General features: G+C 33.0%; 3 protein-coding genes and 1 long non-coding RNA gene across 7 annotated transcripts in view; 3 read left to right on the top strand and 1 right to left on the bottom strand.

The window, feature by feature from the left end:
- Window positions 1–718, bottom strand: part of LOC106624111 (E3 ubiquitin-protein ligase PPP1R11) — a 2,151-nt gene extending 1,433 nt beyond the window's left edge. The window contains exons 1-2 of the mRNA XM_014243795.3: window positions 499–718; window positions 336–444 (exon numbers count right to left, since the gene is read on the bottom strand). Coding sequence (XP_014099270.1) covers window positions 336–444; window positions 499–579 — 190 coding nt within the window. The 5' untranslated portion in view covers window positions 580–718. The remainder of the gene's footprint in view (window positions 1–335; window positions 445–498) is intronic.
- Window positions 719–894: 176 nt separating this feature from the next.
- Window positions 895–2,816, top strand: ND-51 (NADH dehydrogenase (ubiquinone) 51 kDa subunit). 2 transcript variants are annotated; one of them, XM_014243793.3, is made up of 4 exons: window positions 895–1,053; window positions 1,256–1,612; window positions 1,674–2,508; window positions 2,571–2,816. In XM_014243793.3, the coding sequence occupies exons 1-4, from the start codon at window positions 936–938 to the stop codon at window positions 2,755–2,757; spliced, it is 1,497 nt and encodes a 498-aa protein (XP_014099268.3). In that variant the 5' UTR covers window positions 895–935; the 3' UTR covers window positions 2,758–2,816. The 2 variants fall into 2 exon arrangements, with proteins under 2 accessions (XP_014099268.3, XP_036231920.2); XM_036376027.2 differs by having other exon boundaries at window positions 911–1,053; window positions 1,259–1,612.
- Window positions 2,817–10,223: 7,407 nt separating this feature from the next.
- LOC106624282 (cholecystokinin receptor type A) lies at window positions 10,224–49,964 on the top strand. Of its 2 annotated transcripts, XM_036376029.2 has the most exons (6): window positions 10,224–10,624; window positions 33,029–33,556; window positions 33,626–34,314; window positions 40,532–40,791; window positions 46,406–46,664; window positions 46,751–49,964. In XM_036376029.2, exons 2-5 carry the CDS (start codon window positions 33,068–33,070, stop codon window positions 46,657–46,659), a joined length of 1,692 nt encoding a protein of 563 aa, XP_036231922.1. In that variant the 5' UTR covers window positions 10,224–10,624; window positions 33,029–33,067; the 3' UTR covers window positions 46,660–46,664; window positions 46,751–49,964. The 2 variants fall into 2 exon arrangements, with proteins under 2 accessions (XP_036231922.1, XP_036231921.1); XM_036376028.2 differs by having other exon boundaries at window positions 46,406–49,964.
- A 14,723-nt stretch (window positions 49,965–64,687) lies between these two features.
- Window positions 64,688–69,755, top strand: LOC118683443 (uncharacterized). 2 transcript variants are annotated; one of them, XR_011395405.1, is made up of 6 exons: window positions 64,688–65,170; window positions 65,382–65,470; window positions 65,538–66,216; window positions 66,396–66,467; window positions 69,449–69,536; window positions 69,608–69,755. It is a non-coding gene; the product is annotated as an uncharacterized lncRNA (long non-coding RNA). The 2 variants fall into 2 exon arrangements; XR_011395406.1 differs by lacking the exons at window positions 69,449–69,536; window positions 69,608–69,755 and adding an exon at window positions 68,845–69,123 and having other exon boundaries at window positions 64,689–65,170.
- Window positions 69,756–72,089: the final 2,334 nt, after the last annotated feature.

Consider the following 72,089-nt stretch of genomic DNA (forward strand, 5'->3'; position numbering starts at 1 on the left):
CATTTGTAAAATATGGGTATGGTAACAATTATTATTTGTTTGCCTGAAAGCGTTTTCTTATTGTGTAAATAAGTAAAATTTAAATTTCAATTTAAAACTTTAATTACGATTTAGAACTAATTAAACTTATAAATGTGTTAAAACTATTTAAAGTTGTGTTAGTGGAAAGAGCGTAAAATTCATAAAACTTAGAAAAATTACATACTTTAATTTGTGAGTTTTCCGAATTTAAGAATAAATATCTTAATCTGGAGAACATGCACCATCCACCCATACCCATTTTATCCTCCAATTCGGGGGATGCTATACTAAAGCTCAGCCAATTTTGTGCTCACATTTGGATTTTTTTTTTCCCATGTCTTCATTATCAATGGTACCCTCACGCCAGGCAACTTGTCTGTCCGGTTTGGGCTTTTTTAAACGAAGACGGAGTACTGGAGCTGACTGATTAAAACACATCAATTATTATAACAACAGTATTTGGTTTTGCTCACTTACATTAACTGTATCATCCAAACCCGCTGTATTGTCTACCACTACAACTTCAGTGGCCGAGTCTCGCAATGGAACAGTATCCATTCTATTTTTCCTATAATTATACGCTATACGTATTTTTGGAAATTGATTAACTATTCATTACAATAAATTCCAAACAATCTGCGCCATTAATCAATGAATAAATTTAATTAATTTATGCTACCTGATTTGACATTCCAAAAGTTTATAAGTGGTTGCCACATGTCCATTAATTAAAAATGTTTTTAACATATGTCTTCGACGTACTAATTATTAGTTGCAAGTTGGGAGTAAATAAAATATCCAGTTCATGTTTGTCAACTGCGAAATTTTAGAAAACAAACTTAATGATATATTTTAGTACTTTTTTTTTTTGAATTCGAGCTCTTCTATATTAGCTTTTACACCATTCTCGATAGATGTCGCTATTTATAAATTCAGCTGTCATAAGTGGTAAAAGTAATTATATAGAACATATAATAATGAAAATGGTAGGAGCCCTGGTGAGGAAAAATTTTTTTCAAAGACAACCATTCGGTGAGTATTCGCAAATTATATTTTTATTAAAAACGTTAATAGTAGATCCAGATGACAGTGGTAAATTCAAATTAGCTATTTATTGTTAAGCTGTGAGTATCGATTATTCACAAAGTAATTATGTAATTCAAACGAAAAAAAAAAACAAATCTGAAAAACAAATAAAAAGATTGCAATTTGTAAAACATAGTTTTATATTCAGTAGGTGCCAGTTTGCCTCTGGTGGCACAACGACGGTTGCAAGGCACTGCAGTACCGCCTCCAGGAACACCACCTCCTCAAACGAAAACCAAATTTGGACCTCTAGCCGATCAAGACCGTGTTTTTACGAATTTGTATGGTCGACATGACTGGCGTTTAAAAGGTGCATTAAAACGTGGGGATTGGTACAAAACCAAGGAAATTCTTTTGAAGGGTTCTGACTGGATCATCAATGAACTTAAAACTTCTGGCCTTCGTGGCCGCGGCGGTGCAGGTTTTCCTTCTGGTATGAAATGGTCATTTATGAACAAACCATCTGATGGACGTCCAAAATATTTAGTTGTAAATGCTGATGAAGGTATAAACATATATACATGGTATATGAGCGAAAAGGTCTATTTTTACTTACTATATTTCAGGTGAACCAGGAACTTGTAAAGATCGTGAAATTATGAGACATGACCCTCATAAGTTAGTAGAAGGATGCTTAGTGGCTGGTAAAGCAATGGGTGCGAGAGCTGCTTATATATATATTCGGGGTGAATTTTACAACGAGGCTTCTAATATGCAACTAGCTATCGCCGAAGCATATCAAGCGGGTTTAATTGGAAAAAATGCATGTGGCTCAGGATATGATTTCGATGTATTTATGCATCGTGGCGCTGGTGCTTACATATGTGGAGAGGAAACTGCTTTAATTGAATCACTTGAAGGCAAACAAGGAAAACCTCGACTGAAGCCTCCATTCCCAGCAGATGTTGGTGTTTTTGGATGTCCTACCACAGTAAACAACGTAGAAACAATAGCAGTTGCTCCCACTGTCATGCGGCGTGGTGGTTCCTGGTTTGCAAGTTTTGGACGTACACGTAATTCTGGAACAAAACTGTTTAACATTTCCGGTCACGTAAATAAACCCTGCACAATAGAAGAAGAAATGTCAATCCCTCTTAAAGAATTAATTGAACGTCATGCCGGTGGCATTCGCGGTGGATGGGATAATTTACTTGGAGTGATTCCTGGTGGTTCATCTACTCCAGTCATCCCAAAAAAAGTGTGCGACGATGTATTAATGGATTTTGATGGTTTAATTGCTGCTCAAACTTCACTTGGAACTGCTGCTCTTATTGTTATGGATCAGTCCACTGACATAATCAAGGCTATTGAACGTTTGACCGCATTTTACCGCCACGAAAGCTGTGGTCAGTGTACACCTTGTCGTGAAGGTATTATGTGGATGCACAAGATCATGAAGCGGTAAGTAATAATCAAGCTTAAAGGCGTTATTATTTGAAATATGTTTGATTTATGCTTTTTAGCTTTGTTGCTGGTAATGGTCAGCCTGGCGAGATAGATATGTTGTGGGAGATATCTAAACAGATTGAAGGGCACACAATTTGTGCTCTAGCCGATGGTGCAGCTTGGCCTGTGCAAGGTTTAATTCGGCATTTCCGGCCTGAAATAGAAGAGCGGATGAAGAAATATGCTGTTAGAGCAACTAATTAATCAACTCTTTAAACCTGAAAAGAAAATTAATAAATGCTTATAAATGTTGTAGATTAAAACCAGTTTCTATGTATTACTGGCGAAAAATAATGTTCGTTTTGTTTAACCTGCTACAGTACCCAGAACGCAATAGCGAAAGGGTAACTCTAGATTTACCAGGCAACTCGAGTTCTACGTCTGTGATGGGTGGTGGTTTCACTCCTAGTAAGCCATTTACTGAGAAGGAGTCGGTGAAGGTGTTGATAGTTACACTGTGAATGTCGGTCAGTGCTTGTTTAAAGTTCGCTGCGTCCGAAGTCTGCGTGCTGTCTAACGTCGTCGGCATAATCAAGGAAGGACCTCTTGATGTTCCTAGGAGGCAGTTCCGCTTCAAGCAGAATGTCGGAATTTTTTTTGAAATGTTCAGATCCAGTCTGTACTCCTTCGTCCAATTTGTGAAGATAGTCGCTGTAGATTTAGTGGGAGAGAGTGTTAGGTTCCTTGCAGAAAAGAAGCGAGAAAGATCGGAGAGGTAGCTGTTTACTTTTGAACACATGCCATTTCCCGACGTCAATATCGTACAGTCATCAGCGTACGAGGTCACTGAAATTCCCGCTGGTGGCTGGGGGAGTTTCGAAATATAAAAATTAAACAGTAGTGGGGAGAGGACACCACCCTGCGGAACCTCCTGTTTAACTTTCCTAAGTTTGGAGTTTTGACCTCGAAAAAGTACGGATGAATGCCGACCGCTCAGATAGTTCATGGTTCACCGCTTCAGTCCTGGAGGGAGCGTTGATTGTTCTAGGTCCTCAAGTAGCGTTGTTTGATTGACTGTGTAAAAAGCTTTTGACAGGTCCAACGCTACGAGGATCGTCCTCTCGCAGGGTGGCTTCTGGCTTAGGCCATGAATTATCGGTACGTTTACGCTTAGCCACGCTTAGTGCTGTGGTGGTGCTGTGCACTTTTTGGAAGCCATGCTGATGGTCTGCTAGACTCAGGTGGTGAGTGAATGTCGGGAGTAGCAAGGTCTTAAGTGTCTTCACTACTGGGGAAAGGAGAGTTACCGGGCGATAGGACTCCCCTTTGTTGACGGGTTTGACAGGTTTTAGTAATGGGACCACTCTTCCGACTTTTTACACATCGGGTATTTGAAGAGTGGACATCGACAAGTTGAGGACCTTGGTGAGGTAGCTTACTCCCGTCGAACCTAGATGTTTAGCATCAGCATGCTTATTCCGTCAGGGCCAATGGACTTAAACGATTTGGCCTTTTTGATGTCACTCTGAACCTCCTCATCGGAGAAAGTAAGTGGTGCGCAGTCTTTTGGCGTTTTGCCCAGCCGTCGGGTAACTCATCGTTTGGCCTTGTCGGTCGAAGGGCTAAAATAGCTCGCGCACTTCTTTGAGTCCGAGGAGGCATGGCCATCGAATTGAATTTCAACCCGGTCGTCATGTCTCTTCGGATTAGACAAGGCCTTGACAGTAGTCCAAAGCTTACTTACATCGGTGGAGAGATTGCAGGACTTCAGGAGCGCTATCCATTTTGTCCTCTTTTGTTGATTTACCATTTGCCGAATCTCCAAATTGAGATCCCTTATTCAGGGATCACAGGGATCGGCATGGCGTAAGGTGTCGCGCTCGTTTGCTAATACTGCTGCTTCGGCCGGTATGAAGCGAGCAGTAGCAGCAGCGATCACCTTGCGGAATTGACGCTCGCCAGCGTCCGTAGGAATGGGTTGTGCATTGAAGGTGCTCTCAGTAAATTCTGTGAAGACGACCCAGTCAGCTTTGTTAAAGTTTATGAAGGTGCGGTTGTCCACAGAAATAAAGTCGGGAGGTTTCTCGATCGAGGTAATCATGGGCAGATAGTCTGATGCGAGAGTTAGCATAGCTCGCCAGGTAATGCTATTTATCAGACCACCGCTAGCGAAGGTAATATCAGACGAGCTATTACAGGTGCCCATAACTCTGGTGGGGGCTTCGTCATTCATTCTGCAGAATGTCGAATCGTCAATCTGTTCCGCCAACTTCATCCCCCTATGATCGTTTGACAGGCAGGAGTGCCAAAGATCGTGGTGTGCGTTAAAGTCACCTAGCACCAAACGGTTTTCACTACGAAGCAGCACACCTATGTTGGGGTGATATTCTGTTGGGCAACATGTAACTGGGGGGATGTATATATTAAATATCTCGAACTCGATATCGCCTGACTGGCAGCATGAGGTCACGTAACTTGTGGTCCACTCCTAATGGGTCTTAAGGCCTGAGCAGGTCTTAAGATGGCTCCATCCATTGTATGTATTGCACCTAATTGAGGTGGAGTTTGGATGGAGCCTTTTAGCTCATATGCAGCAAAAAAAATTCCTCGGGGCCCGGGTTGGACTCGATGCCAGCACGGGTCAAGAGGATACGGAGCAACCCTGCTGCTAGGTGTTGCTCTAAGGACAAGAAACTTAAACTAAAACTTACCGATCCAAACAGGGTTAGATCGTCGAACTAACAGCCCTTGGCCGGATAAAATCCGAGTCAGTTCCGGTAACGTAGAATCAGCTGTTGTGGGAATTGGCGAAAAATAATATTTAATACTGCTATATAAAGTTATTTCGCTAATTGTTAAGAAATAAAATTGGATATGCCAAGAAACCTTTCAAAGGTTGCAAGATTTACTTACCACATATATATGTTACAAGTTTACAACGCATACAAAATTAAGCAAAAAAAAATGCCGTTACTTTTTGTTATAATTTGTATGCGGGTATAATCATATAATAATAATAAGTGTTTGTTTCGCTTATTAACAATGGATAAAGCGCAAGTAAAATTTATGATATTCTCAATAAATTTTATATTTCAAAATGTTTGTTTAACACACATTTGATCGTTTTCCCCAAACGTCCACAGTTGATGACAGAAAGAAAAGTGGTCTTTCTCGCGTGGTTCGAGACAATTTAGCCATAAAAACTGTTCCCGAACGCATTCGCAGTAATCCGATTAGAAAACAAAAAATTATACCAAGGGAAATAAATATATCATCAAGATCAGCGCCAAGACTTGTTCGAGATGATCTCCACATGAAAGCATACCGTCGGTCAACTGAAGCTTGAAGGAAATTTGGCTCAACAGATGCAAGTAACTTTACTTAACTAACTTTACAGAAGAAAAATCTTTCTCTGTTGAAGAAGTTTTTAATATGCAAAACAACAAATCTACGCAAAAACTTCCAAAGACACAAAACATGTTATTTCAAGGGTTCAACGTGTTCACCATCCAGCTGCTGTAATGGTTTAGTGTGGACCACCACCTCTACACTTCTGTTAAAAATGGGTTAAAACTAGGTCGAAAGTGTACCACAGGATGTAAGAAGGAGTGGTAAATCAGTTAAGCAATACTCTCTTCTATGGAGAGCAATGGATTTTCCAGCAAGATTCGGCACCTGCACACAAGATAAGAACCATACAGCAGAGGATTAAAAACAATATTCGCTGTTTTATAGCTGCAAATTATTGGCTGTCTAGAAGTCCAGATTTGAATGCATTGGAATGAAGTCCAGGAATGAAAGATTTCAAATTATTCCAAAAATAAAATACATCAAAATAATAATGAAAAATGAGTGCGTAAAGTATATACAAGGCGCGTTTTAAAGTAAACAGGACTTTAAAAAAAAAAGACAGAACAAATGGTTTTATCGGCAAAATCAATTAATTTTATTCAAAATAGTCTCCTTCTGCTTTAATACAGCTTTTTGCACGGTCCAAAAGCATGTCGAACGAGTGTTTTAGCTCGTTGCCCGGTTTGGCCGCCAGTATGCCGGTGCAAGCCTTTTGAATGCCCTCCACGTCTGCATAACGCTTTCCTTTCATCGGCAAATGCACTCTGGCGTTTCGTTTCGGGATCATATTGAAAACACCACGTTTCGCCACCAGTCACAATCTTGTAAAGAAAGTTCGGGTCTTTTTTTGCCTCTTTAATGATGTCATCCGAATGTTGACTTCTGATCAATTTTTGGTCGTCAGTCAATTTGTGCGGAACAAACCGTGCACACACCTTTTGTAAGCCCAAATGTTCGGTCAAAATGCGATTAATCGATGTTTTGGAGATGTTCAATTATATTTCCATTAATTTCAATGATGATTTCGGCTGATTTTTTATGAATTCACGCACAGTTTCGATGGAATTTTCGGTGATCACGGATTTTGGTTGGCCCACATGTTCATCGTCATTTATGTCCTCACGACCAGTTTGAAAACGCTGAAACCACTCGTGCACTCTGCTACGGGATAGGCAATCATTGCCATAAACTTGTTTCATCAATTGAAACGTTTCGGTAAAAGTTTTACCAATTTAAAACAAAATTTAATGTTGGCTCTTTGTTCGAAGCTTATTTTGGAGCTTTGGGATGTCCAACTCTTTCCAGTGTGAGAGCGCCTCAAAATTAGCGTTTTTTTATAACATTTTCCATTGTAGCCAGATCGGAATTTAAATTAAAATACCCATCATTTATTAAGATTAAATATTATTATACATGTATCCGTTAAACATATGCAGAAACTTTTTATACTCTCTTTTTGTGATTTTGTGATATATTAAACAATTGATTTTTGAACTTTCAATACGTAATCAAAAGAATAAATGTATTAGGTTTCAATTAATAAATGTTTTTAAAAATTTTCAATTGAAAATCAATACCACTTAGCATGACATCACAAAAGATATCATCACATACATTTCAATTTCGCGTTGTCTTGCATTTTCATTGGTTTCTAATTTTTGTTAGTGATCTTCAACAGCAGCACAAATCTCCCTGTTTACATATTTTTCTGTAGGATTTTAATCTGGCCGTCCCTCTTTTTCCAATTGCTAAACGTCAGACCTACTGAACTTTGACAGTTGCTTGAGTTCAGTAGGTTTTGACGTTTATCAATTGCGCTCTCATTTCCAGTGAGAGACGAGTTGGGCATCTCCTAATCTCTGACAGAAACATACTGACACTTAAAACGCAATAACTTCACTTCCAATAGATGAAATGTCATGAAATTTTTACTGGAAGTCGATAAAGGATAGCAGATTCTAACGCACTAGTATATAGATGGCGCCACCAAAGTTTACTTTGTTACTTTTTTACTGTTTACTTTGGATCGCACCTTGTATACATATATATTTGCAACCATTGTTATGAAGGATGAGCTAAATGCAGAAGAAACTATTGATTGCGGTTAATGTGAATTTATTAAAAATTATATACAGAATATTTTGGTGGACCATGTAACGAGTTTTTTCCTTAGACAAGTAGTTTTTAATTTGGCAATACTTTTTTCGGAATTATTCTTTTTAACGGATGTTACTTGATTTATACTCAGTTTGGTTTGCCATTTTATAATGCACAGACTTACTCCGAAACAATGTTTGCAAGTTGTACACATTTAGTACCAAATAATGGTTCGGTTCGCCCAAAGCATAGCGCGCTCCGTCAAATATTCGGTCAGCATAATCGCCTAGTAGAATCGGTAATTCGAACAACCATGGATCAGTTTCGCACTACATTTACTCTATTGGAGAATCCGCATCGTCAGAGACGCCGTATAGTGCACACCGAAGACGCTATTGCTGTTGTGGGGCAGAGTATCGAATAAGACCCGAATGAGTTCTTCCGCCATCACGCACAAAAATTGGAGCTGTGCCCATCCACTTTACGGTAGATTTTGCGGAATGATGTTGGCTTGCGGGCTTACAAAATCCAACTCGTGTAAGAATTGAAGCTGAACGACCATCAGCCGAATTGCTGCAAAAAGTGGTCGAAAATTTAGCCTCTTGGTAGGAATTTTTTCGAGCCAGCAGCGGCGGTCACTTGCCCGAAATCATTTTTAAAACATAATGGCAAACGCTTATCTTTATAATAAAGCTAAATTCTTGGCCATAACATAAAATTATGTTAGCGTTTTATTCTAAAAAAAACATCATATACATATGGGTGGAGCGAAAACAAAAACTTTTTTGTTGCTTAGCCTGAGGGTAAAATCTGTAGATTATAAAATAAGAAAATTTTTGGACAAAAAAAAATTTTTTAACATCTAGAGGCACGCGCACTTAGTTTTAAAGTAAATTTTCGATTTAAAATTTTATTTCGAAAATTTTTTTTGATAAGTGTTCTAGAAGCTGTGGAGAGTCCTTTTTCTAGCCAATTAAAAGTTATCAACTTAAAAAAAAATTTTGTGGTCTTTAAAAAAAATTATTAAACGACAACATGGAAAGCATTTAAGCGTTAAAATAAATTTTAAGTCAAAAACCGTCACATTCGGCAATTTTTATATAAATGTAGAGTTTAAAACAAATATAATTTTTTCTTGTTCAAAAAAAATTTTAACTCGAAATTTACTTTAAAACAGATTTACTTTAAAATAGATGTTAATAAAACTTTTTTTTTGTCCAAAAATGTTTTTTTTTATAATCTACAGATTTTGCCCTCAGACTAAGCAAACAATTTTTTTTTCGCTCCACCCTAATACATATATACATAGAATAAATATAAACATATATATGAACATACGCTTATCCAAATAATAAAATAATAAAAAGTACAAAAAGAAAAAACTAGACTAAAGTTCTAAAATTAATATTTTTTGCATGCCAACCTTTTTATGATCTCTTATTTCATCACTTGTCTAAGCAGTGACACAAAGTTATCAAATAGGGGCTTCACCACACGCATAAATATACCATCTTAAATAAAGAAAGCATACATAATGTACACGAAAATCATAATAAAGAAGAAGCGCATTATACACTCAAGATCAAACTTTACTAGGACTGGCCATTTAAAGCCAAAGTCCAAGTCAAATCTGATCTTAAGCTTACACATATATGGTATTATATTAAAAGATGAAATTAATTCTCTTTTAACAATAATAATAATAATTTGTCATTGAAATAATATTGCGTAAATTTTACTCAACTAGAAATTCGAAGAAAAATCTGTATTCTTGACATTAAATCCGCAAATGATTGCTTTCACAATGTACACCTTAGGAAAATTTTCCTGAAACCATTTACCAACACAGGAATATTTTCCTTATATATTATATATGGTATACTTTTTAAGACACTCAAAGATAAGAATGCGATCATAAGGCTTTGAATGGTGAGCTAACATTTAAATTAAAAATTTTTCCTTTACGAAGTTAAGTCTATTTTCAGCTATTTAAATACTAAAATATATCATCAAGCATAAAATCAAAGAACCACCATATTGGACATGTGCATTTCCACCCCCAATTAAGAGAGGAAAGCAAAAGTCGAAAATTAATACTGAATTCATCGCAGGAGATCTATGTATATGTGTACGGGTATGTACATACATATGTATTATTTGGTAGCTTTTCCTTTCTGATGAGCTTTTCAAGTCTCACTAAGGGTAATACTTGGCACGAATTGGCATAAGAGTCCGAGCAAATAATGCAAGCTTTGGCTTAAACAGTCTTCCGCACAGTTCTTTTCAGTAACGTCCTGTATTAAAACAGATAATATGCTTGTATATTCTAGTTCTGTTTTGCAAGAACTTTAGCCTTCAGTGAAACAAAAAATATAGAAGGCCTCTACGTTTAAAAAAAAAAATATTATCTTTCCTGAAGTGAATTTCCGATCTATTAAAAAAGAAGCCTATAACCATATATGTAGAAAAGAAATTCTGTGCCTTTATATCTTTTTACTAAAACTACCTTTTCTGGATTTTTTTTAATTGTACTGTATATATGTATACAAGTATGTAATTTTTTAAATGCATCAGCGATAAAGGCATTCGATTTTGCGGAAAGTCATGAAGGCAAACGATTGAACTGTGTAATAAACCGCAGAAGTCAATTGAGTCTGGGAAACAGTGATTAACGAAAAACTTGGTAAGTTAGACAATTCACTTCGTTTCTTTTGGTAACACACACACTATGCGTTTTTATGTATGTATATAATGAACGTTAATTATATGAGTAATACAAACTTCAAGTATTAATTGCTTAATTCTTTAACCAGCAGCTGAAATTCGTTTTTAAATATATTAACGCAAATACCTTTTGTTATTACATGCATATATATATGTATATGCAATTCCAACAAAAGCCGGTTCTACACTACCGGAATTGGCTCGAATTTTACCGGGCAAAGGGATGTTATTTCGACGATCTAACCCTGTTTAAATCGGTAAGCCAGCAGCGTAGAGAACGGAGGATTTTTCTACCTGCTGCAAGGTGCTGCACCAATATCAAGTATCCAATACAAATCCATAAACAGAGAAGCATCCAAAACACGTACCTTTTGGGGGTGTTCAACACTCCCTTGAATAAAAGTTTGTCCTTGTTTGTTTCTTAGCCAAACACGTCTTAAGGGATTGAACAATGCAAAAGTTGACTCATATGTTAATATTACATTGTTCCAATTACGGTTGATGTTTTCCTGTGCCCAATGCTATCTTTTTTCAATCTGTGTTTTTGAAAAAAGGGTTTCTTCTAAAAACGAAGAACATAAGCTTTGTCCTCACCTTTAGATGTGAAGTTATTCCTCCCTCTTCCTGACTTGTCATCCACGTTTCCAGTTTCCGGTCAGACCACCTCTTCACAATTGTACAACTCGTATTTAAATAATTTGGGGCCTTTAGGATGCTTCATTAGAAAGCCTGCTTTATAACGTTTCTTATACTGGGCACTCCTTTTTCTTATTTCACGGAACGACGTGACACATTACGAAGTTCGAAAATTACAGTGATAGCAATTAAACATATGTTAGTTTGAAAAAAAAACAGTTTTTCGCGAATTGATAGCGCAAAGGAAAAACGTTAATTTTGAACGCACTGAATATAGGTACATATGAACCTATCATGTATTTGATATAGCCATGTCGAATAACGAAAAAGCCGATATAACGTAGAAAATACCAAACCTTGTTTTATTTACATTTTTATTTCTATATTTAAATCTCTATATATCGTCACAGACACTGTTTGTAACGAAACAATCCGGATAACGTTAAATGCGCTTTGAAGCGTGTTCCAGTAAAGATTCGAAAATATTTGCAAACATAAATAGAGTACCGAAAAAATCTCAGGTAAAATATTGGCAAAATAAAAACTAAGCTAAGATAACTGTATACACCTTTTTTAAATAAATGATCAAAGCGATAGAATTAAATTATTTTTTCCTCGAATATTAGTCGTTATATGTCCGTATAACGGAATTTCTTTATAACGTAAAAAAGTATACTATTGCACAAATTCAAAATACTAATTAAAGTAAAATTTTTCTCCAATTGCCTTTTCCAAAAAGGATAGGGTCTCCACTTTTTTGTTCCTACCACATTTAATATTTTAATATATCAATTTTTATAAAGCGAAGGTCCATAAATATTTAACTCAATCCCTACTCGAAAACTGCTTTTTTGGTTGTCTTCAAAAGATATTCCCTACAGTATACACTACTCAGCGGTTCATTAAATATACTTTTCTTTGGGAGCTTTGCTTAAACAGTTTTGTTTTACTAGGCAAGCCACCTAGGCCTTTGATCAACCGGCAAATATACATATCTGTTTCTGGAGTACTGTAGACACATAAAGAATATGTATCACGTATTTACACGGTCACAACAGCAGAAATACAAGTAGCTGTTTGTGTATTTATATAGATAGTTTTTAAAGCAGAAACTGTGTGAAATGAATATACGTCTATCAAAACTTTTGGATTTGTCGAAGATTCTTTTGAGTTCCATGATTATTATATTTGCGTAGGTTCTCTACTTCCTTCATTAATTCAACATTGCATAATATTATTATATGTAGATAAGCTGTTTTCGTCAAGCGTTGGAGAGTAGTGAACCGAACACTTGTGTTGCAACACTGCACTAATTTATCCATTGACGCCTGCGCAATTATGTTGTCTTTACATATTTGATGACGATATTCTTCTTTCCTCAAAAAATATAATATTAATCTAAGCTCTTCCTCTTCAACTCTCGAGCCTTGAGTTTTCTATAAATAACTATAATTCAATTTAAGTCTAAAGTTTTGAAAATCAATAAAACAAATGCTTATAATATATTATAATTTTTAAAATAAGTTATCATATGAGCCATACAGATTGGTAAAACTGGTCTAAAATGTGTAAACTATTATTCCATACTTGGTAGCATTGAAGATAGCGTGGAAGTGGCAAATTGAAAATAGCTATACTACTACATAATTACTTATTTTTACTTCCTTTAATATGATATAATTATAAATATCAATATATAGCTAAGTCGTCTGACGACAACATTTTCCAATACAAGCAATTCGTATATTTTACCTATTGATGCCTTAAAGGAGGTCAATCACAAATATTATTAATTTCTTATTATTTCAAATAAACACAAAAACTCTAGTTAAAATATGGCCCAAAACCCGATTCTATTACTTTTGGTGACTTAATTGTATTAAACCGTTGAAGTTAAATAATAAAACGTGCCATTAAATATATACACCGGCCTTTCTCCGAAGAAGTTTATTTTAGTTCGAACGTTTTTTTCCCTATTTTATTCCAAAGTAAGAAAGTTCATTAATTTTATTGGGATATATCCCTCACTAACCTAAGTACATATATGTATGTAAAGTTTAAAATCATCCAAAAGGGTGAAATTTATTACATCTATTAGTAATTATTATATATTGAGGTTGGGATTTATATCAAGAGGATATTTATCACCCTGCTTTGAGCGAAACTATCGGCAATTTCGTTCTTAATTTTTTTATTCTAGCTCTTATACTCGATTTATGTTTTCAAATGTTATTAAGGAGGAATCGAGAACCTTTTTAAGAAAGAGTGGAGTTTTTTTTAAGACAAATTAATCTATAAAATTCTCTAGTAATTCGTTTGCCTCTCAATGTGAATTCCAATTACATTAATAAATACACCAATTATTTCAGAATTTTTTTTTTAAATATGTACTTAAAAAAACACAACACCCACATGCTTCCTTGGAAGTTGTGGCAAAAATGTCCAAATGTATCTAATTCTCTTAAAAAAACTGTAACAATTTACTCATCTTGTTGTCTATAAGTCCTTTGCATAAAAGTGGGCTTATGTAATCTACTAAAATTATATAAATTTTATCTTCCCGACAAGATTTATTATCTTATCGGTTGTTTATGTATATATCTATATAGGTGTTTGACAAGGTAGTAATCTTGGTCCGATTAGGTTCTTGTTATTTTAAAGTAATACACTGTCGATCCACTAACTGGGTTCACTATCTGGGCTTGGATTTTACTGTTTTTCTTAGTACCTATTAATTACATTTATTAAGAATGATAGAATTAGATACAACTTAATACCGTTACTTGTTTTGGTTTCGACTTTTACAGATGTGACATCAAAATAACATTAAAAATCCAGAAGAAAAAAAAATAAAACTAAGAAAAACAGTTGAAGTATACGGTTGTGTTTATTTAAAACTATAATTTATTAATATATTGTTTTTGGAAAATGTAGTATGAATTGTCGATTTGTAATAAAGATAGTGCAAATAAATCGTTAATGGAAAGTTTTTTCGTTGCAAAATTTCGTAAAAATAAATAAATTTCTGTAGAACGATATTTTTAGATTTTGTTACTTCAGTTTCAGAAAAATATATTAAACAATTATTAATACAAGTGCATATACATAAATTAGCTTAGAACAAAGAAAAACTAGCTTGAAATATCGTAATTAAGATAATATCGTAATAAAGATAAAAGTGCTTATTTAAAAATAGTTACAAACTGTATTACTACAATATGCGAAAGGAATACGCATGAACAATCAACCCACTTGTGAAGAATGTGCGCTAGTTTGAGGATCAGTATCAATTTATGCTACCAGAAACTTACAGTTTCTCACATCGAAAATGAACGTAATGACCTACAATACTGTTATTCAAAAGGCGTTTCCGAACTATTTTAATATTTTCCACACTACCTCTCCCTATTCAAACTGTATAGATGTTAAAGATAGGATTTGGGCTCAAAAAGGACATCTGTTCATATGGTCTCATATGCATACAACCTCAACATTATATACAATGTATGGCTGTTTCCGTGCAAAAAATACGAAGCAGGCAGACAAATTGATATTAATAATTATTTTTTTTTAGTTAACTCGACAATGTCTTTCTGAATCGTCGAAAATGTATACAATTTGCTATCTAAATTACATATACCAAATAAAGAACGATGTGCTAAAATACTTACATTAATTTACTTTTGAAGTTATTGCTAGTTTTATTATGTTAAACCTACATATTTTGTTGATACAACTATATTCCTAGTTGTAATATTCCAAGGAATCTTAAAAACATTAGTTGATGTGTTTTTCCTTAATATATGTCTGAATATCTTCTAATATTTGGTCCTGTATATAACATTGTTGATTCTAAGCTAAACTTAAATTCTAGTGAATAGTCGATGGTAAAAATAATTTTGAGGTCTACTGTCTTTACGACATTGGTGACACATAAGAATATTTAAATATGGTTCGTTGGTCAAAGTTTAAAGCTTCCTCGTAAGCTTTGTATAATATACTTAGTACAAATTTACTTCAATTCGTTTGTAAGAATAGGAACTGAACGAACCAAACCGTCGTTTATGTCATTATTTTAATTCCAACGCCACATTTTTCAGAATCACTTTTTATATTTTTTAACAAGCGCTGCAAGGTAATCGAGATAGATATAGCGTTATATATATCAAAAAAACAAAAAGTGTGGTGGCGAGAAGGGTGGATTTCCGGATAGACATAGACAGACGTCTGTCTGTCAGTCCGTCCGGCTACCTGTGCTTGGAACAGGTTGAGAAAAAATGTAGATGTTCCTTGTTAAATACTATCAAAAAGTTGGAATAGTTGATGGACGTAATAGGACCATTGTCACCCCTACAAAGTGGCGCTAATCGAAAACCTTTAAAGTACCATAACTATCCCACATTTTTAGAAACTAAGATGTAATTTACATATCTCACAAATCACTGAAAATATGAATCAAATCCTTCTAGCAACGGAAATAAACACGCCCCACATATAACGGTTATGTTGAAAACTGCTAAAAGTGCGATAGCTCACTAAATTAGAAGTATTCCATGTGAATGACTAGGATCTCGAGATCGACAACCTTCTATCCGAAGCTAATTGGCACGACACCACAACAACAGCCTCGAAATAATAATCGATCCTAACTATACAGACATATAAATATCGCAGCACTGCAAAAGATATCCAAAGTAGTAAAGTAACTACTATACTAGATGTACCGGAATGAAATGAGCGTGCGGTATATGCTCCCACAGCCGGTAGCGATGACGATGGAAAAAACGCATTCTGTGATATCTTATAAGCTTTCTATTGCCCAATTATCAAATATGATAAGAAAATTATAACATACTAGCCGACTATATTACCCATATCGGTGCATAAAACTTTTTACATGGGGAAAAGTTCTCTACACAACACCTCGAATACAACGACTTAAAGACATCTAGTTTTGCAGCGGGACATAACATGTGAGTATGCAGTTTATCCTTCTCATCATAAAGTAATTCATAAGGAAATATGGGCCAGACCATTACATTGTTATAGCTCAACTGCTGCACCGCATTTCCATGATAAGCCAACACAAATTAATACAAGAAAGCGTAGTGTTTCCAGCAAATAAATTGACAAAGAACAAAATGGCAATGATGTGAACACACAACGGAACATTATACAAAATGATTGCTACGATAAAGAATGCAAAGCAGTGGTTCAGATGAAAAACGAATCACGAAAAATCTGTCTTGCACGACCTACCTTAACCAGTCAACACGAGAACTTTTTGAAAAGAATTTCTAGAATGGGAATATAAGAGCAATGCGTCAAAAACTCAAACCCTGTGCGCAAACTTATCAGTCGAGAACAAATGTGTATAAAGGAAAAGATGGCGTTACCATCAAAAGAAAAGACAGATAACTACAACGATAGAAGAAACACTTCGATGAGTTGCTGAATAAACACTTCGGCATATATTTAGAGAATTCTGCATTATGCTGTAGAGGATAACATTGAAGCACCAATAATAACACATCGTTTAAGAGGCCTTGACAAAGTTTAAAAAATAAATTAAATAAAAGCAGCGGCGAAAAACAATAACCACAGAGCTCTTTAAATATGGGTGGATCCGATGTAACAAATTCCCAATTGGTCAAAGTTTTCACTATCTGTCAAGTATTTGTTAAATTTCGGGAATACAACATAGATTTATGTTGCCCATTTATAGATTTTAAACAAACGTTTTATAGCTTAAACCGAGCTAAAATTAAGTACACACTTATAATAAGTGGCATGCCAGCAAAATTTTCAAGCTTTGTGAATATACACTGCACAATACAAATGTTTGACCCATGTGAAGTAACCTTGGTCAGTATTTCGATTAATGGAAAGACAACAGTATTTCAAGAAGTAATAACACATTTTACAACTTACATCTTATTGTAACGGATTTACTCCATAAATCATCTACGTTAAAACCTTACTTTGGGTTCGATCGCAGGATTGTCAAATAAAATAACTGTATGTGGCTATACACTTGTCTTTATTTCTAATTTGAAAAACATGATGCTTTATTACTCGTTATTTTTACAACTACTTTCTTTAATCGTAACCAACACATCGCCACTGGAACTTTCTGGCAATTACGGTGTCTGAGTGATTTTGGAAAGTTATCATTGACTCGGTTTTGTTCTGACATTCGTGTTCGCCAAATTATGTTAACGGTCAAGAATGATAGAATAGAGCGTACGCCAAGTACAGGGTGGTACACGAATCATGCTACAAAAAGAAACCGCAAGAACTTTTTTGCAATGTGAGTAATCGACTTACTTTTTTTTATTTGGCGAGTTATTATTTAAGTGTTTTGAAAATTAATGCTTGGGATACCGAAAAGAGGTTTTGAATAGTGCAGCGGTACCATCGGTAAACATGTTTGTCGAATCTGGAGGTATCGCAAGAAGTCCGTACCATCGAGATTCACATGTTCATATTCAAGAAACAATTGCGGCTGTTGCATCGTCAATTCAGACGATTTACCTATTCGCCTGGATTTTCGTCAAAATATTGTTGAAATGGTCGAAGAAGACAATAACTTGATAAATTGACTGTTTATGTCTGATGAGGCCCATTTTGATATAAACGGAAATGTTATTCTTTGAAGAAAACGGTGTAACTAACTGTCAAAGAGAACCGTTATTTAAAGACCCAGATGCGCCGAAGACGTATCCCTTTCAATAGGGTTTGGTTCCAGTAAGATGGAGCAGCTGCACACATAACCAGATTATTTCGATATAGGAAGATGGCTATCTCCAGAACTAGGATCTTTAACAAATCTTGAAAATTAAATTTTTTAATGCTTTTAAACATTAAAACCCAAAATGTCATGATTTTTAGCGAATACTTTTTTATGAAAAAGTAACGGCTCAGTATTTTTCAAAAACCCTAGTTCGGGCTACGGCCACATGTGTGATGAGTCTACTATTAACATATTAAAGCAATCGATGGAACCGTTTTTGAGAAATTGTAGGCGATAGTTTAAAAGATGTAATTTCGAAAAAAAATGCGTTTGGAAATTCAGATGTGTCGGCCAAGCGCTATAAATACCTTACTTCCTCACTCCTGTAACTTACCAACTACAATCAATTTCGGAAAATTTCTTTACCAGCACATACTATGAATGGTCTAGATTGAATTTATGCCAAAAAAATCGGTTATTTGAAACCGTCACACGGGATGACCTCCTTAAACAAAAACTTTGTGCTAAAACAACCAATTCTCTACATAAATTTATGTGACATTCTATATCATTCTTAATTTCTCGCTGAAATTTCGTTGAACGTCCTTCATTTGGATCAAGATTTTCTACTTAAGTTGGCTTTTTTAGACTTGACGAATAAGACGTGCAGTAAGAGAGCCAGTTTTACCGCAAACATCTCTTTCTGCTTCATTTTTATACTCTCGCAACATGTTGCTACAGAGTATAATAGTTTTGTTCAACTAACGGTTGTTTGTATCACCTAAAACTAATCGAGTTAGATATAGGGTTATACATATCTAAATGATCAGGATGAAGAGACGAGTTGAAATCCGGGTGACTGTCTGTCCGTCCGTCCGTCTGTCCGTCCGTACAAGCTGTAACTTGAGTAAAAATTGAGATATCTTTATGAAACTTGGTACACATGTTTCTTGGTACAGTAAGACGGTTTTTATTGCAGATGGGCGTAATCGGACCACTGCCACGCCCACAAAACGCCATTAATCAAAAACAAATAAATTGTCATAACTAAGCTCCGCAATAAGATACAAGACTGTTATTTGGTACACGAGATCACATTAGGGAGGGGCGTCTGCACTTAAATTTTTTTTTTTTAAGTGGGCGTGGTCCGGCCCCTAATAGGTTTAATGTGCATATCTCTTAAACTACTAAAGCTATAATAACAAAATTCATTGGAAGCAAATGTTTTTAACACCTCTACCTACGGTGTGAAAATCGGGTGACAACCCCGCCCACTCCCCATGTAACGGTACTGTTAAAAACTACTAAAAGCGCGATAAATCAAGCACTAAACACGCCAGAGACATTAAATTTTATCTCAGGGATGGTATGAGATAACTTTATAGGAACCGCGTTCAAAATTAGACAGTGGGCGTGACACCGCCCACTTTTAAGTGAAAACCCATATCTTGGGATCTTTTTAACCGATTTCAACTAAATACATATGGTACATAACATTCGTTTTATATTTCTATGTTATGGTGCGAAAATGGGCGAAATCGGATTACAACCACGCCTATTTTCCATATGACACCATTTTAAATTCCACTTGATTCTTTCACTTTCCACTATGCAAATCAAGCAACAATCATTATATCGGCGTAAAAGTTTGCGCGAATAATACGTTTAAAGTATGCCACCTTGTGACCAAAAATTCTCTAAATCGAACCAAAACTGTTCAAGCCCCTAGGTACTGAATATGTGGACCCCAGTACCTATAGTTGACTTTTTACCGTAAATATCGGCCATTGTGTAAGATATATAATTGAAATTCATATAATAGAATAAATAAATGAAACTATCGATAATAGTATGTCTTTGTTTCAAAAATAGGTTGAATCGGATCAATAGTTCTTGTAGCCCTCATATATCTAAAATAAATATTTTTGAACTTCCGCGTGACTTTATACCGCATATGTGAGTTATCTCAATGAAAATGAGAGAGCGTGTTTTACTCATAACAAGATCAAATCGGATGAAAATTTTCCTTAGCCCCCACGTAACTAATATCAGGATTTTCGAACATTCGTCTGACTTTACTCCATTTGATTGGTGATGGTATGTGAGGTACCTTAATGAAACAGTGGGAGCATTTTATTAGTCTGTGGCATGTTAGTAGTATGTGGTATTGCCTCAAATTCCATATAATACTTATAATGCTTTACGTTATTCTAACCAGTTTTATGCCGAATATGTCGGTCAGTGAGTATTAATATTTTTTTTTATATATAAAATTGCTTCAAAATATGTTCTCGAGTATAGCTGAGCAATGTCAAAATTAATATATTTCTCTACCCCCAATATATATAAATTATTTCCGTCTTTCCACCTGACTTTACACCGTTCCGGTTGATCAACGTGATGTTTTAACGAAATTAAGTGGAAAAGATTTCTTAAAAATTATGTGGTTTGACGCTGAATTAGAATGAAATTAGTATATACTAAGTCTAAACCTCACACCTTCATATAATGAATTCCGATTCTCTGGTTGACGTTTGCCACCTAAGCTTATAATATAAAATTTAGCCTCTTTGGTGGAGTTAATATCACATTCATACTTATGTATATCTCACTTCAAGCAATAAAACTGAGACTAAGTTTATGGCCTTTAATATAATTCAAGAAGATACTAAATTTGATTGTAATTTAATCACGATAATATCTAATAATGGATGTTTAATTCAACATTTTTTAATAAACGGTTTGGAGGCATTTTCTGGTCTTTGATTTTCCCAGCTCACATGTACTACTCCTGGTATAATTTTTTCATCAATTTGATAATTTAATGAAATTAAATGGACAGTTTTTCTTAAAAATAATGTATATCGCTGCATATGAATGAAATATATATATAGAACAAGGCGGCAAGATCCCCAAATTCGCTCTGAAGAGCAAATAAGAAATACTCGAGGTCATAGATCTCGTCGAGAAAATCCTGAGGTACGTTATGATGAACAAAGTAGGAACACTAGTTATCATAGAGAACTTCGCGCTAGAAATCCTGAGTATAGGAATTTAGGGCGCATTCGTGATCAAATGCAAAGGGAACATGCAAGAAGAAATCCTGAAATAAGGAGAGAGGAGCGTGATAGAGAAACACAACGTCGACAGCTTAGTAGGAGGGGTATGAGGGAAGAAATTTTGAATCAGAGACGTCTTAGACAAGGTCAAGTTCGCCTTCGTAGAGATAAAACACTCAATAGACAAATTGAAAACCAAAGGCAGTCCCAACGAATCCGATTAACGAGAGAAAATAATGTTATAGAAACTGATAATAGTGGCAATTTAACAGATTTCAAAAACATTTATTTCCAAAATATAAATAAGGGCCCTACTGAAATATGTATTTGCTGCGGCGGCTTATGGTTTTCACACCAAGTTCGCAAATTAAATTTCGAAACTATTGCGCAAGGTCACCCGAATGCTGCATCCGCCTTCTTTTTAATGCAAAAATTTCCTTCAGAAGATGGAAATTACAATTTTTGTGCTACGTGCAAAAATGCGATTTTTTAAAAGAACGTTCCAAAAATATGTTTAGCTAACGGTCTAGACTTTCCTGAAATACCGGATTGTTTGAAAGGTTTAACGCCAATTGAAGAACGTCTCATAATGCCTAGATTGCCTTTTATGACAATGCGTCCGTTAGGATATCAAGGTCAAAGTTTGCTCAAAGGTGCTGTTGTTAATATACCAATTTCTGTTAACAATATTATGACATCTCTACCAAGGTCCTTTGATGAGGCTCATGTTATACAAATTCACTTGAAAGGCGTTAGATCCTCACCTCCGCACTGGGAAGCTGAGAAGAAAAGGGCAATTGCTATGATTCGCCAATTTGGGCTTTCAACCTTCTTTATCGGCTGCAGAATCTCAGTGGGTTGAGCTTTTGGTCATCCTCTCTAAAACTGTTGATTCTAAAGATATTTCATAAGAGGAAGCCAACAGTTGAACAACCCAAGATAGATATCGCTTAATTCGGTCAGACGCGGTTACTTGTGCTAAATATTTTGACTACCGCTATCGACAAATTCTTAAGCTTTTTAAAGATAACGCCAGCAATTTTGGAGAGCATTTTGTTACAAATTTCTACTGGAGAGTAGAGTTTCAACAGAGAGGTTCCCCGCATGTACATGGCATGTATTGGCTTAATAATGCTCCCAGGATCAACCTTCAAGATCCTCAGACATTCCCTGATGTCATTAGTTTTATTGACAATTATATTTCTACCGATGGTTCGATCAGCCACTTAGAAAATTATTTGGGTTATCAAAAGCATAACCACAGTCGGTCTTGTACTAGGGAAATAAGAGGACAACAGTTTTGTCGTTTTGGCATACCATATCCACCAATGCCTTCAACGCAAATACTGTTACCTCTTACAGAAACAAGTCTAAATTCAGAAAGACACAAGGAAAACTTTTTCAAAATTCAAAACGTTTTAAATTCAAATATGACTACAGAAGACATTTTTAATTTAAACGATTTTGAACACTTCCTGTCTGATAGTAGAATAAATATGTCTTTTGATGACTATTTGTTAGCCTTTAGGGCAAGTTTAACAAAACCCAAAATTTTTCTAAAAAGAAAATTACAGGATCGTTTTATAAACGCTTATAATCCTCTGATTTTGGAACTCCATAGAGCAAATATACATAATTAATTATATTAACAAGTCTAACAGGAGAATTTCTAGGCTCTTAAATGAAGCTATATCAGAGGTAAATGCTGGAAATTATACTATTAAGCAAAAACTTAAACATATAGGTCACAAATTTATATCAGGCACAGAAATATCTGCACAAGAAGCAGTATATTGCTGCATTGGGCTCCATCTTTCGGAAGCAAGTAATGCTGAAATATTTATAAATACCTCTCGACCTGAGGAACGTGTTCGAATGGTAAAACCTAGAGCGGAACTTCAGAACCTTCCTTCAGGTTCGACTGAAATATTCGTAGCCGGTATTTTAGACTGTTATGTTCAAAGATCCGATCAGTTAGAAACTCTTTGTTTAGCTGATTTTGCATCTAGGTATAAATATTTTAAATCTAGTAGAAGAGCACAAGATAGTGATCATGAAGAAGAAGAGAGGGAAGACGATAATTTACCAGAAAGCGGGGTTGTCATGCCTCTTAAAGACGGTAGCGGTTTTGTGAAAAAACGTACCAAACCTTGTATTATTCGGTATAGAAGGTTTAACCCAGATTTGGCCGGAGTTGAGTATTTCCGCGAAATGTTAATGCTTTACTATCCTTGGCGAAATGAACAGCAAGATCTCATTGAAAACGATAATGAGCAGACTTGCATAACACATCGTATTATAATGAGGAAAATCAAAGAAAATATGATGTTTTTGAGCAAAGAGAACTTGAAAATGTTCTAGAAAGTCTTTATAATGAAATAAACTTGGACGAAGGTGCTCAAAATGAACTACCTATCGTGGAAAATGAGTTCAGAGTGTTGGCACTTCCATAAATAAACCCAAATATAAATTAGCTGGACTTGCATGGCGAAGATTCAACAGATAATGGCACTGAATCTGATTTCAATATTAGACTCCAGTTGAGGAATTATTTTTTTTAGTTCAAAGTCTAAATACTAAGCAAAGAACCTATTTGACACATTTGATGCACCACCTAAAAACAAATCTACCATTTTATGAGTTCATAGGGGGCGGTGCAGGTGTAGGAAAGAAACGTTTGATATCTGCAATATATCAAGCTCTTAACCATCGTTACAATTCTACACCTGGATCCAATCCAAGTTCCTTAAAAGTTCTTCTTTGCGCACCTACGGGTAAAGCAGCATTCGGAATAGGTGGAATGACCCTTCATTCAATATTCAATTTACCTGTTAATCAGTTGAATAGAGAGTTGAGGCCACTTAGCAATGACACAGTGAATTCATTGTATTCCAGACTTATCGATTTAAAATTAATCGTAATTGATGAAATATCTATGGTAGGTGCTCGTATGTTTAGCTCTGTTGATGCGAGATTAAAACAAATTTTCAAAACAGACAGCCCCTTCGGTGGTATACCGATCATAGTGTTTGGTGATTTGAAGCAACTCGCACCTGTTGGAGATGGGTGGATATTCTCTCCTAATCCCAACGATGCATACAGCACTTTAGTTGGTTCCCCTTCGTGGGAGTTATTTAAATACTTTGAATTAACAGAGATAATGAGACAACGGGAGGATCAGGCCTTTGCAATTGCATTAAATCATATGGCATCTGGTACTATGACAAATGAGGACATATCACTCATTGAAACTCGAGTAGTTAATTTCGAAGAAATTTCCGATGATGCCATACATTTATTTTGGTGATGAAGAGACAAATAATTTCAATGCCCTTAAGCTCAGTCGAATCCCAACTGAAGCTTTCCTTTCAACTGCAAAAGACTCAGTTAAACGAATTGGTATAAATGAAAATGATAATATTTTGGAAAGAGTTAAACTTTTCAAAACTTCTGAAACGCAGGGACTGCCCTATGAGTTGACACTAAAAACCTCTGCCAAATATATGATTACAGTGAACATAAACACGTGTGATGGCTTGGTTAATGGGGCAGCTGGACAAGTTATGCAAATTAATTTCCATTGCTCTTTTCCAACAATTCTGTGGATTAAATTTTTAGAACCTTCTGTTGGTTTGATAGCACGATCAAAAAAGCCTCATCCTCTAGAAAGTTCTTGGACACCAATTGAAAAAGTTCTAAAATCTTTTCAATATAAAAGAAATGAACAAATTTCAATTGAAAGAAATCAGCTTAGAGTTGTTCCGGCTAAGGGAATAACTATTCATAAAAGTCAGGGTGCCACATATAATAAAGTTCATACTCGACCCAGAATGCCTAGAGCTTCAATATATGTCGCTTGTAGTCGAGCTACTTCTGCAGAAGGTCTATTCATCATAGGAAATTTTATTCCTCCTAACAAATTTTCTGAATCGGATCACGTATTTAGGGAACTGAGGGAATTGAACACAACTAAAGCTTTGACAACAAGTTTAAATTTTATGATTTCCCGAACATCAGGACATCAAATTTTATTCCATAATATTCAGAGTCTTCACGCTCACATTAATGATATAAAAAGCGACTGTTTGATGCTAAACGACCAACAGAAATAAACGGGACATTGTAATATAATATATGCAAAGCATAGTATTGCTTGCTCTATAGAATCAAAGGCTGTAAAGAAAATTTATTCAGGCCGCAAAGTTTTAGAAGCGTTTTTGTTTAAATGTTTCAATATTAATATTCTGGTTCTATATAGAAATTCAGCTTTCTCTGTCAGACAATTAATTGTAGAACTTCAGGAAGTCCGTACTTCTGCATTAGACATTCAAAATGTGCTAATTGTTGGAGATTTTAACATTTGATTAATGTCTACAGGGACTGCAATAAGAAATCTGCTCCAAGAAAAAAAATTTAGTTCCCTGCTTGGTGCAGAATATTCAACTACACCTGCCGGTACACAAATTGATTGGGCATTTTCAAACATGGATCCTTCCCGTGTAAATGCAATTACTTTTGAGACAGTACACAGCTATCATGACAGTATTTGTGTCTCTATTTCGAACTAAAGTTTTCAGACTTAGTGCAATAGTTCTTCATTTTTTTTTTCCAAATATAATCGTATTGGAATGGTATAGGAATTTTGACAGTAGTTTTTAAGACAATTTTAAGAAAAATATGTAAATAATCTAATTAAGAAAATTTAAATTATATATATAATTTGTTATTATATATGACATTATTGTATAAATATATGATAGAAATTAAATAGTATAAGGAAAAAAGAAATATAATTTGGATATATGTATAAGAATCTCTACAAAAATTTAAGTTTAATACTGTAAATATTATATACAAATTAATATAATAACATTATATCATTTTTAAAGTTGTTAATATTTATTATTCTTAAGTTAAACATGTATAATAATATCGATATAATAAATAAAAAATGTTATTCATTGTTCAAAAACTTTCATACTTTCTTTTCATACTTCTCAATACAGTTGTAATGCATTCTATTTAAAATCAATTATAAGCGTATACAAAAAGCACAAGAACGATTTCTCATAATTTGAGTAAATTTAGTTTACAAATTGCTCTAATTATTTTCACTGTGAGTGAAAAGTAAATAACCAAGGCAACAGTTCCTACTTCTAATTATTAAAATATATAAAGAAGTCTCAAACGAATATACCATTTAACTTTGCGAGAGTATAAAATGTTCGGTTACATTCGAACTTAGCCCTTCCTTACTTGTTTATCATTGTTTTTGTTTGAATTTTTAACTTGGAAAATTTCATCACCATTCAAAGCAGAAACTTCAAAAAATTCGTTGACTTCTTGGATGTTGAAATCCTCCTCCTCCAATGGCGTTAGCAAGTTGAAAAATAATTCCCGCATGCACTCAATACCTCACTTTCACTGTCCGCCTTTAATATGACGCCTTCCCAAATACTTTTCCAACACTTATTCATCGTCGTTGAATACAGGCAATACAATTGCTTCAGTTAAATTCAATCAAACCAAATAACATTTAATTCGTTGTTGTTTTAAATTTTTCACTCAAACTAATTTTAACACGTTTGGTGACGAAATTTATTGACTAGTGGATTAATTTTTTTGATATTTGTTAGCTGACTTTGATACGCCATTTCGATACTCGCTTCTGCTGTCTGGTGAAAAAATTACATGTAAAAGCTACAACGAAGTTATCGAATTGAATTTGTGCTAGAGAGTATGTAGATACCTCATTATAGTGCTATAGCCGCTATCTTCAGTACTAGCGAGTTTTGTTTTGCATATTTTAGATCGGTTTTACTATTATATGTGAATGATTTAAATAAAAATTAAAAATACAAATTTTATTTTTCTTATATTTTTAAAACTGAAGACTTAAAATCAATTATTGTAATTTGTAGAAAACAAAAATGAAGGATTACAGTCAAAATTGTTAACGCGAAAAAAATTTCTCCACTAAGGCAGTGTGCCAAACGGTAGAAATGTTAAAATTCTGACAGATGTAAGTAAAATTTTGACGTTTCTCGTGGTGAATCCGAATGTCAGAATTTTACCCAGCTAGCGAGCTAGGTTGTCAAATTGTTCCATAGTTCATTTGACATTCAGATTCAACACAAAAAAAGTCATAATTTCACTTGTATCTGTCAGAACACGGAACACATTAACATCCTTAGATGTGTTGGACGTACAATCTTATGGTATGTGTACATACACTGCACATCTTTAGATTATCATCCCTTTTCGCTCAGTTTTAATTGCTCATAACTATTGTATTTTCCTATTGCAAGCGCAATTATTGTTGTTTCTTTTAAATTGACGGTCTTTCTCTATCTAATAGTAACATAGAGCTCATGGAAAAAGTACTTAACTGGTAGTTATATATTTATTCTTGGTTTGTTTTATTTTCAATGCAAAAGCCTACTAGTGTTTTCCATTATCAGATTACAGGCCCCAAATGCTTTTTAATGTTTAATGTACAATAATTAGTGTTTCATTAATTACTCCAACTTAAAGGGTGCCAATAATCGTGTTATTACCGATACAGACTAGAGGATCATAACCAGAGAAGCTTCAGACACAAACGACTCCTCCACCTAAATTAAAGAGAAAACTGGCGTTAAAGCGAGCAAATTAAGGGTGATTAAAAAACAACTGCTTAGAAAGTTGCGAAAAGAAATGCGCTTAAATTATTCCCGAAAACAAATGAATTGGTCTAAGGAGTCATATTATTCGTCTTTTCTAATGAAAAGAAACTTAATTTCTAAAGCCCAGACAAATAAAATTTTTACTTCCAGGACTTTCGTAAAGGGGAGCACTATTTAGGTCGTTTAAACAACCGGGTCGGAATAGTGTGGGAAGCCATATCTTATTCAGGAGTTTTGTGGAAGCCAAAACAGATTTGCGTAGTTGTCGGAATTGCAAACCAATTCTGATTTAGAATGATGTCACAGAAAATGATTGGACTTTCGTCTTTTCGAACATATGCAAAACCAATATTCGAATCACCTATTTACTAATGTGACAAATCTTGCAAATAAATAAATTTGGAAGCGATTGATAAACTTAAAATACTGAATAAAGTCTAGTAAAGTTTACAAGATCCCCTATTTTAGCTTTTATTTTATTGGAAGCATAAAGCAACGAAAAAATTAAAAGGAAGATATTAAAAGATCACAGTAATCCACTTAATGTACGAAATGAATCGCATGTGAAATTTGGCTTGCATTTACTTGTATGCTTGTATACATACATGCTTACTTTACAGACTTGTATCACATTATCGACTGAATAAAAACGCTTTTGGGTGTTAAATTACGTTTATTACGTTTTGTGTATCCTCTTAAAATATCTAGATTTTATCCATAAACTTAATAATTATGATATTTTATGTTTTATTCTTATGTTTTCCTCTATAGAAATAAAGGTAAATTAAATACAATAGTAACAATATTATAAATTAATTTCTTAACTTACATTTTAAATCTGTCTGCGACTATACTCTTGCTTTTTTCTGATAACAAAATCGATAAATTGGTTTCCGTGACACCCAAAACCGACACAATTTCTGTTTCTAACGTCAAACCAGTCATATCTGAATTCATGATTCTGATTCCGACAACTATCAGATTCTACAACACCCCTGATTATGACACCAGCGAACTGCAGATTTTAATGCTAAAAAATAATGCAAATTCATATGACTGCGTTCTAAAAACTGTATTTGCATTCTTAAAAATATAATGGATCGGAATGGCATTTCCAGCACGACTTTGCGCTAATTCCTACCGCCCCGTCTATAATAACATGAATACAAAGAAAAATGTTGATATTATGGAGAGGCCACAAAACTCCCCGACTTAAATATTATAGGGAACGTCTGGGAATGATGCAATGTACCACCAAAACAAAACTTATCGACCGCACAATAATGGCTTTCTCAACCTTTACATTAGATTTTATTTTTAAAAATCTGATGACGCACAGTGTATATTAAATGTGTGTATATACATATGTATTTTTCTAGCCCGAACGTTACACGATCAAGAAATTGCTTTAAAATTACACACACTAACAATTTTATACTACCACACTCTCACTTTTCGCACTTGAACTTCGTCTTGATATCAATTTCTCCAATCAAGTCGTGGGGCAACGACAATCAAATTAAAACAGCTGATTACATAGTTTTGTAAACTAATGCCATGCACTTGTCGGAATATTAGTATTTCTTTATATCGACGGGCTGATATAAAAACAAGTATATCAATTAATCTGCATAAATGAAAATGTCTGTTTCTCGACATTATAGTCTTTCTGTTTCTTCCCATTCCATCTTTTTATTAAATTATTTATTTTGTGCAAAATATTCCAAACGTACCAATCTGAAAAGCATTAGCTTGAATTATTTTCAAAAACAATCAATACTTAAGAAACAGTAAGTATCCTTATGTTTTTGCTAAATATATATTGTATTGTATGTAGTTAAATAGAAGACATGTGCAAAGAAGTAACTTCCTGCTATTTAAAAAATAGCATATTGCATTATGTCCATAAAATTGATGGGGAGTTTACGGAATTTGACTTAAGTTGCCGATCGTTCAGTTTATATGGCAGCTGTATGCTATAGTAATCTGATCTGAACAATTTCTTCGAAGATTACATTGTTGTTTTAGACAATAATCCATGCCAAATTTCGTGAAGATACCTAGTCAAATAAAAAAGTGGCTTATACAAGCGCTTGATTCCGATTGTTCAGTTTGTATGGCAGCTATATGCTATAGTAGTCCGATATCGGCCGTTCCGACAAATGAGCAGCTTCTTTGTGAGGAAAGGACAGCTAAAAAACTGAGGGACTTATTCACGTATATACAGACAGACGGACGGACGGACGGACAGACAGACACGGCTAAATCAATTCAGCTCATCATGCTGATAATTTATGTACACATTTTATAGGGTCTCCGACGTTTCCGTCTGGGTGTTATGAGCTTCGTGGCAAACTTAATATACCCTGTTCAGTGTGTAAATACATCACCCTTTCGAATATAATAGGTCATATACATTACTTTTCAACTCCCTGCACTACCACTTTCTTCTGGATGTGCGGATTTACAGCGCGGCAGATGTGGTAGCTCTAGTGTGGACTGGGAACTGGAAACATTAAAGTATAGCACATACTTTTTAGGTGGTTAGTCCTTGTGATATATTATATTTAATGTATCGATCAGTCGGTTGGTTGGGCTTCCAAGTATTAATAGATCCATCCGATTCATTTTTTTGTAATGCGATTGATAGCAAAATATATTAGTTCATGATATCAACTTGATCTTTTGATAAAAATTTATTTCAAATAGGAAACTCTGCATGTGTCTGCCCTAGGGTTGACCACCATTTATATTCTTAAAGTATCCGAGCTTCCCTCTTCGTCAATTCTTAACCGGCAAAAGAGTGGACGTTATATAACGACTTTTTGTATGTATATATATATATATATATATAGATTGCAAGCTTTGCTCATACAAATAACTTTACATCAGTTAGCTTAAATGGTTAACAAAGTCATTAACGAAGTGGGTATGACAATCTTCGTTCCGGGTAAAATTATATTTCTCACTGAACACATTTTTCAACGATAGATATAAAACTTATTCGCGGAAGTAAGCTACGTGTATTTCGTACGCCGTATCTATCAGAAGTACTAATACGCTTGTAGTCGGACAACCCAACGTTTAACTTTTGCATGTGTCCTAGATGTAGGTTTAAATATTATCTCTAATGGTTTATAGTCCGCGACCAGTTTAAATTAATTACTGTTAAGTAGTAATATTGTAAAATCTTACAACCGCCCCAAATAGTGCCAAACTTTCGTTCTCCGTCTGTGAGTACCGTCGTTCTACTTCTGAAAGCGATTTACTGGCAAACGAAATTACTTAAATTCTAATAATTTCCTAATTTTCCATAATACGCATAAAAATTTCCGCAGCCGAATTCACTCCAAATTAAAGCCTGAATAAACATCTTGCAGTAATAATCGTAGTGAAAAGAGGCATCTGTGGTTTGCATACTACTGAGCGTGGCCCTGCGTGGTTTAATAAACACATTTCACAAATCATTAAAGAGCGTGACACTGCCCATCTTTAGGCGAAATCCTATACCTCTAGAACTACTTTATCAATTACAACCAAATTTGGTGTATAACAATATTTTTACCTTTTTACGTTATGTTCTTAAAATGGTCTAATTCGAGACATAACTACGCCTACTTCGCATATATGTATGTATAAAAATTTTAAATTTCATAAGAATCTTTCACTCCACAGAATATATTATATATCAAGAACAACGGGCATAACTTTTAAGGTCCCTATGTACCGAACATATGGATATTTGTGCCCATAGCTGATTTTTTATCGGTAAAACTCTGAGGTATATTATTGAAATTTAGGGAGAATTTTTTTCAAATAATAGTTTGCCCTTGAGCCAAAACAGGATAAAATCCGGTCAATACTTGCATTAGCCCACATGTACCTAATATAATATATAGGTTTTAGAACTTCCGGTTGCTTTATACCTGTGTCTATGTGCCAACAATGGATAATATCTGACCAATAATACCTCTAGCTCCCATATACCTAATATACGGGTTTCAACCTTCCGTTTTAATTTATATCGTGTATATATCGGTCAATGTTAATATAATAAAATATTGGTTATAATAAAGCTTAATTCTGAAAATGTGTGTGTGATATTTTGACAAAAATAATTAGTTTAGTGTTAATTAGATAATGCAGGTTAATTTCTTACGCAACATCTTTTAATATAAAAGTGTTGGGACATCTAAAAGTATTCCCCAGCCTTTGAGCTTTGCAAATTGCGAAAGTATAAAATTTTCGGTTACACCCAAACTTCCTAACTTTTTTTTGTTTTCTCATAACAGTGTTTTATTTGCAATCTGTCTTACTAATATTCATCAAAACTGAATAAGTAATTATAGATGTACAATATATCAATTTTCTTAATACATTCATATATATACCTTTATTTGTGTGCATTCTTAATTTCTTAAGGGCAAATCTAGGACGTGATACCTTTTAAGTCATTGAGTTTTATGAGTCTCATCTAATAGGCATACTGCAAGAGCATTACTGTGACCACAAAGTTTACCATTAGGTTTTTGTCAGATAGTTTACTTGCTTCTTCTTTTACAAAACGTATTTGAAGAACTTTATTTAGATTTTCATTTGTTATAATCCATGGGCATTTAGAATCAATCTTCCATTGATTTGGAAGCCGTGCCCCACAGCTATATATCATATGCCCACACTGCTTTTAAAATCGCTTTGTATAATCGATTTTAATTCCTAAGGATAAGTTCAGCACTAAGAACCCAAGACATTTTGTTTGTCTTAATCTTAAGTTGCTACCACTTGGCTACGATATGGTTGTTTCCTACAAAGGGAATTATTCAAAAATGAACAAACCATACTTTCATTAACGTTGGGAAAGACAGAAAACCCAACGATGTTTATTGTATGGAATTCAATATGATACTAGCCTATTATTTCACCACATCGCATCAATTTATACAATTCGTAACAATGATCTTTTAACATAAATCTTCCATCAAGATTGCAAGACTGCAAAAAATTCATATGCCTCTCATAAAAGTCAATATATTATATTAGTTTTAGCTCACTTTATTAAATATGTGGTATGTGTGTTTTAAGCCTTTCTACCAAAGTTTACACCCAGTTTAGCTTCGCAAAATATATTTTTGTATTTGTGCGTATTTAAGTCTATGTCTACATCAAAAATATGGTAACGATTTCGTAAATGCATTTTGTATTTTTTGTCTATGTGGCTAGGTATGTAATATGATATTACATTTTAATTCCTTCATATAATTGTTTTTCAGGATTAAATGATATGAAATATCAGCATTTATTTTATTACAATGAACAGTAACAACTTGCAGCAATGGTGGGAAAATACTTATCGCCATCATCAGCTGAAACACGCTTTCAATCCTCAAGATATGCATGGTCTCCAGGTACCTCCACTCATCGCAGAGGACCCTCGTCCGGATATGTTAAACCAGATCGGTAGCAATGATAATGACGCCTTTTTTAATTACACTATAACGAATTCTCCAAATGACATAACTGACTTAGAAGATAACCCCTTATCTTCGGTTACGTTATTAATTATGGTCATACTATTTGGACTAGTAGTATTTGGTGGCGTATTGGGTAATGCAACATTATTGTTCACGCTTTGTTCGGCTTCATCAGTGCGATTGCGAAATCCTCTTTTATTAGCTGTTTGCCTTGCCGATTTCTTAGTTACGGGCATTTCCGCACCTATGACTTTATTAAATGTGGCCCTGAATCGTAAGACGAATACTTTACCACTGATAATATGCAAAGTAATTCATTATGTGCAGGCAAGTATACAAATCTTGTTGAAATATAAGTTTTGACTATTAAAACTTTATGCTAGTATTACTTTACAGATAATGCCAGTCGCTGCAAGTACAATTTCTTTCTTCATGCTTTCACTTGATCGTTATGCCACCGTAAAACACCCATGTTTATCACAATTACGTCAGCGTCGTTATTTGCATGTTTCATTAGCGGTATTTTCTTGGATCGCATCAGCTGTTCTCAGCGCGCCATTTCTGTATACATACAACATAATTGCGAAAAGTTCAATAACAAATCTCGATGACAGCAATCAATATGCAACATCGGCTGAAATTTTGCTAGGTACTAATAAAAATGCTAAACTGGAACCGTCTTTGCTTACCACTTCAGCTTTCCCAAACGTCAGAATAAGCTGTACTTCCGAGCTCGGGTCCAGTACGTTTTTAATTTCGTTTATTATTTGTCATACCTTTGCCGTATTTGTTATACCCGGATTTGGTGTGCTATTAAACCATTATGGTGTACGTCAGAAATTATGTGCACTTTCGTTAACAGCGCGAGCCGCTCACGGTGAATTACCACTTCCTATGCCCATACTCCGTAGACAAACTCACATGGTTATTGTAACTGGAATTGCTAACGCTCAGCAGGCAGGCGGATGTCCGGCCACCAATGACACCTCTAATGGACCTGATATACAAATGCAAAACTTAAATCCCGGTTCCAATATCGGAAAAAGTCAAAATTTCATCAAATCCTCCAACCCAATATCACCAAGGTATATTATATGCTATTTATATACACAAGCTATAAATAATAAATACATAATTTTTTTGTTTGATGTCAATCAATGTGTTATATTGATTGGTGTCACGAAGTAACGCATTTTACTTTCAAAAGTCTCCGTTTCTATAATTCCTGTTTGAAACTAGAGCTTTTATAAATGAGTAAAATACACATTTTCATTTGAGTTGCTCAATTTTCTCTACAATAGCAAGCGATTGAGAATAAAAATGAACCCTATATACATAGTTTCCATTAACTGTCTTCGAATAGCCAAGCGTTACTCTCCAGCGAATCGAACACACTATATTGGATGCTCCAACAAACGGGTAGCACTTGTGGTGCAACCCTGCGCTAACATGTCTTCTGACGCATGTGTTATTATTATTTCTTACATGTAAAAGTAACAGCAAAGTTATCTAGTAGAATTCGTACAAGAAAGTATGCGCATACTTCATTAAAGTGGTATCTTCAATGCTATCAAGTTTTACTTTGCACATTTTAGATGAGTTTTACTGTTGTGAATAGTTCAAATGACAAATTAAAATACACATTCCTTTTTTTTCTAGTATTTTTAAAACTTATGATTTAAAATTAACTATGGCAAATTGTAGAAAATAAAAATAAAGAGTTACTCTAACGTTTTTTAACGCGAATAAAATAATTTATTCACAAAGAAAAAATTATAACACTATTAAGCATGTGTCAAAAGACATACATAGCAACGCGTTTGTATTATTTACTGCTGACAGACATATTGTTTGAGTACTACAAAGTTTTGTAGAATGAAAGCTCAGAAAACCATGTATAATTATAGTGACACAAATATAATAAACCAAATAAATAAAAAGCTTCTACAGATCTCACATTTTTGTGGCCATCGCTTTTCATTTTCAGATTTTACGGTTGATTCTTCTCTCTCGGAACTGCTTGCCCGGTCATTGCACAACTCTAACACGTCACAAACATTTTTGTGAACATCACTTTTTATGTTCAGATTCTACAGTTGATTCTTCTCTCTCGAAACTACTGCCTGTAGCCAGTGTCGAAGCACGAGGACCCACACTCATTTTCACGTTTAATATAATATATGTTGAATTTATATATATAATATACTACAGAACTCCAGTTGCCTTGTAACTAAAACGGCTGTTGCACATATGGTTTCCGTACCATATTGCAATGTGTTCTATGTGTCCGTCTAGGGTATTATATAGTTTTAACTTTAATCATTGAACTTTGCACCCTGCAATCCAACTATCGAAGACCACCAGAGATTTCTGTTGAGGTTTCTATGATTTCTTTAAGGCCGAAATGACAAATCTAACCAAAACTCTTGTGTACGTATGATCATGAATGAGAGAAGGAGAATACTTTGTATACAAAGTCTGTTGGGAAATATTTATTTATTAATTTATTAGAAAGAAACGCCAATCGGCAGTGTATTGTAAATAAAATTTTATAAATTTTGATTGATTGTGACATTAAATTAAATTACTTATATTTATCTCATAATGAACTATATAAGTTGATATAATTTAGTATTTTAATGGAAGTATATGAGATTACAGAGAGGTTAATAAATATAATTAGTAAACATGGAGACAATATGAGTACTAGCTGGTTAATATTATTATTTTTTGACGTTGACTTGAAACTTGACAGAGATCTTGCAAAACATTCGATGTCTGCTGTATATTCATTGACCGTGTTAGCTCAGAGAACTTAAAACAGTTGTTCTCTGGCTGTACACCTCATCTGTTGTTAAGTGGGTTCCTCGTGTGTACATATAATATGTTAGAAATTTGCAGAATTTCCGTTGTATTTTTTCAATTCTATAAATCATTTGTTGAGTGTGAGGTGACCAGATAATGCAGCCATATTCCAATATAGGACGTACTAGTGTTTTAATTATATGTAGAAGTGTGTAGACATCTTTAAACTCTAAACCAATTTCATTCAAATTAACCGCTAAACCGCATTATTTTTTAAGAAAGCGTGTCCACTTATTTTCACTAAAATATCACACATTTTGACCAACCTAGCCGGTTTAAAGACAGGTGGGAAGTCGGAAATCACTGTATAAGGTATATTGGGGGCAGAAAAGTTCTAGGCTAATTGCACAAACTTTTGACATTACATTATATATATACATATAACTCATACACTGTCCGATATATTCACATGCATAAGGTTCGTTAGAATAGCGAAAATCATTATGTGTATATATTATATGGGAGTTTGGGTAACTCGTGGACCAATATCACATATTTTCGGCATTAAACTATAGTATATAAAATATTTTGCGTTCAGTTAATTTTGCTTAAGTTTTATTTATATTATGTATATGGGAGATAGGGGAAGATTGACCCAATTTTTTCTAATTTTGGAATTACTACATATTATTAACAGAAAAAAATGCTCTCTATGTTTCATTTAGGTACCTCACATACCATCACCAATATATAAGGAGAAAAACATACTCTCTCAATTTTATTAAGATAATTTACATACTTATTTGCCGATATATGCGGTATAAAGTCAGCCGGAAGTTCGAAAATCTTTCCATTAGGAATATGGGGCTAAATAAATTATTAATCCGATTCAACCGAATTTCTATAACATACATATCTCACAGATTGACTGATATTTTTGACAAAAAGTTTCTAATAGAAACTGGGATCCACATATTCGGTATCTGGGGGCTTGAATAGTTTTTTTTTACATACAGGCATACTATTATCAGAAAAGGATTCTTTCCGAATTTCTATAACATATATATCTCACAGATTGGCCGATATTTTCGAAAAAAAAGTTCCCAATATGAACTGGGATTCACATATTCTGTGTCTTGGGGCTTGAATAGTTTTTGTCCGATTTGGACAATTTTTGGTCATAAGGTGGCACACCTCGATGGTACTATTCGTGTAAAGTTTTATCCAGATACATTGATTGATTCTTGATTTTTGTATTGAAGAGTGAAAGAATTAGGTGGAATTTAAAATTGTAGTAGGCGTGGGCCTACCGAATTCGGTAGAAGTCGGTCGAGTAACTCCTGAAATATGGGTTTTCACCTAAATGTGGGCCGTGCCACGCCTATCGTCCAAATTTGAGACTGGCTCGTATAAAGCTCTCTCGTACCATCTCGGGTGCAAAATTTTTTGTTTCTAGCGCATTTATTTAAAAATTGACAAACATAGAAAATAAAGCAACTAAACCCAATTTTAAGTAATAATCTTTTATTAAAGGCTGTAACTTATTGCAAAAAAGCTGAAAAGAAAATAAGAGTTCTGAAAAGAGCTAAAAATCCATGTATGTATCTACATACATATGTACGTATGTGTATGGGAAAAAATCAAAATATAAAGCTTGCACACATATGCTTCTGTGAGATTTGAAGATGTGTTAAACTCTCTACTCTATCTTCTTCCTACACGAATTTTTTTAATACTTTATAAATTTTATTAACTAGCTTCCCACTTGCTACTTCAATGTTTTTGAAAAATAAGTCAAATACGACGACTATCCCCACATCTGTATTAAATTTGCTTTTTTATTGATGTTGGGTGGAACAAATTTGTTTTGTACTATTTTGAAAATCAATAATGTATAAATCATTACATACATAGACTTTTAGTCAAAAAAATTTTCCAGATTATACCGAAATAAATTAATATAGGTAAAGCTAGACTTGACAGTTAATAAGAAGAGATTTCTTATTCAAACATTTATTTATCTAATTATTGAAAAAACAGTTCTTTTGAATTCTATTGCCTATTAAGATTAAGTTTTTGGACATGCAGTTTAAAAACCTCCAATCTTCATTTATATGGAACATATAAGTGGGGTTTGCGAGCATTGGCAGCTGCGAATGGGCGATAATAGTCTAGAAATCCAACTTTTTGAAACAGAAACGGGTAAAGTGCAAAATGTTTTCAAAGCGATGCAAATATTTAGAAAAGTTTTCCTAATTTTCAAGCATTAATAGCATTCAATAAAATGTATGGAGTAAGACAGTTTTCAAAATTTGTATCGTAAACGTGTCTGAGGTGAATAGCTTCATTGGACAACTTATCAGATACATCAACGGAATACTTTTTTGCAACATTTTTTGAAGCTTTTATCTTATTTAATAAAATGGAACTGCCAGAACGATTCGTTTATGTCACTCAATGCGGAGAATCTTCTCTTCATTCCACAGAAAACGCTGTCAAGTATGCCGTAGAAAGTGTTTCTTTTTTCATGCCGTAGAAAGTGTTTCATTTCATCCACTTCTTCATGTAGGTAGGAAAAAGGTCCAGGAGAAGACAACAATTTCCGCTATTATCGAGAAAATTGCGGTCAGTAAAACGCACGATCTTGTATTTTTTATTAAGCAACACTTTTTTAAATACAATCACAAAATTGACATTTATAAACAGTTCCTAGTGCTTTTTCAGAGGTGAGGGCTATCGAAATAATATATCCTTGCCACTCATCTGAAAATATGATCACTCTTCGGACACTTCTAGAATCCTCGACAAATAGAAAAAATTTAATCCTTGGTTTAAAATAAATTGACAAGGTATGAGACCGATGTTTTGTATTTGGGTGGTGGTCTCAACAACATGCCCCATAAGCAATAAAAGATTAGAGCCATAACATGCAATACCTAGAATTAGAGTCATTTTGCTAGTACCTATTCTAGGCGTACGATTTTTATCACCGTAACCTTCTACTCCTATAATTTTATATATTTAGGGCCGTATTGCGAATGACTCTTCAGTGCCATTTCGTCTCACAAAATTAACAAGAAGACTGTGTAAAGCCAAGACCTTTTAAGGGGGGCAACCAGTTTAGATGATTCAAAAAAATCGATTTTTTTTTATTCCAATTAGTTCCGATAATATGAGCACAAAGGTAAACACCGGTCGATTCAGTGCCGAAGCGCACTTTTTTTTCAAGTGCGTTTTTTCGAAAAGACTTTTTTTCAACTTGCGGGAATTCTAGCTCGAAAAGTTATTGACGAATCGATCTGAAGATGTGTGTGAATGTCTTTTATTTAAGTCCGAAAAATATGAACAACACTCTGAAATGATATTATTAAGTAAAATATATTTTTTTTATGTAAAAAAGGTGAACAAAAATTATATAAAACATAACATTTTTTTCAAACACCTCCAAATGTTTAAATTTCAACTCTTTTGGCCAGAGTTTGATTCATATTCTAAGAAAATATGTAACTAACGAAAGACAAAAAAAATGTATGATTTCAGATCAAAACTGTGACCTCCAGATGACCCGCCAGCAGTCAATTCTGATGGCGATCGTCAATGGACACCACCCTCTAACTCCACTACTTCCAACGGAAATGGCATCGAAAAATTTAAAAGTGTAGTTTAAAATAGGAATAAACTACCCTGAAAATTTAAACGATTCCTTCTCAGTTAAAAAAAATCACAAAAAACACTTGAATTTCGGCCTCCTAAACATTTTCAACAACTCTTACTACAACCGAGGTCTCAAACTTCTGAAATAAATGTTGTATCTACGATATTTTGTTTAACCAGAGAACTTATTGTTTTAAGTTGTCTGGTTTAACTGTGATTTACTAAACTATTTCTATACCCTGGCAACATGTTGCTACAGAGCATAGTAGTATTATTCACCTAAAGGTTGTTTGTACTGCCTAAAACTAATCGAGATTTTTTTAAGTGAACGTTTACACACTCCTATATTTTATATACATACATAAAGGGCCCGATCTAAGGGGGAGTAAGCCGAGCATTTGCCCAGAGCGGCAAAAAATTAGGGGCGGCAAAATTTACTTATATTATTATTAAAGATTTTCCCAGATTTCTGAGCTCAGTAAACATTTTGCTTTTTTGTATAACATATATGCCCAAAAACTTCCAAAAGATGAATTGTTGAAACATTGTAAGAATCTCGAGGCTATTTTAACTTATGACAACTATATAATTACGAGGTAGGATTAAATATTCTCTGAAAAACTGTTTAATTTTTGGTTTCATTATTTTACAAAATAACTGATTTATTTTGTAGTAACATAATTGTTTTTTATCAGTATTTATATAAAAAAAATCTTTTGTTTTGTCTTTTTTACACGTACCGTATGAACCTTAACTTAAATTATCTGAACCAATTGAAAGGGCATTAGTAATACATCTAAGTACTTATGCCAATAAATAATTGTATTGTTTAAACTTTTGCAGAGCAATGCGTGAAGTTCGAGCACATTCTCAACGTCAACGTATTAACCATAAAACATGTTTGCATGGTCCAGCTGCACCCGGTATACCATTGCCACGAACTTCAACTCTTCACTCAAGGAGACGCCTAGCCAACGTTCTCATAGCATCAGCAATCATATTTATTTTATGTTGGGCGCCCCACGTCTTTTGCATATTTTACACAAGCTTTGGTTATAAGCATTATTGCTCTAAGACTTCCAAGTACTTTCATTTGCTACTAGGTGAGTATTGAAAATTTGTATAATATCATATGCCTGGCTGTGATAACGTCCAATTGAGTGTGAGGTAAAACCAAAAACATAATTTTGAGTTTATTATTGTTTAAATGTTCTACTCATGTGCATATGTCATCATGCCACGTTTTCGACCGTATCGAATCGCACTAGTTTGATGTACACACTTATTTCTTAGCGAATAACAAAACCAAACAAAAACCAAACAGTCTAGAAAGCTAGGCGGTGGAAGTGAAACTTCGTGGATCTCGATGGGCATTTGAAATGAAAATACTCACCCTAACCAGCAAGTTTTATGAGATAGAAATATTTCCCCGATAACAGAAACCACTATTCATTATTCTGGATTTTATAAGGAAGTTAGATTAATGAAAAAAGATAGTTGATGTTCCATTTATAAAAAATCTATTCATTCACTTCCATACTTTCACGTTCAAGAAAAGATATAATTGGTTTGTTATTGTAATTATGTAAATATCTTGAGAATGTCGTGCCTGATCTAGTTGTTAAGTCTTTGGGGCTATTATTCATTTTTAAATTAAATCACCGCTTAAAATCATTGGCATAGTGTGCAATTCTTCTCCGAATTCTGCTGCACTAGAGGGAGTATATGCCAATAATGCTCTATGACTGATTTTTATTATTCTCTGGTTCGGAGTGATGTAAAGAACAATCATTGCCACACTCTGTCTGCTTTCTATGACACATTTGGCCGCACAAATATCTCCAACTGAAGCAGCATTCACAGCCAACCAGTTAATTTTTTGTAAATTCATATCCATATGTGCAAATTGAACGATCGCAATCAAGAAAGGGCACTACCACATAATTACTTCAGATATAATTTTATTAAACGAGTTTATTTTAAACACGTTTAAATAAGTATGAATTTATGTGTATTTAAATTTTTACGTAAATATTTTAATATTTTGTAAATAAACCCTATGATATCAGTATTTTTCTATACAAATTAAGCAATATAATAATATGATATAAATCCTCCGTTGAAACGCCTCTGTCCATGGTGACACGCTATGGAAGTAACGGCGAGTTCTCACGGAGACGGGGCACAGCAAAAAATTGAGTTCTGACAAAACATTGAAAAAAATCAAATGACAACGTTGCCGACAAACATACATATATAAGAGCTGGCATACATATTGACGGCGAATTTTGCGCATCGTCGCGGAGTTGACAAAATTTGTTTGAATCCACAATTTTGCGACAATGTCGGTCGGCTATGTTGTCGCGTTTGTCATTTTTGCATTGCTTTGCAATTGAAAATTTAAATATGCTCTTTTGAAATACTACGACTGCCGATTGGGCTGCAGTTTCATAGCGTCTTATTTAGATAAAATGGGCTAAACGAAAAACTATGAAATAAAGCTAATAAGTAATATTATAAAAGTACTATAAGGAGTGTGCTTAGAACATATAAAAGTAAGTAAAGATTTCATAGGAATGCCAATTTTATATAAATTTTATAATATAATGTCATATATGTATATTGCATAATATGAAATAAATGTAAATAAAAATTTTAAATCGCTAATGATATATATAATAATAATAACGTTCAAATTCAATTTCATTCATTTCGTGCAATTTTCTTCATTTTCGAGCATTTGTGGTAGGAATTCCATATGTAAACCAAATTTGGTTGACCAGGCGCACAGAAAAAAGAACACAGTGCAGAGTTATAAACGACCGCACTTCATTTTGGAGCATACGTGCAATCCTTATGAATGAATTTGTTGGCGTTTAAAAAATATAGCGCGAGCTTGCTCGAACCTTATTGATCGATGATAGTCTGCGATTTTTTTGTCGCTTGCGCCAATGCTAAATTTTTTACAAATAGCATATTGAGGGACATACATACGTATGTACATATGTGTACATAAGTATATGCAAATATATTTAGACATGCGAATAAAATATATACATACAAATTAGTCATTTCAAACAAGTAAACGACGATTGCTGTTAGAATTCACAGATTAGACCAAATTAAATGTGTAGTGTTCGTGGTGCTGTTTGTATAGCACAGCTCCTTATTGCAAATTTACATATTGCCTGAGTTCAAATCCTATCACAGGTGTTGTTTTATTCCTTTTTTAATTTTTATAATCCTTTTTTATTACATTTATTTTAGCTTTTCCCTCATTACATAAATGTTCTTTAAAATTTATTATTTCTTTTTGTTATTCTAATTTGCTTTAATATGCATCCCAAAGAACATCTGAGCATACATATATTAGCCGTTCCTTTATAAGGTGGTGAAAATTTGCTTGGTACCTTCTTAGAGTGGTGTAGTTTGTTGAGTTCGCTTGAAAAGAGGGGAGGCCTCCTTTTTGACGTGGTGTAATGTAATTTTCGAATTTGCGCATTTTCGATGTTCCCTTTTAATAATTTACATTTTACACAGCTAATATTTGCGCCTTCTTTATTTACAATATTAACATTTTCTGAATTAACATTAAAATTTCCTGTCGCTTTTTTGTTTCATTCGATACTGGAAATACAGCCCAACAAGCGCAAAGAAGTTTCACTTCAAAAATAAAGGGAATTTTAAAATTTCGCGGGGTTGGAAAGTAAGCAGATGCTTATATGGATAAAATGGAGACGATAGAGTCTTTGTTTCAACGTTATATCCATAAACGCATGTTTCGTCACCTGTTATAACACGTTTCAATAATTCTGCATCGTCGTTGACTTTATTTATTGATTCTTATACTTATGAATATATCATCTTATTAAAAAAATGTATGACCCCTGTCGATTTTTCTCTTAAATCGTCATAAAGCCTCTTTCCAAATACTATAAACTATTTAAAAACCAAAAAACAAAAAACTTTTACTATAAAATTTAAGCTATAATATTCTTCACGGGTGTACTTCTTATACTTAAAAGGGACATATCTAAAACGACTCAGCCAGTAGCGGATTTACAGATCTGCCTCCAACTTTTCCACCTCTAAATTTTGATAAGTACTCAAACATGTACATTACATTTTCTCTCAATAAAATTCCAAACTCCATCGGCCTTGTTACATCAACTTTGCACGTATGGTTAGTGTCGTTAAGAACAAAGGGACCGTGTTATATCTTTGATTATTTTCATAGCGAAGGATTATTTCGGATTCTGAGACATATCTTCAACTGTTAGGGTTATAGATGACTGTTCCTTGTACTTTGAAAATAATATTAAAATCAATACAGGAGCAAAAATTGAGGGACGAAATCATCACATACGACGTAATCTCGTTTGTATCGCCGCCTCTATGTCTATTTTCTTTTTCTTTTCTTTCTGTCGAACTCAATACCTTGACACAACATATGTATAAGTACATAGGAAATCATATCGAAATGCACTAGCACTATATTTCAATTTTGTTAAATATTTGAATTTCTGTCAAATTTGTTTAAGTCTAAACAGAAATTAAAAGTTTATGAGCGAAATCTGCCACTAGACCTCACCCTAGTCAGTGTGCTGGTAAATTCGCCACTGGTCTCAGCTCGTCACGCAACTTCGTGGCAAACTTAATATACCCTGTTCTGAGTATATTTAACAAGTAAAGAAGGCCGAAGGTTCGGGTGCAACCGAACATTTCAACATATTTCCTCGTAATTTGGAATAATAAAAAGCGGGGAAATACTTTCAGGTGCTGCAAAACTTTATATTAAAATACTCCTATGTAGCGAAAGAATTCAACATTCATTATTCGACGAAAGCATGAAAATATTACTATCATATTACAATTATATCTTTCACACTACATTACACGTTAGTATAAAGGAAAAATTCTCTCTAAATATCAAAACTATATCTCACAGATTTACCGATTTATTCTGTACAAAGCTTGTCATAGGCTCTGGGGTCCACATATTCGTTATTTGGCTTGGAAATGTTTATGTATAGTTTGATTTCGGTGGTTGCTAAGATATGGTATATCTTGACCACACTATTTGTTTTAATCTAATGTCTTCATTGGATTTTGACTTTTATTCTGCAAAGTGAAAGAATCTATAATCCGATTTCGGCTGTTTTCACACAGTAGCAAAATAATTCCTATAAAGCCCTTAATCATCACCTTGGCTGTGAATTTAATGCTTCTGATGTTTTAGTGACTTATCGCACTTTTCGCAGATTTCAACATAACCGTTATTTATGGGCGTTGTTATTATCTCATTTCATCTTTTTCCAGTGCATAAGGAGCTAGAAAGACTTGTTCTCGGCAAGTTAATTCACCTTCAATGGTAAGTGATATACATATGTACATTACACAAATTAAAAGGAGGGGCCAGACTCCCCTTTTAACATTTTTCAAACCACAGACTCCCCTCCATATTTTGATTTCGCCCATCATTATCAATGAACCACCGATATAATAATTTCAAACTTTAAACCTTTTGTGTTGGTTAATATGTGCGAAAATTTTTTGAAATTAAGTGGACATTTGTTTTACCGTAATAAGGTTTAACGCTGAGTATGAATGAAATTGGTCTAAATCTCACATCCCTAATATAAATTTTGCCGATTATTTTATTGGCCTTTTCCTCATATACTCAATATATTAAATTTAGCCTCATGGGTTGAGTTGCAAAAATTTTGTGTAATACATACGCATTCGCATAATATTTGAATTATCTGGCCATTTGGTCGCCTCAAGGTCGTAGATTTATGTATTTGAGATTATTTTATTGTTCGAATAAGAATGATTAACAAAAATTCAAAAAAAACTGTAAAGCAATTGGTTTCTTTTTAATTTCTTAAAAAATATTTTTTTTTAAATTGTTCAATTTGACATTCTGTTTATTTAGAGCTAAAGATATCAATTTTGATACTCTCTGTTCTCTTTATACCGACCATGACTTTTTCAAATCGAATGTGTTTTTGAATTTATTATTCACGCAATGCTTTCAACGTAGATGTAATACTAAACGCGATATCTATAATCGATACAATAAATAAAAAAAAATTGGTACAAATTTATCAGGAATTTGTCTATAATTATTTTTTCCATTGTGCAGTAACACTACAATATAAGTTTGTCCTATGTACATTATACATTCAGATGTTGGCATAATTACCTGTATTTTTTATGCCTCTGTTACCGTTAACCACTTCATTCTACCTTAGTTAAAATTTTACATATCTGATAACAATTCAATGAATTTTAAGCAAATATTTAAGTTGTATAAATAAAAAGCAATTCCCATATAAATATTATTCACTCCCCATTACAATATACAATACAATTTAGATTGGATTAATTTTTCGTCTTCCAAATAAACAGTTGCAACATCAATACAACTTCACCTGAAAGTAGTTGTAATTCAAAATGCTAAAAAGAGTTTAGTTATTTCAATATCAATTGAAGTTGGGTTGTAAACCGATATTGCAGTATTAATTACGACGATTTTCACTATTTGAACCATTTACGGATTTATTTCCTATTTTTTAAGAATTCTTAAAAAAATTGGCTATTTTTGTATAATTAATTTTATGTTTGAATAACCATATGGTCAGTGTTAAAATTTGAATACTTGCAAAACTCCAAAATCTATTCATTATAACAAACGTATTTTTTCTTCTTTTATAGGTTATACGTATTCTACCATTAGTCCTCTTATTTACTGGATTCTCAACCACAACTCACTTAGGCAGTCTCCCTGTGCACCGATTATACGTCTCCGTTCCATGCAAAGTTTCTTGCGATCACGTTTTCGCGCCAATACAGTACCGCCACCGCCATCTTCTACCAATGAAGCTGCTCTTGGCGCTTTTAATCCAAAGTTGATTAAACTTACCCCAAAACAATACAGAGCTCAGGCATCGTCTCATTATCTCTACTAGCTAGGGTAATATTTTTAATTCAGTCTTTTGAATTTGAATCATTGTCTGAATTATATATGTGTATACCAAAATACTATTTGAAAATTTACAGACGTACCCAGTATAGGTACCTAATTCATTAGATGTCAGTGTCAGTGCGGTACTGCACGAATATATATACCTCAAAATAATGCAGAAAGTCGCCTTTTTCAGCTGAATTATCGAACTACTAAGCTTTTAACAATATTATTTTATTCTATATTTATATTTACAATAAAGCGAAACTTAAATTGTGAATATATGTAAATAACGTTATTAATATTATATATTGTATGCTCCTATACTTCCATTACGTATACAATCTACATACCATATATGTGTATTCATAATTTTTTCGATATTTATTTGTCATAATTTAAAACACAAAGTTGCTTTCTAATATTATCTACACCTTTCTCCAATAGTAATATTATCTGAGTTTCTCTCTCACTATGGTGAAAACTAAAGTCCAAATGGTTTATCTGTTTGGTGTCCTAGTAATAATATAGTTAATTACTTGTATATACAAAAATATCTATTTTATAAATATGGATTAGAATATATATATAAATATAGATAATACTAATACTACTTTGAAGAATTCGTAATCAAACATGTAAACTGTTAATCAAATATGTACGTCACTTTAAGACGAATTAATTTTTTAATTTATGTATGTATAAGTATTCCAAATATTATATTTAAAGAGAAGTTGTGTGAGTAAGTATCCCTTGGATTAAATACTATACATATTTTATACATTAACTACTTTAAGAAACACATCCATATGATGTTATGTATAAAAATGAGTACATACATTATATATCCGCGACATCACAAACCAATTTGAATTTTTATACTATCCATACAACGCGCAACTTAAAATTTTTGTGTTTTTATTATCGGAAATTATTATTTATGTGATATAATATCGTTAATAAAACCTCTAAACTTACCGAATTATGTGCAATTTTAGTAATATTTCCGGTGAAATCCTAAAAACTCAATAAGTAATTCAGCAAATTTCAAACTTTTCACGAAACAAATATAAAACTTTGATTTAATCAAATCAAAAATAATTGAAAATACCTTTGTAATATGGGAATGAGCGTGGTTGCTATCAATAGTTTATAAGAGATTAACTAAGTTTAGACAATCCGTAAAAACAAACGTAGTTCACGTATACTAGGAATAAAGTGAGTAAAAAATTATCCATCCTTCGCATTTCGAAGTTTCAGAATTCACTTTTTAGTAGTGTTGTTTATTTAGTCCGCCATCAGTTGTGATCGAGTTGTAGATACTCAATACCTTTTAAATTAAACTTACAATTTTTTCCATTAACACTTGCCCGAACATCCGCAACTTCAGACATTTGCCCTGACAGATAAATTCAATGTATGCTTTTGTATGAGTATCGAGGCGAAGCAAAGCAAAATATTGGGCAGCTTTCATCTTTTTACGCTTTGCCAAGCAATAGGCACCACTTTTATTAGAGAGAAACACGAAAAGCAAAGCGTTTATTCTTACATACACTTTGCTTTCTTCGATTTGTAATTAAAGCATGAAATGTCAAGCAAAGCAAGGAAATTTGTATGTAAATCGGTCATAAGTCGAATTAACTTATGCATGCTACCCTTATAGCCAATTCATATAGAACTTTTGCTTCGCTTTACGTCAATCATATGTTTTACCAGAAAAGTTCGATGTACGCTTTTGTATGAATACGTTCACATAAAAAGTTTTCGACGCGAAGCCAAGCAAAATTCAACAACGAGCCTCTCATCTTTTTACGCTTTGCCAACGGAACTGTCGCCATTTTTATAAGACAGATATACTGAAAGCAAAGCGTTCATTGTGGCATACCCTTTATTTTTTACGCTTCTTGTTTAAGTATAAACTGTCATGTAAAGCAATTAAAGTTGAATGTGAATGGGCCGGTAGATCAACGTATTCGAGTGCGGTGCGAGCCGAAGAGCGCGGGCAGCTCAAATTTAAAAATACCAATAAAATGGACATGGCAAAAGTGCAAGGAGGATAAAATGTTGTATTATTATGGTATATCAAATATATCAAAAAAAATTTACGTTAATAATATCTGCTTTTAGAGCATACTAAAATAATTTTGCATTGAATACTTACTTTCTTTGACAAAACTTATTATCAAGCATCAAAAATTTGTGAATTCGTAATCAGTTGAATTAAAAAAATAATAGATTTTATACTTTTACATATGAGAAAATTATTATTTTTAGTGGTAGAAAAACACGTTTTCATTTACTCAATAAGGTTAATTACTGTGGTCTTTGACTACTTATGCTATAATGTTAGCACTCAACATTGACATTATTACTTCCCGTTTCTTTCACAAACGCCTTTTTAAGGTTTAAATTGAAATATTCTTTATTTTTTTTTTATTGAATGTTTCACAAGTTTTTTATTGATTTAACACTTTTTTGATAAAAATTAATACTACGATTTTAAACTCAGAAAGTTTTGACGGTTGGTAGCGGAGATAGCGATTTCATACATTTACGTTGCGCAAAGAGATCGGAATTAATTCGAATGCGTTGAATTGAAGATCCAATCCCTCTTTTTGTTGATTGTGTGGGGTGTCATCGTGTATGGTGGTAACTTCTGTGCTGACATCGTGTGCAGTGTGGTCGTTTATGTTGTGAGTGCGTGTTGTGTTCCAAGGTGTGGTGTGTTGTATTAGGGTGTGACATTATTTACCCTGAAGAAGCGGTGTAGTTGGAAGGGGAGTTTATAGTCATTTAAACAGTCTTCTACATTTTTAAAATTGGTTACTTCAGAAAATGGAGTCTTTAGAAAATAAATGTAAACACATTTACATATTAAAGTTGAAAATTAGATTTTATAATTTGTATATTGAAAACATATTTTGTTCCAAAATTCAAAAGATATCATACATTTTCCCATATATTTCCATTCTCACATACATACCTTTAAATGATTGTTCAACCAATATTTCTGCCAAATTGACTTCCCGTTCGAGATATCGCTTTGAAATTTTGCACACGTTCTTTTCTCATCAAGAAGATGCTCATTCGGAACCGCTAATATCGGACCACTACAGCTTACTGCTGCTATAAAAACTGAACGATCAAAATCGAGTCCTTGCATGGAATGACGAGATATCTTCACGAATTTTTGGAATGGATTATTGACCAAAGCAACGGTACAATATCCGAAGAAATTGTTCAGCTCAGACCACACTGAACAATCAAATGAAGTCCTTGTATGGAAAACTTTTTTATTATACCAGAAATTTGACAATTTTGAAATTATCCAAGACTACAATCTCCGAATGAAAATTTCAGATCAGACCATTATAGCACATACATAAGTGCAATACAAATTGAACGATCAAAATCAAGTTCTTGTGTGGAAACTTTTTATTTGTGAAGATATGAATATGAATTCGCTAAATATTTTAAATGGAAGCTATTTTATATTTCATATTTTATTTGGTTATGCATGTTTCCAATTTAATAATTTATCAAAATGTATCTCCAATAAACTGCTGCTTTTTTAAACACATTTTAAAAATGATTTATTCAACTAATATCTACACATTTCCATAATTGTTTGTTGTGAAATATTTCTTATGAATTTAAAATGTTTGCTAATGTTGACCGACTTCGAAAACGGCAATTGCAATGTATAAGAACAAAGTTTTATGTTCTGTAATGCATCCGAAATATTTTTGACATTGCATCATGTTTTGAAATGTCAAAAAGTTGATGCTTTTTAACATTTCCATATGCAACGATGACGAAGTGAGATTGTAAAGCTTATTATTAGTTTTTTTTTATTAATTTATACTAAATTTGCATTAAATTCAGAGATTATGGCAAATAATGTACTTATGATGGAAAGAATATAATATATTGTTCTGATATATTTTAATGATGTTGAGGCTGTGTTTTCGATGAAACGGGAGAAATTATTTATAATTAAATTATTTGGTTTTAATTTTAACATATTTCTTCATTATACGCTCGGAAGAACAAAACAGCTTATTCCGAAAGTAAATTTTGCTGTAAAACTGTTCAAAGGTCAAATTATACTGCGTTCACAAGGGGACTCTTTTGCCGCTCATTATCGGCAAATTCTCTTTTGGTATCACTCTGGGCGTTCACACTAGCGAAAAGAGTCCAGCAACTCGAGTCGAGTTTTTCTGTCATTCCTTTTCATAAAATTTTCGCAAATGTTTATTCGGTTCGGCTACGCGACACAGCGTATGTTTGTATGTTGGTCTCACATTTTGCTTACAAAGAATTATTGTGGTAGAACAATATGCATAATACCCGCTTAATAGTTTCAAAGAAATACTTAATTCGGGAATTCCCTAATCCAGCAGAATGTATTGAATTCCCGCTACTAATATTTTCAAGGCCAAATTGATGACAGGATCCTAATTTTTAGGAAAATATTAAAAACCCATACTTTTTTTACTCCATATTTTTTCCATTTATTAAACGTTCATAGATTAATTACAACTCTTGTTTTAAATAAAATGATATTGAACTAAATCTTTTCTGGTTTAAAGAAATAAATATGAAAGCATCTGAATATTTTATGTAAATATAAAAAAGTAAAAGTAACTCAATTTTTATTAGAATTCATTTATGTATATAATATTACATTGAATTCAGCTAAATCTTATTAAAAATTTAAATTATATCTAGTAAAATTATTAATATTAATCTTAATTTTATCCTTATTCACAAATTTTTCTATTATTCTGTGCACACTTATTTGCATTTTACATACAAAAAATTCAAATTTCCTAACAAATCGTATATATTCATTTGAAACCGAGCGCTATTGCTATAAAGAATTTCAAAATGAAAAAGAATGCTGAAGCGTAGCAGTGAACTGTTAGGAACACGAACACAAAGAGAGAAAGGTCCGTTCGTCTTTCCTCGTCGTCGCCTCGCCCACACAAAACCGGTTTGGGCATTATTTTGAAAATTTTTTTGACGTTCCATACCGACGATTTATAAATACTGTGGTCATACCGTATCGATACTTTGCAGGTGTACGTAGTAGCTATTAATCGCACCTGAACGGTGCATTTCTTATAAGTTGATTGTTTATAAAACATGAAAAACGTTAACTTCGGTTGCACCAAAGCTATAATACCCTTCACAAATACTAAGAACTTGATCCCATCTAATTTTGTGAAGATACCTCGTCGAATAAAAAAGTTTTCCACACAAGCACTTTACTCCGATCGTTCAGTTAATATGGCAGCTATTAGCTAAAATCTAAATCTAAACAATTTCTTCGGAGATTACATTAGACCATAATCCATGTAAATTCCGATTGTTCAGTTTGTATATCAGCTATATGCTATGGTGGTCCGATATCGGCCGTTCCGACAAAATTTCATATCGATAGCTACTGAGGGACTAGTTCGCGTATATACAAACAGACAGACACGCGGACATGGCTAAATCAATTCAGCTAATCATGCTAATCATTTATGTATGTATATTATAGGGTTTCCGTCTGGGTGGCAAATTTAATATACCCTGTTTAGGGTATACAAATTTTCAGATTATGTTATGTTCTCGAAGACCCCGCCCATGCGTTGCTGTGGCCAAGATATTGTATGAATGGAAACGAAAACGTAATTTCCGGTGTAAGAATCCATGGTGTTAACATTTGAAGATTACTTTAAAATTTTAAAATTATTGTTACACATTTTTTTAGATTTGCTATTAAGCACAAATAAACATAATATATGTATAAGATGCTGAATTTTTTATATTAATAATTTTTTATTCAAGTTTGTAACAAATGAGTAATTTTTAAAGTTGATAGTAGATAAAATTTGAGATAATAAAAGAGGGTAGATCAATCTTAATTTTCAACAATAATACGTATAATTTTTAATTATAAACGTTTTCAAATTCAATTTAATTAAGCTCTATTCGTTGAATTCTGTATGGATTTTTCTACTGTTCTTTTTTGGCGAAGCGTTTATACGTGGGTTTCTTTGAATAGAATAAAGAATAATACAACTAAATGAATTTGCGAAGTAACAACATTATATTTTATTGCTTACGAGTATATGCCCAGATCTTGACATATACTCCTTACAAAAAAAATCAAAATTTCACATCCATCTATATAGAATTTTTACCTTTTTTATCAATTGGCACACAGCAATAATTGTAACTTAAATATGTAAAAATTATTAAGAATACTTAATAACAAATGAATCAGTTAAACATTCAACGACAGCCGCGTATGAAGAAAATAATGATTCCAAAAGAGTAGAATTAAAAACAAAATAAAAAATGTAAAATTGTAAACATTTTTCACAGCAAAAGTTCCAATGAGCATAAAAATTATACATTTAATTAAAAGCCTTTAGTATAATATTATAACTATATATTATAAAGATATATTTTGCGATTGCATAACATCGAGATAATTACAATATGTTAAATAGGTATCAATGTATGTATACGTAATGTAAAGCTTAGTTTTTTTCGCTGATATTAAAATTTAAAAGGCAAAATGAGTAATAGCTTTAGTTTTTTGTAAAACTGCAACATTTTTCCGTTGATCATAAATCCGTCCAAATTTAAAGGTATTTTTGAAATGTTTTGTGATCATATGCCTCGGAGTATTAATTCACCATTGAAAATTACAAAAAAAATTAATTGTCAGTTAACAAATTTAAGTCACTTTATTTATTATTGACAGTGCGAAAACCGGCGGATTTATAAAAACACAAAAAAATATATTTAAATAGTTATCTAATTGTTTGGCTTTTTAATTTAAATACAGAAAAATCAGAATAAAACTCAAAACTGTAACGTTGGCGTTGATCATAGCTGCTCTAGATACCTAGGCACATAGCTATATTTTAAAAAGTGGTTCCACTGCAAGTATTATATACCAATAAATTTGTATATATACTAACTCAAATATGATATACGTCTTAGTAGTAAAATTTAGCCCTTATCCCGTTTTAAAATTAAAGTTCGATAGAAAAGAGCTTAGACTCGGAAGACTATAATATGAATATTTCACATTTTCCCAGATATGACCAATCAATATGTAACCATAGTAAAACAACCAAAAAGAAATGTCTCCATTCTTTTAAAAAATTGGTATTTTCTTCTGTTTTGTACTCCAAATAATTTCGCAATGACGAAAGTATTACTAGATTTAAAAACTATTCTTTCGTACTTTTACGATGATACTATTAGCTGGGCAACTCCACATTTGCACTTGTGGAAAAGAATTAGAAAAAACGAACAGGCTCATCATTAACATATTTTCTATGTTTTTGCTATCTAAATGATTAAAATATGATTATTGACCAGAATGACAATAAATTCATTAACATTGTCACAGCGTTTTTTTTTTCCAAGCTCAAACCATAATTTGCAATCTGTGACTGGTATTATTACAATATACAATTTCATAAATATTGAAAGTATTAGATACATTTAACGGATATTTCATGTTTTAATAAAATATTAATGTTCGCAAGGTTTCTGAAAGTAAACTAAAATAATAAAATATGTAAGGCTCATGAACTATATTTTTCAAATTGGTATGAAAGTCTAACGATAAGCAATATCAAATTAAAGTTAATAAATGTCATAAATTCTACAAACGTCACTACATAAACATGAACATAAATATATTTGTAGAAATAACTCTCCGAACTTGATATTTTTCTTTAATATTAGAACAGGTAAGTGCATTTCCTTTTATGTGAATATTTTTTTTTTTCAGGTTTCCACAGAAAAGATAAAAGCTCAAGTCAATTAAATACATATATGCATAAACACACGGAGCAAAACAAAAAGGTATATATAATATATGTATCTATGTAGATCTTTTGATCTTATAAATGTATATACTTAGATATGTATATCATTGTGACTTTTGCTAATACATAAGTATATACATATTGTATATTCAACACGCCACCTCAAAAGTCAAGAATGATAGTAATAGAGATTAATCAATTACAAAAACAAAATTGCATCATATAATTACCGGTGACGTACTGAGTTTGCCATTTGGAACCATCATGTAAATTTCATCTTTTAGGGATCGATTCAAAAATTCGGTTTTGGCGTCCATATGATGGAACAATAAATATATTGATTTGAAAGTGCCAAAAGATAGCTGAAACTTGAGATTCGTGCAACTGGTGCAAACGTCTCCTCATAGTCGTATATTTTGGCGTAAAACCCCGCACTACAAGCTTTATACATTACCAAGTTGCCAAACTCTTATTGTTTTATACTAATTACCCACTTGCAATCTACTATCGTTTTTATTGTTCGGCCTTGGAACTAGACACAAAGCATTATATTGATAATGAGAGCTAAGTTCATCTTGTATGGCTTGTTCCCAGAAAACTATCATCACGAAATTAAATTTCATCATGTTGGGAATATCTTTTAAACACATTTGAATATTCATTAGATATTTTTCTGAGATATTCATCTGAATTCTTTCTCACTTGCATTATATTCTAATTTATCACCAGCTTTAATTATTGGTTTGGCAATCTGTATATTCGTGGACTAGGTTGTACATTCAGTCTTGAGCTAACAGATTTATTATTTTCCACCAATGGAAAGACTGACCCTTCTTTTTCAAATTCGATGAGATAGAAACAAAGTACACTCATATCTCGCTATACGGCCGCTCGTTATACGGCATTTCGCTATAACGGCCTTCTTGAATTAAGGCGCATTTTCGATGTACGGCCTAAAATGGTTCGCTTTAACGGCCAACAATTTTGTTTTTTCATATGAGCACTACAGTAAACATATCCAGTGTGGACTCTGTAATCTTATATTTTAAAAATTTCTTTTTATCCCTTCGTGTTTTTTATTCCTTTTCATTGACTTTACTATAAAAAGGAATATATTCGACCATAAAAGCCTTAAATGTATTGTAATGAAATAACTTAAAACATTATATTTAATGCTCAGCTCATGTTTTTTATTTTTATGTCAAAGAGTCAATGTGTCGAAGGACTGACGCGACGACAAAGCGTCACAACATTGTGTTGTTGGTATAAAATTGAGCTGTGCCGAAGAAAACGAACAAACGATCGCCGATTGTCACCGCTTCCCTTGCCGCTCTAACAGCTTTGCCAACAAACCCTCGTAAATATGTATGTTTATGTATGAGCATGCCTACATACCGACGCAGACTTTTGCAAGCCACTGAAAAATATTCAAGAATCTATCTTTCTATTCTAAGGCTTGTACGTAAACTATCGTCCTTTGGACTTGTGTAAGGTAATGATAGCTTACTGAATACAAGTAAGTAAATTATATTCAAGGTGTGTTCAAAGAAAAAGGTGAATTATGAATTTTTTTGAAAAGCGTTTCTTTATTCATTAATATCTATTTTGTCCTCTTCAAAGTTATCCCCCTCGGATATAATACACATGTGCCAACGCTTTTCCCAGCCCTCGAAGCACTTCTTAAATGCGTTTTTCGTATGACCATCAGCTCCTTCTTCGATTCTGACTTGATCTCTTCAATTGTGACAAAACGCTTTCCTTCCATTGGTTTCTTCAGTTTTGGGAATAAGAAAAAGTCGCAGGGATCCAAATCTGGTGAATAAAAAATGTGAATAAATTCATCAATTCCTGAGAAATACTAATGCGACATTGCTTTTGCTCAAAATTTAGCAATTTCGGAACAAACTTCGCTGCCACACTTTTCATGAGGGAACATCGAAAAATATAACTTCGAAATAGAGAAATACACCACGCAATGTGCGAAACGGAGAAAAGGCTATAAATAGATACAATGAATGTTGTTAAATGAATTATTGATGTGCATACCTATTTAGATTTATGTTTTCAATTTCAATGATATAACAAAATATATATTTATGAAAAACCTTTTGAATTAAAAAGGAGAATTATTGGCAAAAACTCCAGAATTCATAATGAAATAAATATTTAATGGGCAATTTTTCCAACTTTTGTATGTGCGTTGCGTAAGTAATATGCTTATTAAACATATAGTATAGTAATAAAAATGTGGCTAAAGCGACCGTGTTCCCACTTTTGTGGTGGCTTAGATCGTAAGCGGGAGTTAAGCTGATTTTATTTTATTAATAGGAATCTTAGCACCTCCCAATTCAATTACCTGAGATAATTAAAATATATCAAGAAAATATTTTCATATGTATCATAGCTGACAATCACACATATATACTTAAATACACGTAAAACAATGACTTTTGTCTACACATTTTGCTTTTTGCGAGAACAGCTAGAAGTTGAAGCAAATTGAACGATTGCCGGTAAGGGGGGAGATACATAATTATTTTAGATATTTTTTTATTAATCGGATTTGTTTTAAAAACATTTAAATAAGTATAAATATATGTGTATTTATATTTTTACGCATATATTATTATATTACGAAAAAAAGTCATTAATGCAGTATTTTTCAGCACAATTTAAACAACATAATAATAGAATACGCGTCCTCAGTTGAAACGCATACATATGCATACATATTGACACCGAATTGTGCGAATCGTCGTGGAGTTAACAAAATTTGTTCCAATAGACAATTTTGTGACAGTGTCGTCTATGCTTTTGCCTTTTTGCAGTGCTTTGTCATTGACAATTGACTTATGCTCTTTTGAAGTACTGCATTTTCTTGCCATTGAATTTAGATAAAATGGGCTAAATCGAAAATCAATGAAATTATGATATTTAGCAAACATACAAAACCACTATATGGAGTGTGCTTAGAACTCATAGAAGTAATAAGGGATTTCATATAAAAGGCAATTTAACATACATTTTATAATTTAAAACCATATCTAGATAATATATGAAAATTAAAAAACAAAAAAATTGAATCGGAAATGAGCCAAGTTCCCATTTTTCTCTTCTGGAGTGAACATCAGAAAATTCTTTAACTTCTGATTTTTAGTATCACCATGAAGAAGCAGCTTTTGGGCAACAAGTAGAATACGCGCGTTCTTATGAATGAATTTGTTCTTGGTGTTATTTAAATTTGCGTTTGTGCTTATTTTTGTGAATGAATGCGTAGATACATATATATATGGATGAAATTGTTCTTGTTGTAATATTGAATAGAAGGCATATTGAAAAACATATAACTTGTCTACATACAAATAGATTGCGGCAAATTCACGTATTTATGTACATATGTAGATATATGTATAAATGAATTTGTTCTGGTTGTAATATTGAATAGAAGGCATATTGAAGAACATATGACATGTGTACTTACAAACAGACCGTGGCAAATTCACGTATTTATGTATGTATTTCTACAAGTACTTGTATTTTTGGCTGCTTTGTTTAAACGAAGTGAACCCTAGGTTAGGTTAGGTTAGGTTAGAGGGTCGATCCTAAGAAGGATCACACTTGGACAGCTTAAACGCCGGTCCGTTGTGGTACCCAAAACTCCTATGAGCCGGATCAATAGACCCTTACATGTCGACAAAGCGCTTTGTGCCTATGACAAACTTGTTGAGACGGCCAATATCTGTTTCGGCCAGATCTTCTGGTCCGCCAAAAGTGTGATTGCCGAGATGTTTCAATCTCAACCTAGCAAAAGCCGGACAATGGAGGAGAAAGTGCCGGGATGTTTCCACTTCACCCTCCTCCATAGAGCTTTGACAACTGCCATCGGATAGTATTCTAAGCCGCACCGCATGAGTTCCCATTGGACAGTGCCCAGTGAGAACTCCTACCATGGCGGCGAGGTGAACTTTTTTCAAGGCGAGAAGATCCCCCGACCTCCAGCGATTCACTCTCGGCCAGAAGGATCGCACAGTCACGCAGGAGCTGGTCGTCGACCAGCGTCTGATAAGCGCATGCGAGGTCCATTGGTCCAGAGCCAGAATGCAAAACGTTAGTGGAGAACCAACTCGATCCCATTCCGATGTGAGCGGGGCAAGGCTGACCCCCCTGGCCAACTCATCGGCCTTGCAATTTCGCAGCGATTCCGCTGTGACCAGGCACCCAAACGAGCCTGATATTGAAGTAGCCTGATGCTAATTCTAGCGAGGACAGACACTCCTTGACTAGCTTTGAATGCACGGTTCGCGTACTCAGGGCTTGTATTGCCGCTCTGCTGTCGGAGTGAATGCTCACCTCTTTAAACGAAGCTACACTACGTAACAGTACTTCTACCGCCACCTTGATCGCGGCCACTTCCGCCTGAAAAACGCTACATTGATCTGGTAGCCTGAAGCAAAGATTGACGGAGAGCTCTTTAAAGAAAACCCCCCCTCCAAAAGTGAACACTAACTGGTGATAAAATCAAAAAATTATATACTTACCTATGTATTATCAAATCCTCAAATATTATACGAATTAAATGCAAATAGATTTTTTTTATTTATTTATATTTTATTATTTAATTGAAATAATAATTAAAAATACTTATACGTATTTCTTAATGAAAATAAAAATCTGAAATGGAAAAATAGAAAACACTGAAGGAAAAAACAAATGTATATAAGTAATTTTGTAAAGTAAATTTTTTTTAATTGCACACGATTTAAGAATTCGCCTCCTCTTCAACCACAAATTATCACACGATTTTTTATATTTACATAGATTCAATCAATAATTCACCTGTGCAATAAAACTAGAAAAACTACACTACTATTAAAACTAATTATAATTAATTTCTATATATATTATATTTTAAATATATGTATAACTACAAACAAAACTACTTGAAACTTCTAAACTAAACTTATTTTTTTACCCCTGAAAAAAAATTAAGAAAAGCTTAAAATAGAAGAACATCTAAATGGGGAAGAAAACTTAATAAAGTTTTAATAAATTTGTATTAAATATGTATTTACTATTTACTTATTGCCTTCAATCAATAGAATTTTAGTTTAAAGTAAGTGCTACATAGTCCCTATTTTCTATTTATTTAACTTTTTTAGATTACGAATCTTTAGGCGTTGAATATTTTCTTGCATCAGCTTCTAAAAACCATTTAGGAAGAGGTTTCTAGTACTATTAACTATGTCATCCTCGATGAGCTCTCGAACTCCATAAAAATGCGGATATTTTCCAAATAATTTTTAAAACCACTTCACCTGCATCCGAGAAATTTCAAACACTCTGTCAGACGGATTAATAAGTCACAGATGGGTGCAATCTTTGTAGTTTTTGGAGCGGATTAAAAACTCGAAATGCTTATTAAAATCTCCTTGAGCCTTCAACAGCTCTTTTTTCTTCAGTTTCTGCAAAGTGCTCTTCAGAAATGTCAACTACATCAACGGTATGTTGCTCGGAATCATCGAGAGAGTTATGATCTTCCTCGCAGACATTCCAATCCAGATTCATGTCGTCATCGTCTTCGCAATTTCATTGAGATAAGACGAGCGACTATTAATTGAATATCATAAGCCGATGGATAGGTATTTATCCCCTGACTAGCCTTAATTTTATAAAAATGTTTTCTAGCGCGTCTTGGTTTAATTTTCCTAACAATATAAATTTGACATCTTGGGATTAGCAAATATTTCTGTCGATAAATTCATCATTACTGTTATGGTTATTATAAAACGTGAAACTAATTGAGTATGAACCTCGATATGCAAAAGTAACTGCAGGTTGTCCTTCAGTGTATCAAACTTTGCCGAAGTGTTTCGCCAAATGGGACACTTGAACGGGTTCTTGCTGTTGAGCACCTTAGAATCAATCTCATCGAACAAGTCTGCGTTTTAGCCACTTTTCTATTGTAGATTCTGAGGCTTTAACCAATAATCCTCTTATATAATTTGAAGGATTATTTTAAATTACAAAAATTATGAATTTTTGGTAATATGCAAATGTAAATCAGCATGCGCATAATTCATGTAATAACATTCTTTGTGTCTATTATCCTTTTCCCCGTCTCTCATGTGAAAAGTTAGTTAGTACTTTTTAACATTTGCGCCTTCTCTATATATTAACATTCTCTGGTGAGGGTATACATACATATATACATTTGTATGTAAGTTTTAAATGACGAGTGGTACGATTTATATAAATTACTATTGTAATATATCAAGTTTTTTATTATATTATGATATTATGTTATGCATTTAGTATATACATAATATGAAAGTATATTATATTATCAAACATAAGATATATTTAAAAAAGTACGTCTTATTTGCACATTGACTATAAATATTACTTTGAAAATTGCAGAATTTAATTAGAATGTTATTAGTTTTACATTCATTCATAAAAATTCGCAAAATGATATTCATATCGATAAATATGATTGCATACACGGTTACCGTTTTGGTTCATTTTTTTCTCTTGAGCCATTGGTCCATCATTTTGTGAAATGGTCCATTTTCAATGCAATTCCAGAGAATGTAAATGAATAAGGAAGGAGTATTTTTGAGTACTAATTTGTAGTTCCAGATAAGGGAACATCGAAAAATATAACTTCGAAATAGAGAAATACACCACGCAATGTGCGAAACGGAGAAAAGGCTAGAAATAGACACAATGAATGTTGTTAAATGAATTATTGATATGCATACCTATTTAGATTTGTGTTTTCAATTTCAATGATATGGCAAAATTTATAATTAAGAAAAGCCTTTTGAATTAAAAAGGAGGATTACTGGCAAAAACTCCAGAATTCATAATGAAATAAACATTTAATATACAATTTTTCCCACTTTTGTATGTGCGGTGCGTAAGCAATATGCTTATTGAACAGAGGAAAATATAATAATAAAACTATGACTAAAGCGGCCGCGTTTCCACTTTTCAAGGGGCTTAGGTCGTAAGCGTGAAGGAGTTAAGCACAATCCGAATACGAGCATATACTTACGTTCGAATCCTAAAACTCATGAAACTTAAATTTTATTTAATATTTTATTTTATTAATCGGAATCTTAGCATATCTTAATTCAATTACTTCAATAGCTTAATGAGACAATTAAAATATTTTAAGGATATATGTTCATCTATTTAGGTTTATTGAATGTTACCTTATTTATACTTACGTATTTACACAAATGTGATCACACATATGTACATTCTTAAATACACGTACGCTGATGCTTGCTTCTTCTTGCACGCACAAACAATGACTTCTACACTTTTTGCTTTTTGCGAGAAGCAAGTTGAACCAGAGAACTTAAAACAATGAGAAGGTGCAGGTTCGGCAGCGAGCAATTTGTAGGAATTTATCAAGGAGTTCACCACAGATGCACGAGAAACCAATAACATTTTTCGCTTTTATAACAGCGGTGAATCTGTACACATACGCTTTCTTAACATAACCAACCGACGAATATTGAAGAGAATATAATATGTGAGCAAAATTGGGCATATTGATAATATATTCCCTTTTATTGAACTATTATTTATTATTTTTTAAATTATTTTATGTTAATTCATTTTTACTTTATTATGAGAAATATATCAAAATACTTTTAAATTATTACTAATAAAGTATTTTGATATATTTCTTAAAATAATTCATTAATTGTACTTGACACCATTATGGAGTCATAAAAGTACAGAATTGTGTTTTGCCGTCGGTATTTCACATTCATGCTTCAATTTTTCTTTTCAAATGCATGTGTAAACATATGTAACAGGACATACATATATTATGTCGTTTACACATTTGTATGTATTTTTATGTAGATATGTACACTCATTACTTCATGTGAAATCTCCGTTGACACATTTTTTGCTTTTATGTCAAAGAGTCAATCTGTCGAAGAACTGACGCGACGACAAAGCGTCACAACATTGTGTTGTTGGTAGAAAATCCGAGATGTGCCATACACACTCTTACAAACATACATCGCATATGGGCAAGTGCAAAGTCAATGTGTGTACAAAAAATTCGAACGTACTTACGTAAATTCTTTGACAAATACAGTCAATCCCGGTTAAGTGCCAAAACCAAAGATGCAGATTTTTTATTAGATTAGATTAGATATTAGATTATTTCTATGTATTTAAAAAAAAATTACCGTTTTCTTTAAAAAAATTAAGAAAAAAAAGTGAGATGCAGCAAGACACCGGCAGATAAGAGGGATTGGAGGAGTGATACTTAACCGGGGTTTACTGTATTCTCAGAATATTAAATATTTTCTTTAAAAAGTTTCTTGAATTGTAAATCGACAAATTTACTATGTTGTCACTTTTATTCTAAAATATTTTAATACTCATATTTGAGGGGTTGTCACTTTTCCTTTCTAGAGGGAATATCAGAAATTTGTTCAATTTATGATTTTTAGCTTTTGCCATCGTCGCGAAAAGACGCTTGTAGGCAAACGCATGCTCGGGGAGATGTGTAAGGCGTTTGCTTTTATGAATGAAACGACTTAGCTTATTGCTTGTGCGCCAGCGTTTATGAATGAAAATGTTGTTGGTGTGTGATTTATTACAAATTTAGGATTTGTCAATTTGGCTGCCATATTGATTTCTGGTGCTGATGCTATTTGAGACAATTGTTGTTTTTGTACAACAATGTTTGTATTTTTCCTATTGGCTGACGTACTTACATTTGTACGCTTAAATGTATGTAGATTTGTGTATGCATTACTTATTTTGCGCGGTCATATGCATATTTGTACATACATACTTACATATAGAGCAGTGCGCTCACATGTATTTATTGATAATTGATAATATATTATTATATTATATAATATAACATATTGATGTACATACATAAATTATTAATTCTGTAAAAATTGAAATTAGAAAATTTTGAAAATAGTAAAATATCATTTTTTGCATAATCTTTCACATTTTATCAATGTAGCATTTGTGCAAAAAAATAATAATTTATCAATTTTTCATCATAAAAATCGTTTATATGGCAAAAAATAATCATGCATATGTGAAGTGGCATTTGTATTTCTTGTTTTCTCATTCATATCATTTCATTTTTCTCTTTATATTGGTAGATACGTATTTTGTCAGAGAACGTTGTTAAAAATTCTCATTTCTGTTAAATAACAGCAAAACTATACAGAAAGTGGTGAACTCCTTGATCTCAAATTTTCAACCAACCAATCGAGCATCATACAAAATTCAATTTGCACCTTCTCATTGTTTTAAGTTCTCTGGTTGAACGATCGCAAGCAAGGAGGGGTCAGGGGCGCACTGCCACATAATTAATTTCTGGTATTATTTTATTAATCGAATTTATTTTAAAAACGATTATAAGTATGAATTTATCTGTATTTATATTTTTACGAATATTGTTATTAAATTACGAAAATAAGTCATTAATGCATCAGTATTTTTCAATACATATGTATATATAATAATTCCTATGGGTCCTCAGTTGAAATGCCCTTGTGTTTGGGTGCAAGCCAACGAGATAGCGGTGAGCTCCCGCGGACATTGTGTTATTGAAAAAAACCAAATGACGACTTTGTCGACAAACATAAATGTATACATACATATGTACCTATGAGCTCGCATACATATTGAAACCAAATTGTGCGATTCGTAGCGGAGTTGGCAAAATTTGTTTCAATCGACAATCTTGCGACAATGTCAGTCGGCTATGTTGTCACGTTTACGCGATTACCGATTGGGCTGCATTTTCATAGCGTCGTTTTTGATAAAATGTGCTAAATTGACAAACTATAAAATAATGATAATAAGTAAATATGGAATGTGCTTAGAATACATAGAAGTAGTTAAAGATTTCATATGAATGTCAATTTTATATAAATTTTATAATTTAATGCCACATATAGTGCATAATATGAAATAGATTAAAATATATTTTAAATCGCTGAAATTTTTTTTCGCACGTTTTCGATGTTCGCTCATAGTAATTTATATTTTAGAACAGCTAACATTTGCGCCATCTCTATTCATTTACATTCTCTGGCAATACTTTAGGAAATTTTCTATGTCCAATAAATGAACAAGCTTTTCTCATTATCGCCACAAATATATTCAGGGGTAGTTCAACTAAATAGTTTCCCGACTGTTCTCCAAGTTATCGAATCTGGTAACACTAAACAGCTGTGAAATTTGGGACAAGTTCTGTGTTGACAACAGTTTATCTTCAAAATGAAGATATTATATAAAATAGATCATCAAAATCTTAAAGCGAATATATCAAAACAAAATCAGAGTTTCATGCAAAAAATCTTCATTATCAAAATATCTGTGAATAATTGGTTTGTAAGACACATGTGCACTTGTAATCAATTGCCTAAATATATATCTTAGGTCTACAAGTTATCATATGAGTGTATATTTGTTTATGTGTTTACTTATGTATGTATGTATGCCTGTTAAATATATTTGAGCATACATATTTAGGATTAGTGGACTGTATATTCTAACATGTTTCTTATCTTAATATGTAGAATAATAAAACTAAATTTATTGCTGCACGCCGTCTAAGTGGGGCCCTTGTGGTCCTAACGCCCATGTTCATTTTTGAACAATCTGGTAATAATTGAAGATTTCTTTTCTTAAATTTGTTCGATTTTTAAACACCATCATTACCCTCGGTAAAATATTTTTGTAATGCTCTTAAGATCTTTTAATTTAAAATACTTGATATTTATTTTTGCTATACATATTTACATTGTATTCCTACTATTTAACTTTAAATTAATATTAAAATTTTTTTACTGTTCTTCTTGCCACAAACGAAAAGTGTTGCACGCTTCTTTTGGATTTGGTGTTAAATATTATATATGCTTACATTTTTATGAAAGAGTTTTCAAATATGATATACATACATTCGTAAGTTAAATAAGTGTCAAATAAAACTATATATTTAGTTAATTTCCATTTGCATTTTTAAATTCAGAAATATCCACTGATTGGGAAAGATATACGCAAAACTACTGAGAGGGGGAGATGGCATCAAGTAAAAATTTCTTTTCATATTTTATTATTTAATTATACTTTTTGTTGCAATCCTTTTTGTATTTATGTATATTATTATAAATAATTTTGATTAAAAGTTTAAAATTTTTTAAATAAATAAAAATTATATTGTCAACTGCGCAAAAGAATTTTTCACTTGTGATAGATTTACAGTCATGACTGACAAATTGCAGCTATGATAGCATCACAAAATATTTCATCACATACATTCCAATTTCGTGTTTTCTTTCATTTTCATTGTTTTCAAATTTTTGTTAGTGATCTTCAATAGCAGCAACAAATCTCTCAGTTCACATATTTTTCTGTAGGATTTTAATCTGGCCGTCCCTCTTTTTCCAATTACTAAACGTCAGACCTCCTGAACTTTGACAGGAGCCTGAGTTCAGGTGGTTTTGACGTTTAGCGATTCGCTCTAATTTCCAATGAGATGAGTTGGGCGTCTCTTTATCTCTGCTTTTGGTGTATCGCACGGAATAACAGCTACATAGGAATTTTACAACTTCTCGAAACTTCGATGAAAACCTATGCTGTCTCTTTCGGAAAAATCGTAAACATTGATAGTCATTGTTCATATGACTGTCAGTACTGACACAATAAATGTGAGTGTATTGGTGAACCAGCATTTCTTGTAGGGTTACTTGTAGATATATACAATGTGTATAATTTTGACGTGTCAACATGTAAGTTCTTATTTGATATATACATATTTAAATAACGAATAATTCTTTTAAATATATCTATAATAATTTTTATTCATTGTATATTTTTATTATTTCAGATTTGGATGTCGAGAAACACGTAGTGTAATACAACATACAAAGTAATACAATACTACAAATAAGCAATTCATGTGAGTTAACTTTAGTTTAATATCTTATTTTTTATTATTATATTATATATATTATTATAAAATTATTAAAAAAAATTCATTTCCACTTACGGATCTGGGGTCGGCTTTAAAATACCGTCCCAAGATTTCGGAAATAAAATCGGTATGGGTAGATAGAGGAGGTCCTCCATAGCAAGAATAGATATAGCCGCAAGGAAACTTATAGTTTTCGAGATATTTACGTTTAAAGTAGAAATATTCACTCGACGCACTTAGGCCTTTAGGAGGCCCATTTTATATCCACTAACACTTACTAATTCGTTTTTAGACATTTATTTTGTATTATATGATGCAAAAATAGCTTTATTTCAGTATTTAAATCATTATTCAGTTCTATTAATTTTAACAATAACAAAAGGGTTGAAAATGTCAAATAACCAGTGTTGCCATACTATACCGGTGTTGAACTGACCGGGGTTATTTTTTTTTTAAGCGCGGCCGAAGCGCGGCTGACTGTCGCCAACGCAAAACGGATTAACATCAATGGTCTCTAATATTTTATGTTTCTAGGTTTTGAATTCCTGTATTTGGGTTATTACTTGTTTTCACTTCTTTCAGTTCATTTACAAAAGATGTCGATAAGGTAACACTTGTTATTTGACATTTTGCAACCCTTTTGTTATTGTCAAAATTAATAGAATTGAACAATGATTTAAATATTGAATTAAAGCTATTTTTGCAATATATAATGTAAAATAAATGTGTACAAACGAAATAGTGAAGTGTTAGTGGATATAAAGGTGAAAAATATAAGTGTATAATTCAATTTAAATACGTACTTTAACGATTTGAAAATTTCAACTTTAAACGTAAATATCTCGAAAACTAGAAGTTTCCCGCGGCTATATCTATATATATTCTTGATCTGGAGGATGTCCTCTATCCGCCCATACTCATTTTATCCCCGAAAGCCTGGGACGGTATTCTAAAGTTTTCCCTTGGTGAGCTGCACGGTGGGCACTTAGTATGAAGCGGAGGAGTTCCGTCTGACGGCCGAGGCGTTCGAATGGTTGATTGGCGAGTATGAATTGTTAACAAAAAATAGTGGAGTGATTGTGAATACGAGGGCTGCTATATATATTTCTGGCCTAATAATGAAAATACGAATATTCATCAACGAAAATGTTTTTTTTTTTCGGTCGATTGCTGTTTTGTTTCGGGCTCATACGCATAGATCCATGATTCGTCACATGTGACGATCTTATAAACGTCTTTTGAAGCACCGCGATCGTATTTTTTCAGCATTTCTTTACACCAATCCACGAGCGATTGTCAAATTGTTCGGGATCCAACGAGAACAAACCTTTTTTACGGCCAGGTGTTCATGCAATATCGAATGTATGCTGGTGGGAGAAATGCATAGGCATGCCTCTATCTGAAGGTATGTTACATGACGGTCTTGCCTTATCAGTTCACGTACGGCATCGATGTTTTCTGGCACAACGGATGTTTTTGGACGACCTTCACGGAATTCGTCTTTGAGCGAGCGTCGGCCACGATTGAATTCGTTGTACCAGTTTTTCACAGTGCTATAGGATGGTGCTTCATAGCCATACAAAGATTTTAGTTCATCGATGCACGCTTGTCGTGATAATCCACGTCGAAAGTTGTGAAAAATGATCACACGAAAATGTTCACGAGTTAATTCCATTTTTGGCCGGGAAGATTTTTTAAATCCCTGTAAATAAAACAATTCACGATTAAATGACAAAACGTTCTGAGTGATGTTATGCTAAAAAATGTCAAACTTTCCAATGGAAATGTCAGATTGCACCTGGCAACACTTAGTGTTGCCTAGGCCAGCCAGCTATATAGCAGCCCTCGTACAAGTAAGTAAATTATTAAATTTTTATTGATATTGTACGTATGTAATTGTAGTTACATCTTGCCATTATAATATTGCATGTATTGCATATTATAAATGACTTTAGTTTATATTAGAATATATTAATCAGTTTGTTCATACAAATTTAAATTTGTTATTATCCTTTATTTTTCATTAAAAATATTTTTATAACGAAAAATGCAATAGATAGTTTTCGCTTTGTGTAGTTATTCTTGTTCTTGTATTATATTGTAACGGATTTCTATATTAATCATCTACCTTGTAACTCACTTTTGAGTTCGATCACTGGATTGTTAAATAAAAGTCCTATTTTAATGGCTATACACTTATCTTTATTTCTAATTCTAACAACTTATCGCTATATTACTCATTATCCGAGCTAACAACTTCTTACTTATATCTTAATTGCCCTTAACACGACAACATACTAACTAAAACATGGTATAAGGGAGTAGAGAATGTGCCCATTCAGAGTACTTTTCCACTTTCCAGGGGTACGTTCACAATAAGACCAACATGGCCGCCCCTGGTGAGTTAGGATGGCGAGGGGTTAAAACTGGTTGCGCATAACAAAAAACGCCGTTATAATTATTTTCAAATATTTTCAATTTTGGTTATAGAATTATGTTAAATGCTGTTAACAAAATATGATATTATATTATACCATGTTAATATAGATAAATATGCGGCTTATTTTTAAGCATTTCAATTAACTTTTTAATAGACAAACTAAAAATTCAATTTAACTATGAGTAGACGTAACTATTGTAACAGAATTTGATAATTCATATAATCAATAAAGCAAAATTTATCATTGTAGATAAATCAATAAATAAATACTGAGCCGATGTTTTCTCTAATTTATATATACATTTTTTTAAACACAAATTTCAGTTCGTTTTATAATTCATCATTTAGCGTTGAAAATATGTACAATATTTCATTCTCTTTACGTAAAAAATTACCATATTATTATATATTTCTATGTTTAGTTTTTAAATATACAGGCTTCTTAAATAAATTTTTTGTTGAAGTTACAATATCTTTATATTATACGGCAGATATATTTCTTTCCTAAAAATTATTCTAAAATTAGCATACCCAACACTGTTACGTAATGCTCAATGACAATACTGGCAACACATTTGAATATTTTTGACATGGACGGACCTATTTTTACAAAGGTGAGTTGTTTTTGAGTATTGTTTTTAATATAATTATTATTTTTGTATAAATTTATAAAACTTATCTCCAGTTTCGTTGAATAAGCAGTTTCTGGATTTCACATGGTTGCTTAAGTGAACCTTACATTTTACTATGGTGAATATTTATTAATTTACCACAGTTAAAAAGAGGCATATATATACATATATCTTAATTATTCTGAAATTTGCCAATAAAAATCGCTCCTTATAAAATTTTATTAAAATAAACTGATTTTGTTTTGAAAAAATATCACAGTTTTGCATATAACCAGTATATTTGGGACAAATTTTTCATAAATTAAAAGAAAAAGCAATAAGCACCCATTTTTCGGTCAAAAGTAGTCCATCTTGGATGCCAATTGAACCTCAACCCCTAGACGGGTTTTCAGCTGTTGCTTTGTTTACATCTGATCAGCTGATACAATAGCTTCTCTACTATCCCTTTACGATGAACCAGAGAACGTATATCATAGAGAAGGTTCATGGTGTGCCGATTGTCAAAATGTTCCTCTTGACGGAGGGTTACTCGCTAAAATTAGTGCATTTCACCACAAACAAATTATAAGCTGATTTCACCAGAATTTTTGCCCCTGCGGAGAGCAAAATAGCAGAATTGAGCATTTTAAATGTTAAATGAGAAAAATAATGCTAATAAATGAAAAATATATGTGAGAGACAGCCAATGAAGGGAAAAGCTAATATATATATACTTATATGTATTACCATATATGCAAGTGCTTTTTTCTAACTTTTTCTAATATATGTTTTAGTGGGGAAATCCCGCCAAAACGAACCACAGAAGTTAATACATGTGTATTTACAATATATGCAGGTGGTTTTTGATTGGAAAAGTACTTGTATATTATATATGTTTTAATGGAGAAATTGCGCCAAAACGCAAGTAGTTAGATTTTTTCTAATTGTAGTTAATATATGTTTTAGTGGGGAGATTACGCCAAAATGAATGAAAAGGAGGAAGGGTCAACGGAATTTTAGTCAACGGAATTTTAGTTTTAAAAGATTTTCGACGCGAGTAGATCAATTCGTACCGTTTTTCCGTTGTGGGTTTACTATTTTTATTAATTGTATAAATTGAAAATGTCAGTGAGAAGGAAGTGTCGCGTTCGCGAGTGTATTGAAGAGTCGGAAAGATTGTTTTCGTTTCCCAAAAACGAGGAGGACCTCCAAAAGTGGGTGGAAAACCTGAAAATCCCACCACCGCTGGATTTACCCGCCCACAATGCATTCGTTTGCATTAAACACTTCGAGCGAAGTGCAGTGGGCGTGAGAAAATTGAAGGCACATGCTGTGCCCACCCTCAACCTTGGTAAGTTTTTCTTCTTTCAATAATATAAAATTATATAGAGTAGTTTATATAAATATACATTTGATAACTTTATTAGGATTAGAAAAACTTCAAAACTTTATTTTAATTAGAAACATGTGTATAATTTATAATATATTATTAGTATGGTAGCAATATAATATATTACATCCATACAGTTGTATGTGTAACTAGGCATGTATGTATATTGAGAGTATAATTTTGGTAGCAAATATACTAATGTTTATATACATACATACATATATTAACATGTGTACATATATAAACATTAGTATATTTGCTGATACTTCTAATATAAGTATAGTACAGTGATGTGCGATGATGGTAAAACAATAATATTTATTATTGGTGTTACATTAATATTTAGTGAAGTATCCATGGTTTTTTAAAACTGCTGTGCAAAGTCTAACGATTGTTTGTATCACATAAAAATAATTGAGTAAGATATAGGAAGATATATATACATAAATGATCAGGATGAAGAGACGAGTTGAAATCCGAGTGACTGTCTGTCCGTCTATGTATGGTATACTTTGCGAGAGTATAAAATGTTCGGTTACAGCCGAACTTAACTCTTCCTTACTTGTTAGTTTTACTGATATATTTTAGTTCGAGTCAGCTAAAATTATATAAAATAAATACAATAATAATATGTTATAATATTTATATTTTAATGTAATTATATACGTTTATACATACAACATGAACAGGTGTTGAATATAAATTTTTTATACATATAATTAGGTTACGACGAAGCACCTAGGCATTTGTGGACGGGTCCACTGCCCCGAAGAAGATGCTGCATTAGCAGCTGCGTTTCAAGGCAGGCGACGCTGTTTGAATATTCCATTTTAGAAGAAGAAAGATTAGGATTAGGGACACAAAATAACGACGTAGGCTCTGCATTAGACAGCCGCGAAGGATTTGCTCGATCCGCACGGTTTTATCAAAGTAATGCGCTCAAACTTAATAAAAAGATCGAAGAGTTAGAGGGGGTTATAAAATAGTTAGAAACAGTGTATAAAGAACTTAAAGATCGTGCAATAGTTGCGGATGAAACTTCAAGCTCTGATGCTGTAACATTCGCTAGGATGATCGTCACAAAACGCACTTTCTTTAGTGACAATGAAAAGACATTGGCACAAAATATTAACTATATGTCCACCAAATCTTACAGTTTCATGCGT

Source organism: Bactrocera oleae, chromosome 3, assembly GCF_042242935.1.
Source record: "Bactrocera oleae isolate idBacOlea1 chromosome 3, idBacOlea1, whole genome shotgun sequence".
NCBI lineage: Eukaryota > Metazoa > Arthropoda > Insecta > Diptera > Tephritidae > Bactrocera > Bactrocera oleae.

What these genes read in the sequence shown, in the direction of transcription:
- ND-51 (XM_014243793.3), top strand. Translation starts at nt 936, where the DNA reads ATGTCGCTATTTATAAATTCAGCTGTCATAAGTGGTAAAAGTAATTAT. An exon ending in AGTTGTAAATGCTGATGAAG is followed by an intron (nt 1,613 to 1,673) that starts GTATAAACATAT and finishes ACTATATTTCAG; the next exon opens with GTGAACCAGGAACTTGTAAA. An exon ending in ATGCACAAGATCATGAAGCG is followed by an intron (nt 2,509 to 2,570) that starts GTAAGTAATAAT and finishes TATGCTTTTTAG; the next exon opens with CTTTGTTGCTGGTAATGGTC.
- LOC106624282 (XM_036376028.2), top strand. Translation starts at nt 33,068, where the DNA reads ATGAACAGTAACAACTTGCAGCAATGGTGGGAAAATACTTATCGCCAT. An exon ending in AAGTAATTCATTATGTGCAG is followed by an intron (nt 33,557 to 33,625) that starts GCAAGTATACAA and finishes ATTACTTTACAG; the next exon opens with ATAATGCCAGTCGCTGCAAG. An exon ending in GTACTTTCATTTGCTACTAG is followed by an intron (nt 40,792 to 46,405) that starts GTGAGTATTGAA and finishes CTTCTTTTATAG; the next exon opens with GTTATACGTATTCTACCATT.